We start from the raw sequence: 71,218 nt of genomic DNA, 5'->3' as shown, positions 1-71,218 counted from the left end.
GTGAAGACAAATGTTTCCAGAAGGTTGATCAAGTACCACCCCATGCATTTTTTAAAAGGGGAGAAATCAACAGAGGCATACTGACATCTTTGATATTTGGAATTGTTGCAGAAACAGCCACGAATCTCACGGAGGTCTTCGATTCTGGGGTTTGTGCACCGTGAGAAAGGGAGGAACACATCGCCTTCATCCTGCTGACTACCACCTCGAGAGTTGCCCCACGAGTTTCATCTTTTACAACATGGACCTGAAAGAAGAAGTTTCCCATGCATGCCTGTGCTGAAATACACAGATTTTACTACGTTTTTAAATAATATACAGATGGCATTGCTTAAGTAGTCTTATGTTGACTGCATAAATTATACTAATGAACTCAACTGGTGTGGATCCATACAAAAATAACAAACACTATCACTGACCTCATCTATAAGGAAGAGCCTAACCAACTGGACCAAACAATTACCACTCCACTTCCTTGTCATGCTGTCCCATTTTTCCTTGAAAGAGACAAAAAATGCACAGCAAGTGGATTTCAGTCCGAGAAGCCAGGAAACCGAAAAAGTATTAATTGTGCACATGGCAGCCATATTTGCGTTATTGTGCTCCAGTGTACTTTCAGACATGAAAAAATGTCGAGTCGGATTAAAAGAGTCACTTACTGGCGTAGTCATGATGAGATGAGCATCTTGAATCTCAAAGAAGTCATCAATTTCTGTATCCCCTGTGAGCTCCTTACAATTCAACCCTAAAGGCCCAAATTTTTGTTTCCAGTTTTCATAACGTTGACTGCAGAGGGCTTTAATTGGTGCCACTAAAGGAACAGGACAGAAGCCATAAGCTCTTATGAGATGGCATTTCTCATAAAAGGAATCTATACAACAAATCGTGTTTCCAAACATTTGCTCTCATAAAGGCAATAGACAATGATCACTAGCTTCCCTTTAAGCCCTGAAACGTTTCTTGTAAAACTTTAAACGTTTTAAAGTTTACCTTTTTTGCCTGGTTAAAATAAATGGGTGGAACAGGGCTTGGACGTTTTACAAGTTCTACTAACACAAATTGAATTTGAGCTTGAATTATTTGATTGTTAGAATAAACAGACACCTACTGTATACAATCTTAATGTGGGACCAGGGTGCTTGCTCTTCCATCAACAGTCGGATAATCACCAGCTCAAACAGTACTGTTTTTCCAGAGCCCGTTGGAGCACAAGCAACAAAATTTTTACCAGTGTAAAGAAGCTGAAAGAATTAAGTTAGTCAGGACTGAGACGAGAGCCCTTGAATTTTTTTACTTTCACAGAAATAATATATATAAACACACACTTACGTCATCCAGTGCTTTAGACTGGATATAATTGAAATAGGGGAATTCTTTGAAAACAGATCTGTATTGTGCAGCTAAACAGATAATATCAAGGCTTAAATAATTATAGCAAACTGATCTATTTTAAAAAGTGTTCAAACAATTTTATAAAACTCCATATATTGTATTCTGGATTTACTGTATTTAAACACAAAACAGGCTTAGCAGTTACAACAGATGCACATGGCAATAAAATACTGCAGGTACCACTGAGCCCAGAAAAAAAATGTGAATTATACTGTGTAACAGATACTTGAATTTACAACCACAGTGTAATAGAAAGCCTAGAGAACAAACTCGGAAACACCTTGGAAAGAAAAATGGACGAACTGTATTATTCCTCTTTAAACAGAAACGGCAATATTCCTAAGAGTTCGGTTTATGGAGAGCTTGTTTATTTAAAAAAAACTGATTGGGAAATCATGTGCAACATCTACCAGTACTTAAGTGTACTGCACCGGTTGCCATGCCGGTGGGACTGGCCGTCTTTAAGATACATTAACACGCCAGCCCAAACCTAGATGATGACCCCATTGCGCACTCTAGAGGAGAGAGACGGTACTGTTTCACCAGCCGATAGTTGCCTGCCTCTGCCTCGCCAACATTTCAGGTCTGTAACTCACAAATATTAAGATTTCCTTTAAAAATAAATGAATATAATACTTTTTTTATATAAAACATAATACAATGATGGCAAGTAAAGGCGCATTACTAAAAAGGATTACTAAAATTATCCCATAATCTATGAGGGGGAATGAGAAATAAAAAGAAATAATGTGAAAACCAGCTCTAGTCATTACAAAAGGCATTAATTTCTTTAAATCGTTATTTGTGGAAGGATACGGATTTCAGTCACTGCCCGGAGGACTCCCGACTCCATGCCTAATCCACCTATAAATGAGAAATTATATATCCATAAATAAATTATATATGCATTACCAGATGGATACATTAGTTAGAACCAGCCAGTAATTCCTGTCTCTGCTGCGAAAAATAAATTAACATCAAAGAAAAATGTTCTTAAAAGAGCAAGTTTAGAAGGTTTAATATTTGATGATGTTAGATCTCTGCATATGCATCTATGAAAGTGGTAGTCAATAATCTCCTAAGAATATTAATGCATTTAGCATGCAGTGTTTGTTAATATTAAAAATTAAAACAGACAGAGAATATACATTTTAAAAATAATTTTACATATTCAAAGGCCGTTTAATGCAATACAGAGGGAGTTCATGAACTTCTCAGCAGCGCGCATTAGCTCTCAAAACAGCTGTAGCACGCCACCTGCTGGCAACAGTGTCCACTGCAGCCTGGCATACAAAGGCGACTAGCATCTGGTATAACAAAAGGGTATATTTTACATGTCATTAAAGATTCATATTGCAAGCCTTTTAACTCAAGCTTTAAAAAACCTTTATGTGCTGCACTGAAGTTTGTTTAATACAGCCAGGCTCTTAGTTTTCCACTGTGCACAAGACAGATTTTGAGAAGTAGTGTTGTAACAGTTCCCTTAGAAGCCTCGAGTATTAATTGCCGGCTCCTTGTTTCTGTTGTTGTTGTTCTCTCGGTCAACACCTTGCTCCAAGCAGCGGGGAGTGAAGAGTAAGCTGTAAATCCTATATTAATTAAACCTCGTTTACAGACCTATCTGGTACTGTGCGTGTCTCTATTGTCAGCTGAGATCCAGCACTAATAAACAGGTGTTGAACTGAGCAGCTCCTTTGTGTGAAGTTTATTACGGGCCCTGTTTGGAAATCGGTGTGAAAGCGCTCAAGTTCAGCGATTTGAACAGGAAACATGCTGTCCAAGGCAGGCAAAGACAGGAGGCTGGCAAAGGACTCAGGAAAGAGCTGACAGCCTCGCCGTCAGAAGCCTCCTCTCTCACCTGCGGATGACAGAATGTCATGGAAATATTTTCTCTGTTTTACAAATACATTAAACACATGTTCTCCATCATTCTGCCTCAAATAATTAAAACCAAATGATTCCTTTCACCCTATCACTCAGTACTGATTCCCTTCAATTGACAAATTGTGTGGATTATCTCAAAAGAATATAACCACATTGTGGTTTGTGAAAAAGAATTAAAATAAAGAGGTGAATTAAGTAAATAAAAAGAAAGACTGATAAATGAAAAAGGTGTCAATTTTCCATTATAAATGAAAGAACAAAATGATGGCCGTTTTGCACAGTACAGTATATAATGAAAGACTGTCATAATGTAGATGCAATCATACCTTATATAACTACAGACTCATTACTATATGAATAAGTTGATATTTAAAATTTAATATTTTTAAAAGATGTTAGTCTCCAAACTATTAAAATAGTAGAAGAACATGAATCTAAAAAAATCACAACTCTAAAGAGCCCTGTTTGTGACACACTGCAAAAAAAAATCCAGATTTTGGATTCAAATTAAAACAAAATCTTTAGTAATGCCTTACTGTTACAATATTACTTGCAAAAGACCGGGAATGAAAAAGTGAATGTTACTCTCATACTTTTTAAAGGCAAATCTCCTCAGGTAAAACCACGAACTCTGTAATCTTTAATATTTTTCTTGTGCCCTATGATTTAAACTTCTGGTTTTCAGTCTCTTGCTTTGTTAGCTGGCTGCTCTATAATGATGTAGTTTTCTGTGAAGTTCCAGTATTCCAGCTCCAGGCAGCAGCTTAGCCTTCAGTATACAGGATCAGAAAAAGAAGTGAGCAGCCGAAAATGGAGAAAAATGGCCTGCAGTACCCCAAGGTATGAAATAAATTGTAGATGATAACTGGAAAATGTAAGTCACAAACGGCATAATAAATTCTAGGAGATCTTATATTCTTTCAGGAGACCAAAACCAAACTTTGGTACACATGCTTGGCAGGCCATTAAAAAAATTATTTCATGCTCTGAAAACAGAGAGCTAATGTCACATCTCATTTTTTTCTGAAAGCGAAGTCTTCTGCAGCACGTACACTGACTATAGATACAGCACATGGAGTTCTCTGTAATACACACAATGGTTAGTCAGGTCTTACCTCGTACATTAAGTGGCTGTGGAGTCAAGGGAAGGACATGGGCTGTTTTTCTGCTCTGTTTTGCAGCTGTGGAAGCACAACCACCCAAAGCACATGGACCTCTCATAGAGCTCTGAGAGTTATCAGCAGATGTCATGAAAGCCTCCTGTGACACCTTAGTAACTCCATCATTAAAGCCATTGCTTAGGGCTCCTCTCCTCACGACTGAAGGGCAGTGCTGTCTGTCTGAAGCTGAGGCAGTCTGGGGACATTTAAACAAGCTGGAAAACATATATTAAAAATCATCTCAATAAACTTAATTGACTTAAGTGCAAACTTGACGTATCACAGAAAATAAAGCTTTGGAAACAACCAGCCATTTTCATATCAAATGTAACAATGAAACACATTTAAAACTGCTGTATCTGTTTTACAAATTCATTCCTAAACCAATTCCAGCACTATGCATCTCTTTACAAGAAAATAAAAGCTGGGAAGTCCTGGGGCAGCACAATGGCAGTAGTGCTACTGTATCTGTTTCCTGACTGAACAGTGCATCAAAATGTGAATGGCGAAGAACAACCTGAAATTAAGCAGGTAAAAAGTGATTTGGCGTCTTCATTGAGGCTGTATTCTGGAAACAGGAACAAATAGAATCCTGTAGACATTTATCGGTATGCTGATGATACCAGCGAATCACAATCTGTTAATTACTGTTTATAAAAATACAGTTTAAAGCATAGTGAAGCAAAAGTGCAAATGTACCCCTGGACTTCAATGCCGTTCAATCATTACGAAGACCATAACTCAACTGTTTGAGGTTTCTTTAACCCAAGGCAAAAAGTAAAGCATATCAGCCCAAAATACCAACATCAAATACACTACAAGTAAGCATTATTAAAAAAAGAGCAGCACCTTCTCCTTAACTGTGAGCTTTCTCCATTGTTAGATGTTTTCTCACCAAACAGCTGGTCTGAACGCTGAGTTTGAGGTACATCACTGTTTTCATCTCGATCAAGATGTGAATCCTCCTTTCCTAATAAACTGAAGGGTCCTATTGCCTTTTGAAAATCACTGCGTTGAGCAGAAATATTTTTAGTCCCATCTGTTTTTTTCAAAGGTGGTACGAATTTTCTTATTGTCTGTGAAGAACCTGTGAAGAAAAACAAAAACTTCTATATTTTAACAGCACAGCACAATTCATTTACCATTATTCATGCATTCTGGTTTATACAGAAGTGGTCATGAACTTTAACCTTTCTGTTTTCTATTTTACCATTCTTTGCATGGATAAGAAAAAATAAATTAGCATAACCCAACCTCACTTCATTACGAGCTGTTTTCACTTACCTGGGACGTCTCTGATTGATAGGAAAATGGATATCAGCACTAAACTAAACACTTTGATTTGCTATCCTGATATATGTCAATGCTAAGCAGAGCTCGCAAGCTTATCAGGGCCAGCTCACACTTCAAAAAGCAACAAAAAAAAACATTTTTCATGAGCGTATTTATCAGGAAGATCAAGAGTCATAAGAGGTAGCTCGAAGAGACGCATTCTGTAGACATATGTCACAAGAAGAAATAACTAGGTAAGTATTTAGATTCCAAAGGAATGAAACAGGCAGACTTTTCTATTATCTTGTTTGCAGAGGCATCTGGAGACATGACAAAAACAGATTAAATTTCAATGGGTCAGCGCATGGGTTTCAGAACTGGAATCCCTGATTTAGGGCATAAATGATTCGTACCATGCAGCATTCTATTTCAATTTACTAAGGTTATATTGAATATTAAAGCACGGATCTGTAAAATATTGGGGAAATAGAGCTCTTGTAAAGGAACATTTCATAAGACATTCACTGATGTAAATTTGTATGACTAAAGCATTAACTAGATTATAAATTTGGAACGTGATTGCCAAACCAATTTTGACCTACATGAAGTGGGAAGAAAGGGGATAAAACAGCAATTTTCTGGGTATTACAACTATAATTGTTCATGGTAGAAACTATAATGGGCATTATTTGACCATAATGGAAGCTCTGTCAGCAGTATAAACTTATAAAAACTCAGCACAAAGTGCTGAACTGCCAGTAAACCACCAGGAAAATGAGATACCTATGTAAAATTGCACTCTTAATGTTATGGCTTATTAACTTGTGTTCTTGCAGTTTAAAATGATAAACATTCCCAGGACAGCACTTGCTTTAGATCTTCCAATTAAAGAATTTTTAAAATGTACTGTGAATAGTGTCCTCCGTCAAAGACAATTAATTGTATGTCCTTGAAAAATTGGTACTGCAAGCAAAAAATAAACTGAACAAAGATGACGTCTTACTTCTGACCATGTAAAATGGGTTTGTTAGAATGTGTTTGTCTTATTTTACAGAAGGTTTAACTGTTTGCCATAAGCTTGTATTTTATTGAAAGAGGGTCATGTTCAAAACCATTAGCATGCAAAATAATTCTCCAAGGTACAATGAATTTACATAGAATCATTTTCAAGTTTAGTGGTTATTGCTTATGATCTGCACATCTGAAACAACACAGCACAAGCCAGAGTTAAAAAAAGCAACTTACTGTAAGAGCGAAGTGTTTCTAATTCCTGCTGCAGTTCCTGAGTACCTGGTATTTCAGATGCCAGTGGCGGAGGTTCAAGTTGCCAAGGTCCTTGCCCTTGACATTGTGGTTTTCTTTAGAAATGTGAGAGAAATATGATAATTGGAAAATATTATTCTTGACAAGGGAACAATTTCTCATAGGTTCACCACAAAATACGTGCAAAGGTTTTTTCACTCGTGTTTGTTTTCATCATGTGACCACTGTTTACAAGGGAGGCTCCCAGTTTTTTTGGAGGGACAAACTTTGAAAAAGTAATACTCACGCCTCCCGAGTCACTGGTCCTTCAAAAAACAGACCGTCCAAAGATAACGTGCAGTCTTCGGGTCCCGCCATATCCCTGTTCACAGCAAGATTCCTATCAAGGTCATCTAATTACAAACATACATTAAATCCACTGTGCAGCCAGCAGTCACATTTGATGTTTGGAGATTAGCCCTGTTTTGTGTTAAAGGGGAACAGCAGTCCCAATTTCTTAGGCCAGTTATCGAATCTTGGTAACAAAATAAATTCATTGACGGTATAGAAACATTTTACAAGTTTCTAATTAAGCACAAAGTCGAGAACGTTGTGAAAGTACTGTAAGTTGTCACTGTTGTCGCAAACCCCTGGTCTCACCATGGGTGAGGGCAAGAGTTCCCACAAATTCCAGCTCATTGTAGTGACTAATGTACTGTGACGTACAGTGCAAGCGAGTAAGTACAGGTTGTGCAGTAGATATTTCATTGCAGAAAGTTTCCAATGTGATCTGCATACAGTGTTAACAGCAAAACCATCTTGAAGTCGAGAGCAATATTTCTATTGGATTACAAGAGATGTGTTCACAAGCCTGCTTGCTCGCGGTGGGGCTTGTCTGTAATGTTTAACAGGGCCGCAGCACGTGACTGGAAGTGTTGTTGTCTCGTTCTGAGTCGGAAAACATGGCGCTGCGCATACCTGGAAATCGTGTCTATTCTGTGATGCAAACTGGAGGTTTTACAAGTTACTGTGTACATTTTACTTTCTTTGTGGATTGAAATGTACTCATTAATGCTGATTCTTACTAACCCCGAACTATAGAAATAGCTTTGCAGTTCCCCTTTAATGCAGTTTCTCACTCAGATAATTACATTCTGTTGTCACGAAAGCAGCTGTCAGGACTCTAAGGTCTGCCCATCCCAGGCAGATTAGTACTAAGTTTATATAAAACTGTTTCCTTTCTATATTAACTGAGCTTCATCTGACATTTAAGCAACAGAAATGTACATAAACTTGTGTATACTCTTATCAGCATGCGGTTTATCCATAAATAATAAATAATTGTTAGTTTATTGGAGTATTGAAATATGAATGAGGGTTAACTGTGGTTGTGTTCCTGAAAGCAAAAGTGGTTTTACCACATTAAAATTAAAGTTAAAAAGAGATCTTAATGCATAAAATCCCGTGTTTAAAAGTTACTTGACAAACAGAATTCATCAGCTACTAAAACTAAATTAGTTCTATGTTCTTCACTCATGAATAATTTAACTTCAAGGCTTAAAGCAGAATTTGATACTGCGCTCTGATAAAAAAAATTATTTATACATAAAAATATATTCATATACATACTTATTGATTAGTGCTAAGGGGGCAAAATAAGCTTCTTCACCATAATCTCCACTTCATAAATCCATCTTCACCATGTGAATTATACATCCAACTCTGGTTCCTTTCTGGCAGCATACATAAATCATCTGAACAGTGAAAACGGATTCATTTATGTCAGAGTTCCCCTCCCTTGATCCCAATATTTAAATATTGCAAGGGACTCCAACATGCTGTAGGTCCATGTTATTATGCTGTGCTTGGCTTTAAACCATTTTAATAATTCTGCCCTGAGGCCTGTTTGTTTGTCCCGTGTATTTCCTCCTTTTTCAAGAATGTTACAAAACCGCAGTCTAATTTTGAGGTATTGATAAGCTGGGAAGGAACTGAAAAAAAAAACGGACATAAAATGATCACATTCGCTTACAAAATGTGGTGGTTGTTGCGGTCTGTGCTTCTAGGAAGGCCCAGCAGACCTTACATTTTTAAAAACCAAACTTCTAAGATTGAATTGCACGCTTTGTAAGCCAGTACAGCTAGTATTATTTCGCCGTGCCAGGCTAGGTCAGTCATTGTTTGTGTCCCTTTTGTGTATTTGCTCAACTGCGCTTTTGCATGTCCTGTTGCTGCTGCTGAAACAACAACTAAATGTTACATTGTTGCGCTGCAATAAAGAAAGGATTGCTCGAAGCGGGCTCTCGTAAATCTGACAAACGCCACGACGTTTGGAAAAACAAAAAACAAAAATAAATGTCTTGTGATTTCCTGCCTCCCCACGCCGCGGGCGTGTATAGCTGCAGTGGGGCAGCTGCCCAGTGACCCGCCTCTGCACCGGTGATATAATAATTGCCATGACCACATCTGCCCTGTAACAGCAGCAGTCTGGGCGGGTGTGACGTCCCTGGCGCGCGGGCGGGGCCTCGTGCCGCCGGCCAGGCGCGAGCGCCGTTGCGGTTGAGGCCCGTCCTGAGGGGAGGCCGTACACGGGGTTCCCCCCCCCCCCCCATAAAAAAAGTACTACTTTACTAGCACGGATAATACAGCAAGCGTGTCAACAATCAACGCGGTCCCTGCTTTTGTGTCCATTTTTCACTTTGTTGCCAATAACTACCCTCTTCTCCCGCCGGCAGCGCTACTTCACCCTCCGGACTTTCTTATCGGCGTCCTGCCGAATGAGTGCTTGTAAGCTTAAAACCAATAAGACTCTTACATAATAATAGAACGTTTTGTGAATATATATATACAAGAAATGTGTTATTTTACGTGAAAACGTTCTTCCGGCTGCGGGACGCCCCTCTGCCGCCGTCGGGTCCCGGAGGGCGCGCGCGCGAGTGAGCCGGGGGCGCACGCGGTGGAGGAGGGGGGGGGGGGCGGCTCGAGAGGACCGTGCTGCAGCCCGGCGCTGCTCCCAGCAGCACCAGCAGAGTCCACTGGGGCCGTTTTCATCGAGGCCTGGTGTGATAACCTGGACGCAGTTAGGGAAGAACACCCACTACAGTCTTGTGAGATGTAACAGAGGTGTAGTCCAGCGCAGCCTTGCACTAACGGTGAACGAGGAGGAGAGGGACTGTTTCCACTGTAGTGCACATTGGCTTTAAACTGCGCATGCTCACTGAGCAGCGTGAGTGCTGACCAGCAGCGCCGAGGAGGCCGGCCTGCTGCCTGGCCATCCCCGGGGGCCTGACTCTCGGCGTGCAGGCAGAGACCCGGCCCGGAGTCGCCATGCGTGTTTCTGTGAGCCATTCACAGACCCCTGCGCCCCTGCGTCAGCTGGCCCTACCCGTCCGCCAGTGTCCAGGAGAGAGACTGGGGCAACTGGAGAGACTGGGGTGACAGGGGACACTGGAGAGATTGGGGTGACTGGGGAGACTGGTGTAACTGGGGAGACTAGAGAGATTGGGGTGACTGGGGAGATTGGGGTGACTGGGCAGATTGGGGTGACCGTGGTGACTGGGGAGATTGGGGTAACTGAGGTGACTGGGGAGATTGGGGTGATTGGGGTGACCATGGTGATTGGGGTGACTGGTGTAACTGGGGTGACCATGGTAATTGGGGTGACTGGTGTAACTGGGGTGACCATGGTGATTGCGGTGACTGGGGAGACTGGGGTGACCATGGTCATTGGGGTGACCGTGGTGACTGGGGTGATTGGGGTGACTGGTGTGACTGGGGAGACTGGGGTGACTGGGGAGACTGGGGCTTTCCAGCTTCCCTCCTGAGGGCCGCAGGGGTGTGCGTGCGAGAGTGGGGGCGAGCCCGGCGAGGAGAGGCAGCTGCAGGCTCCCCACCTGCCGTTTCCATGGCAGCCCTGCGTGCGCTGACACGGCTCCGTCCTGCCTGGCCTGCCGCCGGAGTGCGGAGAGGGGGGCCCGCTCGCACGCAGAGCACGCCAGCCCCCCGCGCAGCCTCGCGCAGTCAGAGACAAGGACGCCTCTGTGTCCGGAGCCCCTGGACGCGTGTCCCTTCTTCTGGGGAATCTCTTTAGGCCACGTTGGTGCCACTTTATTTTTGCAATCATAATTATTATTATTATTTTCTAATACATTGACATTTTAAAATCTGCTATATGCTCGGCCTTCCCGCATGTCCATCGATTAATCGGCCCAGAATCGTTTTTTCACCTTTAAATCCAACATGTCTACAGCACGGAGGTGACATTGGCACAGGGAGCAGATGGATGGGCCAAGCCATGATTACATGTGTCCCCCCCTCCCTCCCCTGTATGAAAACTTGTGGGTTTCCCAGCTGTGTCTTTCAGCTGACCCATCTTCTGCGTCGTCGCTGCTGCATCGTGAACCAGCTTCGGAACGCTCTGTGAAACGCTCCAGCTGGGGAGGCTGGGTGGGATGTTTCTCCTGGTGAGGCGTAGGGCTCTTTGGCATTGTCCTCAAAATATTCGCATCCTCCTTTCCAAAAAAAAAAAAGGTTAGCGAGGGGGAGATTGGTTTGTGGAGCAGGGAGCAGGGGGGGCGGGTGTCCTGGTTTATCACAGTGCTCACCACCTGAATGTGGTGCAGGAGTTTAAAAGCACAGTGGCTTCTCGCCCTCCTACCATTTTTCCAGTCTTCCAAGCGGCCACTTTTCTAACCAAGAATTTCCCTGCCTGTCTGTCTGGAACCATCCATTCCCGGAATGGGGAGACCGCGATCTCGGCCGAGAGGGCCCCGAGCACAGACAGAGCCCACGTCCACGCCAGGGCGAGGGGAGAGGAGTGGGAGGTGGGGGAGACGCCCCGTGCCGGCTGCGGCGAGCCCACGCACGGCCGGAATCTCGCCCCGTGCGGGGGACCGGCAGGCGGTGACGGTGGCGCGGGTCCGGCGGACACCCCCGCCAGTGAGCGCAATAGTTCAGCCCGCAGGAGAGCGAGCAAAATGGCGGCTGTGAAATGGATGGAGGACGAGAGCGAACAATAATCAAGTATCCCCATTAGCGTGCTTGCTGTTCGCGTCTCCGGCAGCGGAAAGGTAGGTCCTTAATCCCGCTAGAGCGGCTTGACTTTCCGGGATCTGGACCGGGCTGCGCCTCCCCGGTTGCGAGCATGCCGTGTCTTGTTGGCTGGGTCCCTGCTTTGGTATGGGGGCATTTTAATGGACACGGTAGCGCACAACAACAGCGTGAGGCGGCGACAAGAGCCAGACATATCTGGTGCAGTTGGGTGGACGGACTCGGCTTCGGTGTCGCTCCCTGCTCATGCATGAGCCCCCGGATCTGGGGTGGGGGGGGGGGGTGGTCAGTGGTGCACCCCCTCATTGTAGCAGCCCGGGGCCGCGTAAATGTGTGATCTCCTTCAGCTCAACTTTGAGATCTTTTTTCTTTTTTTCTTTTTAAAAAAAGAGAGAACTCTGCAGCCACGCTCTTTGAAAACTTGACGGTTGTACCCTGCCTTGTTGTACGTGGCTGTTGTGAGAGATCACCCAAGGCGATGCCCACCTCGCGAGCCGGAGGTAAAGAGCCTTTTCCGTGTCGAAACGCAGATTATTTTTCGTGCGTGTGCGGCTAAATTTCGCCGCTCCAGCCGGTGGGGTCTCAGTTTTGACACTTCAGACCTGTGAAATGATAAAAATGTCTTGGCCATTCTACTGGCCGTCCAAGGTCTGTTTTGTGTTGTTGTTGTTGGGGGTGGGGGCTGTACCCGAGGCTTGTGCAGTTTGCGTTGTGCAATTTGCTCCTCTCGTGTGCCAGCAGGTTCACACCTTGACAGTAGCAGGTTTCCCCATATTGCACATGGTTTTCAAAAACTGAGACAAGCAAATCTTTTAAGATGTATTTTCTTAAGCACTTTGTATTGGTCCCTTCCATTTTTTTGGGCCACTTTTACGTGAAAACATAGTTCCCCATCAAGGAGTATTTGAAACCAAGAACACGAGAATGTTGTACATACAGCGGACTGCTATAACTTATCGTGCTAATGAATCATTCTTTGCATTTGGTAGATAGCTTTAAGGTATTTCTAACAATTGACAATACATCAGAAACTAGTTTTTTTTATAAATAGGGCTCTGTAGTTGGTCAGTTAAAACTTCCTTTAATAAAAGCTGACAATTCACCTCTTTATATGTATAAACCCTTGATACCTAATGTTCTTGAACAGGGTGAAGTTGAACTGCAATGTAATAGGAAGCAGATTTCCTGGTATAACTACTTTTTTTAAACAAAAAAAGTAGGAAGCATTCTTTTCCAATTAGTGCTTAATCCTCCTGTTGTTCTTCTCTCAGTCAGATTTTTTTTTTATAATTAAGTGCCCATTAATTAAGACATTTTCTAGTACCTCAAAAAAAAAAGACTGTATCTTAAGAGATTAAAGCTTCCCCCAACTCCCCCCTAAAAAAAAAAGTGTTTTTATGGTCAGTGACAGCCCAGAGCGTTTGGACGCAGCGGGGCGTGAGTGTATTAACGCTGTGTGAAGTCCAAGCTGGCCAGACGTTTTCTCTCAGCCTTGCTCCTGTCACATGGGAGCGCTGTAGCGACTTGGGAAAGCCATGAAGGTAAAGAGAGGTGAATTATTGTCAATACGGTCTGTGATGGTGGAAGGGCTTCATCGAAGCCGGGTGTCCTTTGGGTTAGTGTGACAAATCCTTTAGCTATGGATCTGCACAAAGCAAGGGATTCCAATCTGAAATAACAGCTGCCCTTCCCAGGCGCCGTACCTGTGCGATGGCATGGTGCAGAGCGCTTGGCGCTTCGTTTAGCTTCATTTCCTTTCGGAGACATCCTTAAAAAATGCCCGGGACCAATTGAGAATTGCTCCCTGAGCCGTTTGATTCCCAGTCAGAGGAAGCAGGTTGGGACAAAGTGCGTTCCACTCTGTTTAACTCTGCACCTGCGACTAAATGCCCATTCCGCCTCCCTCTTATCGTAAGATACCTGTTTCAGATTTGCCATCGGCGATCATCATGTGAGCAGGCCACCCATATCTCAGTCCTGCCACTTCAGCTCGGAGAGTCAAGGGTGAACTCCAGGCAGTGATTAAGAAGTCATGCAGACAGTTTTAGGGTATTGCCAGTGTTTCATCATGAGTCACGGAAGGTGCTCTCACATTGGCCCAAGTGCAAATCATTGTCATTTGGTAGCGAGAGTCAGCTTTTGATATGACGGACGCAATTGCAGCTGAAGCCCGAGGTGAAATCCGTGCCCCTGGGAAGGGGTTAAATGCCACAGAAGGAACGGAAGTCTGCTGCCTTAACTGCCTTTCCTGGCTCGGAGCGCGCTGCAGTTCCGTGTGTGTGCTGTCTGCCCTAAATGGTCTTTCCTGCCTCGTGTGGCCCTGAGAGCCGTTTCCATGTGCTCGGCGCAGTCGCCCTGCGGACTGGCCTGCTCCCGGGGCGTGCCCGGCCAGGCGTCGGCCGAGTCCCTGACGCGCGCGGGTGCGCCAGAGAGTGGCAGGGCGTTGCGCTTCAGTCCTGACTTTTTCCACTGGGTTCAAGCTACAGAGTAGTCCCAGCAATCGAACCAGCTTCCTTCGCCCTGGCTGGGAGGCTTGTGCAGGGGCCTGTCTGTCGAGGTGTGATATCTGGCCTGGATACAGATGGGGCGTGAGCATCATGCGGTGTGTCTCCCCGCAAGCTGGGCCAGTCAGCCGACAGCTCCTTCTCGGTCCGAACCGACGCCTTTCGTCTCCAGGGGTGAATCCTGCGTTAAAGAGGAGGTTTTCGCAGGGCCTGTGAGCGGAGAGGATCAAGGCCCCGTGCCAGTTGGGAAAGGGTTACTCCGGGTGTTTCAGAGAACAAGCGCTCATTGCTGACCTTGGCACCCAAAGAAGATAGCGTGTGCAAAATTAAAGATTAGACTTCCCAGCATTCAAAGCAAAAGGTTTGTTAATGGTGGGAAAACCTGTTTTTCCCTTTTCCTTTCCGGCCCAGAGACGCCACAGGTCACTGCCTTCAGCCTCTTGACTTATCAGTCAGTGACTTTAGGACAAACCTACAGGAAAGCTTTGGGAGGTTGGAGGATCTGTCTGCTGTTTCCAGACTTGTTGGGCAAAAACTGACATCTCTGCGGCCCACCTGATAGTTTTTCACAGAGGCTCTCAGAAAAGAGGAAGAGTGCACCACACAGATGAGCTAAGCGCAAGATTTTTTCTTCAGGAGCTCTTACCTCTAACAAATAAATCTTGCCCGATATGTGACCCTCGAGTATTTACTAGCACAGAATAAATCTGGGGAAGGCTAACGCTGGCACTGAGGCGATTGACTTCTCTAACGTGGGAAAACCACGAGTGCAGCTCCAGTAGTGGAATGCAGTGCCATTAGTTTGTGGTGACTGTGAGATTGAAATGGACCGCAGCCACGGTTGTGGTGCCTCTTCATCAGAGGGGTCGCCTGTAAGCTGTGTGTTTCTGCTTCATTACCGAGACGCAGGTTGTTGTGAAACTATAAAAGACTAACATTCCTAATGAAGGCCGTATTCATAATACATTGAAACACAGGGTATGTATTAGTTATTTATTAGCTGTGACAGGTAATCAGTACCCAGCTACGCTTTCAATAGGGATTTCCATTTATTGTTCAGTGCTTGTGTCAGCCATGAAGAGCTCCGACATGTGGCTCACAGGTGATTCCTCAAGAGCAATTAAGATTTTCCATGGGTAAAACGGGACAGGTGTGTGGACTTGGGATGCCCTTTCCGTTGGCAGCTGGAAGTTAAGGAAGAAAGGATGAGCCCAAGTCAGGCGCTGGGGATGGTGCAGAGGCCCGGTAAAGACACGGGAAACACTTCGGTTTACGTCAGGCCCTCGCGCCGGCCTGGCTTCAGCCCACGGCTCTGCTTCTCTGGACGTGTCGGCCTCTGAGCTCCGAGGCCTCCTGGGGTGGTAAATCAGAGAGGTGGCCAAGCCTGTTCTGTTTACCAGTTAAGATGAAACGGGTTCCTTCTGAGCGTGTGCATAGGTTACAGGTGTAGTGCCATCAAGGTGTCCCCAGAAAGGCTCTCTGGGGAGTGTGTCATCCCCTTTTTGACATACTGACAGAAGAGCTTTTGATGTTTGCCTTAGCAGCAATCTTCAAAACGGTGTTCAGGATTGGTTCATTAGCATAAGGATGCATACATTCACATTAGAGTTGAACATATGTCAATATGGTAAACACTGCAGTGAGTTGCATTCTTAATGTTGGCAAATGACTCACTAACCGGTGAGAATCAGGAATGTTTTTTATTGCGTTCCCCTCATTAAATCTGCTGTAGGAATTTGTTAAACGTACTTCAAAGACGCCCAGCTCCCATCACAGATGGAACTCGCTCCAGAAGATAAGTTATCTGCTTAAGTCGGTCCAAATATGATCTAGATGATCAACTGGACGTGTTGGGTAATCACTGACTTGATTTCTGCCATTGATGGCAAATAACACCGTTATGGTACAGATGTCCGGCTTATCGTACTGTGGAATAATGAGTGCTGTTATATTGATATGCATATCATGATGGCTAAATCACAGTAATTTAGCTGTGTTTTAAGTTTAGCGATCATCTGTGTGAACTTGTGTGTATTTTGCACAGAAGGCAGTGTCTATCAGGAACAGCCGCTATAACGCTGTAGTATATGTAGTCATGCAAAGGCCAAGTTGACCAGGTTTTCAGTTGCTTCATTGTGCGTTTGGATTGTTTCCTTCCTGGGCGGCATGGCGTTGTGGCAGTAAGCGCTGCTGCCTCGGAGCTCTGGGGTCCGCGGTTCAGGACCAGTCGGGGGCCTTCAGTGTGGAGTTTGCGGGGAAGGTGCTTCCGCGCGGTTCCTGCTCGTGGCCTCAGGGTCGTGCTTCGCTCTTCTTTTTGAAGACGTCTGCTCGGTTTTCTTTTTTCCGGCGCCTTCGAGGCTGGCGAATACCTGTATCGGTGATAACCTCCGGCTTCTCTTGCGTGGCCGGTTCAAGGAATGTGTCTTTTTGCTGTCTCCTGGCTTGGGAGCGGCCCCTGCCACAGGTGTGTTTTCCAGGCGGGCGCCGGGAGTGTTCGGCGGTGGGTCCGGGCACGAGGCTGCGGACGAGCCGGTCCGTGAGCCCCGGTGTGGAGAGGAGTGGTTTGGCAGATGCATTCTGTTCCCGGGGAGCCAGTAGCCAGCCCGGCGCTGTGAGGCACAGTGCCTCTGTGTCGGAGCGTCTGCTGGCTTCCGAGGAGGAAGAGCGACTCGCGCTTTGGCTGGAGACCATTCGAGCTCGTGCCGGGCGAAGGATTGATTGGTGATTGAGCTGTACAGGACTGTTGTCAGCCGGTACGCAAACACTTTCAGGAACAGGGTGTGAGTGCGGAATAAAACCTATCAGACTTCATCCAAAAACAACTGAAACGGAAGTTCAGTTGTTAAAATCTTCCATCCTGTCCTTCTCTCCTCATACGAATCTCCACGAGCCGAGTGACCGGGCAGCGAAGGGATGTTGCACCAGGCACCGCTCAAGGACTCCAGCGAGTGAGCGGGGATGCCTGGGTACTGGGCCCTTTGCTGGGTTGACATCAGCGCACTCCAGGCGTCTGTTGCCAGAGGAGCAGAGAAAGCAGCTCGTCCTTCTCTCCCGGGGCCCCTGGCACCAGGCCGGTGTCTCATGTCCGACAGTGGCGTGCGCGATGTCGCGGGCTCGCGGTTTCCAGTTGCTTTGCCTTCGCCTGTGTCGGAAGGCGCGTGTTGGACGTTTCATTTTAAAACTTCAGTTGGAAAAAAGTACGGAAAGAGTAAGTGAAAGGATTCAGATATAAAAGTGGATATACTTTGGTAGCCCTGCCCTGAAGCTTCCTAATAGCAGGCAGTAGCTGCTAGTATATGCTTTCTTCCCGGGCACATGGGTTGAGAGAAATTGTGGAGAGTCGGGTACAGAAACTGGCAGGTACAGTTCAGAGATGTTGTGTTGGATAATAGGAACTACATTTCCCATAATCCCACCGGATGACTTCCTGAAGAGCATCTACATCACTGCCTGCCAGTGGTGACATCCTGCCGTGCTTGGTGGCTTCACCGGGCGTGGCCTGTTGTCACAGGGGTGTGCTGCGAATGCACTTTCCTGGGTTCCCTTAATTTTAAAGGTTTATTTTCCCCAAAAAATAGAAAATGTTTTCCCACCTGGTAGCCTGAGCAAGGACTCTGCTCTGCCTTGCCGACTCATCGCCTGGTTGCACCTTGAATGGACTGGCGTCACCTTGCAGCATGTGTGATGTGAACAGTGTGATTGTACGATTGACCTGCCTCCCACCTGTTCCTTCGACTCCCCTTCAGGCACATTCAGGGATAATGGGCCTGCCGTATCATCATCTTTACTTTGTGAAAAATAAATCTTCCAGTATTTTTAAGTTCCACTTACAATTCCATTTTGGCTCACTCGGCGAACCTGGCAGAAGTATTCACACCGGCCTGTGGCATCCCCTTTTGTGAAATTACAGAATGATGCAAACTCATGTTTTAGACATTTTTTATTCAGGAGCTGCATGCTCGGAGGGAGGTCCTCTAAGGGTGAGATAAGGCGCAGGACATGTCGGCAAAAATGAAACAGAAAAAAATGTCATAAATTGATTTCATAAGTATTCAAAACCCGTGAGCTCAAGATTTGGTGGAAGCATCTTTGGCAACAGTTGTGGCCGCAAATCTTTCTGGGTCTCGACCGTCTTTGCACCCTGGCTTGTTCTTCTTGTCAGGTCTGCTCACGCTCTCTCGGTTCGCTTGGGTAGAGCTCATGGACAGCAGGTAGCTACTCTTTCCACCGATTCTCCACAGCATCTGTGTCAGGGCTTTGAACTGGGCCTCTCAGGGACACTCGCTTTCCAGTCCCGAAGCCACCGCAGCGCAGCTTTGGCCTTGAGCTTTGTCTTGCCGAAAGGTGAATTTTCAGCCTGGTTTTAGGTCTCTGGTGGACCGATCAGGTTTTTTACTTCTGCTGCATCCGGTTTCGCTCAGTCTTGACGGGCTGCCCCGGCCTTGCTCTTGAGAAGCAGCCCAATAGCGTGCCGCTGCCACCAGCGCGCTTGCGAGAGGGGGTGACGACGGCAGTTGTTTCAGATGTGCCTTTCTGACGGATAGCGATCGGTTAGCCTTGGGGCGACCTTAAATCGGATCCTGCCCCCGTCCTCTCTGGAGTGTCTCAGGGCTCAGTCCTTTTCCAGAATTATACTGTATGTTGCCATTAGGCCAGGTTTAGCAGAAAATATGGTGTCGTACAGCTTGCTCTTCCAGTACGACTCAAACGCCTTGAAGATTTATGGTGTGGATGGCTCAAAATTATCTCCAGGTAAACAAGAATAAGACTGAGATGGTTTTAATCGGCTCTGTCTATCACATCTGCATAATTAAACTCTCTAAATCGCACTTTTGGTGACAGAAATTGTGCCCTCAAATTCCTTTGGCAAACCTAGGGTTTTTGACTGTGCACTTGTGATTTGAAAGATAAGGAGCAATGTCTGCTCCACATCTTTCTTTCATTTTCATTTCATTTAAGATGCGTTCCTCCACTTACTGATGTGAGAAATTTGTTCATGCTTTTATCTGCTCAAGGTTGGACTGCCGCAATGCCTTGTCAGCCGGTTCACCCAACAAACGACTTCAGAAACTACAGGATGTCCAGAACGGTGCTGCTTAAGTGCTGATCAAGGCTAGAAAGTCTGAGCGCATTTCTCCTGTGCTGGAAAATCTGCAATGGCCATGCAGTGTCTCTTGCAGGACAGACTTTAAATTTCCCTTTCTGCCCTTCCAGGCGCTACATGGTCTGTCTCCTGTGCACCTCCAAGAGTCACTGTCCCCACACATCCCAGTCGCTCGCTGGACCCCGCTGGACCCCGCTGCCTCGGGGCTCCTGGGGACCAAGCCTGTTCAGAGCAGCCCCTCGTTTACTGATCATGTTTAAAATGCAGCCCCTGTTAACGATCTTAAACCTTGCCTTAAAACGTATGTGTTTTTGATGGCAATTCAAAATCTATTTCTTCTTTCAATTTCACATTTATACATGGGTTCTATTGTGTTTTCTATTTACCGTACTTTTTCATGCGTTTATTTATGTACAGTACCCTGATAATGCTCAGGATTGAAAGGTGCTAGGTCAGAATTAAAGTGACTGATTTATTGAGAGGGTGTTGACTGGGTGATGTGATGAGTTGTGTACACTAGACGGAACGCTCTGCATCTCGCCCAAAATGTTCCAATATTGTCTCATCCGAGCACAAAACGGATTTTGCATCCCGTCTGCAGTATCACTTAAATGCTTTGTTGCAAACCACTGACTCTTTCAAATACATATTCCAAAGATCATATTCGGTTTCTTTGAATTTTTATACCCTTCTCCTGATCGGTGCCCTTATACAACATTATCCTGGAGTGCTTTTGAAAGCTCCTTTGTCTTCATGGCTGAATCTTTGTTTGAAATGCACTGGCTGAAGGACCTTGCAGACATGGATGTATTTATTCTGAGATCATTTGAACTACTATTATTGCACACAGACCAAGGCCACTCAACTATTTATGTGGTGCATTAATGTAATTTGTGCACATAAATTAATTAGTTTGCCACATTGAATAGTTAGAAAACTAATGCAATCAGGACTTTTCCATTTCTTTTTCATATCAATTATCTGTTTACTTCCTGTTGTTCTGAATGAGTGGAGCAGGCTGTGTATAGAACACACATTAATGGCTACTTCGAAGTGTCAAGACTGCAAAGTTTAAAGCGGTAAAATGCGATTGCTGTGCCCGGGTCTGAATACTTTTGCAATAAATCAGCACAATAAAGCTGCCTCTGTCTTTTTCCGACCTTGTGTATTAGTTTCAAAACACAAAAGTCACCTTTTAACGCTTTAGGCTTTGCTGTGTTGGAGCTCCTGATTTCATTCCCTGCAGGGAAGACAGCTGAGTGTTCGCAGTCTCAACTTTGAGCAAATAAATGTGCACTCTGTTTATGTCGGTGTCTTGAGGATCTCCTCCCTGCCATGCTTCTTCAAGCTGCAGTCAGTAGGCAGGCCGGTCTTCACGTGAGGAGCAGTCGATGAGCTCTCGTCATATTTGGCATAAATGACTAGTTGGTTAAGGGACAAGGTGTAGGTTTGTGTGATGGTGGAGGGGCCGGCGAGCTCGGTGGAGCTGGAATCCTGACGTGTACAGTGCTCCGAGACGTGTGCCGAGTGTGATCCCCGGTCTTCACAAATTAAACGCAGAGCCGTCAGCGACGTCTTGTCACCGACGTCCTGCAGATGTTTTGCTTCCCCAAGAAACTCACCTCACGTCAGCTCTCAGAACACAGGGAAAGCAAACGCCGCTGTTGGCATGTGAAGGAAACGCATTTTCCACTCTTTTTATAACCTTTTTTTAATGTTTGGAGTGGACCGGTTTCACATGTCAGATGATTGCAGTTGGTTTCTCACAAGTGTTGAAAATGCAAATTCAGTGAACTGCCTGTGCAGCAGCTGTCTAGGATTTTGATTTTTAAACCTCAGTCATACATTTATTGGTGACTGAAAAGTTAAAAAATAGAACAGTGTGCGATTCTCACACAGGCTGCTTGAATTCTCAAAACGAGCACGCGTGTGCGGTGTGGCTGTACAGCACGCGCCGGTTATAGGATTGCAGTTCAGAGGCGTTGCTGCTCATGGAGCTGCTCCTGGTTGAAAAAGAAGGTTTGCAAAGTGTGAACCGGTCTGTCTGACACTCTGCTTGTACATATCTAGGAGCTCTGGAAAACAACAATCTAAACTTGAGGCATTGGCAGGCAGTTTACGCTGAAAGCTGTTTCCCGACCCTGTACTCGGTGATCCCTGGTCCACTGTTCCCTTACCTAACTCCTCCGACAAGCATCATGAGGTGATGGAAAGCAGATGTTGGTCAAGGCCCTCTGAACCACTTGACTTGAAGGCTCCTGCCGAATCCTCTTGGTTGTAAGACTTGCGTAGCCGGTCGTCATGTGTTCCCTCAGTTACAGACCTTCCGTCTGGAATCTCACCTTGCTGTGCTACACACGCCAGCTGCCACTTGGTGGCAGAGTGTGGCCAGTTATCTCATAGCTCTTCTGTAACAGTACGTAGGCTAGCCCACAGAGGTGTTAGCAGAATGGTAAATTAAACTTATTCTGGGGGTCAAGTGGGCAGCAGATCATTCTGACAATGTAACTTATATTATAAATATAAAAGCACCATGAGAGCCTTGACATTGGAATTTCAGGATGTTATTAAGTGATTTAATGACTGGGCTTGACCCCTGTGCATTTCTTGTATAGTAGAAAAGGCTTTTTGGACGTTTATTGCAAAGTCTGTGACATTATAACTTTAACTGTCACCCAAATGTTTTTTTATGTGAAGCAGTTTAGGACCAAAAACCATGAATTGTGAAAAGATTGTTTTCCCCGGTTACGAATGTGTTTTAAATAACTTATTGTTTTTGCTACAAAAGGTACATTGGTACTGCTTAATTGCACACCGTGGCAGGCAGTTGTGATGAATTATCGCACAGCTGTCGTAATTATCATTGAAATGCATTAACAGTCTCGTCAGTAGTCTTAAGGTTATATTAATTCTAGAATGAACTGGAGAGTCTGCATTTTACTTGTATATTTATTGTTCAGAAATATACATGTAACTATTTATGAATGTTGTCATATACTGGGAATTGTCACTAACTGCAGACAAACCCTCCATCAAATATTTCTCATGTTAAACATTATTCACTTGTGCAGTTTGGATGATGTGTTAATTATTGGGTCGTTTAAACAAGAGGCTTCCTCCTGGACAGGAGACAACATTCATATAAATGCACAGAACTGGTTCAATAAAACATAAGATCTCAATGTTTTATTTCCAGGTAATCATTTGCTGCAATAAAATGATCACACAGTGTGAGAAGGTACCCAGCCCACTATCAGAATGCACACAGGCTGGTGTCTGCCTCTCCAGTGAGGGTCCCGCACACTGAAAAGACGAGCTGCTGAGGTGCTGGGGAAATGAGGATCAATATACAGTAGCCAAGGCCACGGGGATGGTCTATTGATGTCGGAGGTTTTCACACTTTGAGCACCAATTAACCAGAATTTAAATTCATGTGCCTCTATTGATTGAAAGGATTGGGGCAAAAGTTTGCTGCTAAATTGGTAGCAAAGCACGTAAACCTTTGGCATTTTCTATCGAAGTTGTAGTCGAAGAACATTTTGCTCATTAATTTTTCAAGAAGCAATCATTTATTCTTAGAGTCTGAAGTGGTATTTTAGAAACTTGCTTCTAGAGAGTATAGGTTAGGTGCAATTAAGTTTGTGCGCAGCGGACACCTGCTGCTAAACGCATGCTGAGTGAAACTTGGCATTCAGAGACCAGTGTTACAGGTGCAATTAGTAAAACTGCCATTAACCTTGTGCTGCCATGCAGTCCCAAAGACATTTTTTAAAACCTGCTTTCGAAAAACAATTTCTCGTGTAAAACTCCGCAAGGAATTTCTCCTGGGGGGTTTAGAAGTGAGTGGCTAGCAGAGTGTGCAGAATCGTGCACAACTTAATAAGGAATCGTCAGATTAGGTTGAGGGGGAGGCCATGGTCATTCAGTAATTAACATAACTAAGAGTTAACGCTTTAAATGTTGCATCCCATTAACCAGAGCAGGTTCTCTAAATTGCAGATCCTTCTGAGCACGGAGTCGCTGAAACAGCATTAAGAAACGACAGTTGTAATCCCGAGCAGTGACATTTAGGAAGGAATATTAAAGCTGTTTTGTTAGAGAAGCGTTTTTTTTTTTTGCCTTGGTAAACAGAAAAAAGCTCTATGGTCTATGGTAAAAAGCTTGAGGGCTGGGGTTTTGGTCCGCATGTCAGTAGCATATTAGAGTTTTTATTGAAAAGGAATTAAGAAACACAAACCACACACCCCCGGCATCATTCTGAAGTCTGTGTCTGTTACCGGATGGCTGCTGCTGCCGTGTTCCAGCCCTCCTATCCTTGTGTAATTGGGAGTCCTTTGAAGAGCAGGGGTCTCTATTAACGGGCACACCTCTTTTGAAATGCAAATGCATGTTTAATGCACTCAGGAGCAGAGAGCTGGTCAATAGATAATTGGCAAAACCTTCCTGTGTTCATAATTACACGGCTTACTCTCCCGTACATCTTCTGCAAGAAGCAGTGGCAGCTCTTGAAGTGTGCGCCACAGGAAAGACAGATTGCTGCATTGTACTGGGAAGGTGAGGAGCCCTCTGCTGGTTAGTCACTTGTAGTGCAACTCCTTTTTAGATGCTGTAGCACCACCTCTTGTTTGCACTGTATTCATATGGCTTGCCATGCTGCAGGTCAAAGGTCATAGATTCTGAATATAAGTCAAGACGCAGCCCGTTTCCTTTTGACAAGCTGTATATGGATAAATTATGGATCTACTAAAATACAGTAATTCTGTTGTACTCATTGGCATCCATAAGGTGCTTATTCTAGATGTGCTGTAACTGGATTCATTTTTCACCATGATTATTATTTATCAAAGATATTGCATTCCATTAAAGAATGGCGGATATAGACTGGAATTTTCCTTTGAATGTTTTAGCTTCAGTGACTTCTGCTGAAATCAGAGCAGGCTGAGTTCCATTTGTTAAAATCTTAATTAGTAGCTCAATCAAGCTTATTTTAAACAAAATGGCAAAATGTACGTAGCAAGGTAGAAGATATTAGTGTAGACAGCCAAGTGTTTTTTCCAAGTGTGACTTTGTAATTGTTGAGATGTAAACTAAATAGATGTCTCAGCACCAGTAAATGAAACTCTCGTTATAAGAAAAAAAACTTGTTAACAACTTTAATGAGTGTTGAATCACAGCTAGAAAGGAAACTGCTGGTTATTTGCAACTGTAGAAAAATTATTCATTTTTCAAGATAGTCATGTGTGAAGGACACCTGCAAACGTTGTCGCACATCGTGGAGAATTAAGCACATTGACTCTCCACCATTTTACTTAGCAAGTCAGACCTGTTTTGTATACATTAATATGCCTCTCTCGATCTTGATGACTTATTGACAGTTTTCCCTTTCATAGTAACACTGGTGCAAAATTGTGCCATGTAGAATTTGTTTTTAGAATTTCGCAAAAGCAGTGCAGGAGAATTGGCGTCATTCATGGAACGCCTCGGCGTTGAAACAGCGCGTCCTGCTGTGTACACGTGTAGCGACCAGCCCTTTGTCCTTCGGATAAGGGCTGAAGGTGGGAGCTGCGGCCAGTGCCTGAGGGCTCTGAACGGGCCAGTCGGCGGTCCTCTGCTGCCACCAGACTTTGCCCCCTCAGTTCAGCAGCAGTAGAAGCTCCATTTCATCCTTTTTGTGTTGGGTGAGTGATGCTGCACATGCCTGCGCCCTTCAGTGCTGCCCAGTCAAGTCCTTTTCTTCTTTTTACAGCGCCTCAAGAGGGCTCATCTGTTTATTTACTCGATACAGCCTAATTGATCCCAAATATCCTCAGTCTGTTTGTTGAAGGAGATCTGAGTGTTTGAAAGGCGACTGTTGGCTAATCCCAGCTCTGGACTGGCTTTCTCACCAGGCAGCTTCCTGCTGTAGAGTGTTTCTGTGACAGTTGTGTGGGTCAGACGGTAACTGGCAGTTATGAAACCCTTCCGAACTGTGTAGCGTAGGGTTCTCAAACGAAATTCCTGGAGTGTCCAGTGTCTTCTAATGTTTTACTACCAAGTTTTCAGTTACGTAGTTTCATTATTTAATTAGCTGCGCAGCTGTTACACTTCTAACTGAGGTGATTTATGGGTAACTGTAAAAGTCCTTAAGAAAAATCCTATGTGCTTTTCTCATTTAGAAATGGTTCGGGTGAAATGTGTAACTGATCGCTCCAGAGACACTAGCAGGGACGGGCCCCGAGACTCCGGGTGTGTCGTGTGGCGAACCCCTAGGCTGTCTCGTCACTTCTGTTTTTCGTTGTGGAGTTCACCTTCTCTTATTCCTCATCATGGTGTTTTGGGGAGGGAAGGAGCACCAATAAAAGCCAATGACCATAAACATGCAACAGTGTTCTGGATAATACCGCCTTTTGAATTTTCTACATTTTTACAGGTTTCAAAACGCTCTTGAGCAACATTGTACATTGTGGGGAAAGTTCCAGTGCCTGCTGCTCTCCTGAGTTTGAAAGGAAGACTGTTGAAATAAGTGTCACATGCATGTGAAATTTAAAACCGGTGCATTTTTAAAAGAGCAGTTTTATACTAACAAAGCCTTGTGAAATCCCGATCAGACAGGCATTCTTAATCCGTTTAATTTTGAAAGGTATTGTGTAAAGCTTCAAAGTTTATATCGTTTAATCCTCCCATGCTCTACAGGCAGCAAATTAGGCCATGTCAGCATTTTGAACAGATATAATCTACTCTGCGCACCAGAAATCCTCCTTCAAGACAACTGCATAGGCTCCTTGTGAACTTCGCGTTTGATGTTCCTGCCTGCTCTTGAGCATGACTTCTGTCTTAGCTGAACTGTCACTTGTTCGCTGTCCCCTTTTATCACAGGGAATGTATCTCGTATCTCTTTTTATCAGCAGAACTACAGTCGGCGAGTCAAAAGAAAACTGTATTTATTTCTTGCCTTACTCTGATGGTTCCTATAGCAGTCCTGTGAGTGAGAAGTTCATTGTCACATTGTGGATGGTTTATCTGAGCAGCATCTGAAATCAACCCGAGACTGCTTCTGTACACCTAGAGTTGTGGGGGTGTGGAGCAGACTTGCACGCCGAGCAGTGAATGCTGCTTTACTAGGACCCTCTGTGGAATCCATGATCGGGCATCACTGGTTACCTTTCACAGTTGTTTTTACCTGCCAGTGTAGCTCTTGGGTCTTCTACATTTTGCCTAACTCTTGGAATTTCTTTATTCTTGGTCATTTTTGAAGGCCTGCTTGGATTGAAGACTGCTGCTGTTTTCCATTTTAATTAGGTTTTTGTAGCTTACTGAATCTAATAAGCAGTCTTATTAACCAAAAGAGCTCCAGACATCCGACTGCGTAATTTAGTTCTTCATGCGTTCTTCTGCTCATGCCTGGATTCACCATTATCATCTTGCTGGTTCGGGAGAAAGACTATCCGATCTGCACGATTATAATAAACTGCTTTTTCAAAAGTGTTTTTGCTCTTCCCGTCACGTGGAGGACAAATCGCAAACCGAGCACAGGGAGTCTGAAGCGTTTTTGAAGAGTACAGAGGAAGAGTGGCGTAGTTGGTAGAAAGTAAAAATAGTTTTATGCTGTTGCTTGGAGTAAATTATGGCTGGCAGGTGGATTCAGTTACGAGCAGATATTATGGCAGACAAATTCCATTGTCTGGGGTCACACGGTGCTTATTTCCGGTTAACATCACGTGTTCTGAGCTTGGAGTTGTCCCAGGAACAAGAATCCCAATCCTAAACCTTTTTTCTGTGGCGTTGTTGATCTCCTGTTTTGAACTCTGGACTGGCTGATTCACAGCTTTTGAAAGACGTTGCTCTTCTTTCACTGTTTGAACTGCTGCTGTTTGAACTGTGAGCTGGACAAGGTAACATGATTTAAAAACAAACACATTTTTTTTTGTCTTTCAGTTCATTTCACTTGTTAAAAACCAGTGTGGTCCCAGCCACCATCTTATTTTCCATTTGGTAAATTTCCACGTTGCCTCGAACGGTGCTGGGCGGCCATTGTGTAGAGTTTCAAGCCGGAGTGTTTCAGTTCTTCCTTTGTTACTCGTCAAGCAAGCCAGTGTTTTGCTGTGGGTCTGGCTGTGCTCCAGCGTTCATGAGGCTGTGAGTCCTGCAGGTCTTGACTTGTTTAAAATAAAGACAGAAGAAACCTTCTCCTGTTAAATTAGATTCTCTCCCGACAGGAGGACAGATTTGGAGTTGAGCGCTCTTGTTTCGGAGACCTCTCGCAGCAGCCCTGCAGGGGCAGGAGCGGTTTGCTCCGGAGCCGGAGGGTCTGAGGCCAGACTCGGAGCCCAGGGATCACAGGGACGGAGCTGACTGCCTCCCTAGCATCTCGCCCGTCTTCACTGTAACTGCGCCTTCAGCAAACCTTCAGAGAAAACCACTTCCCCTGGCAATGAAATGTTGTCTTTCAGTTTTGAAAGTCAACCCCAACGGCAATATTAAAACTTTTTTATAACTCACTAGCAGGGTCTCGTTTAGAATATTGTGTGTATCTCCTGACTTCCTCTCCTGTGGGACCTTTCTTAATGTTCTTAATCATGTGTACAGTTGTGGTCCCCAGGTTATAGAAAAACATAGAATCGGTCCAGAGAAGAGCAACCAGATATGTTTCAAGGCTTATGGGAATGTCCCACACTGACAGGCTAAAGGAACTGGACATTTTAGTCTTGGAACAGCAGATTACAGAAGATTACAAGGGGACTTGTTACAGGTATTCAGACTCCTGAAAGGTCTTTACAAAGTCAGCCCGGTAAATTTGTTCAAAACGAACAGTGGAACACAAACCAGAGGGTGCAAGTGGGAAGCTATATGGAAGTGCATTTAAAACCGAGGGCAGGAAGCACTTCTTTGCCCAAAGGGTTGTGGGAGTGTGGAACAAGCTGTGCCGCCATGTTGTTGAAACTAATACTCTGGCTTCTTTCCAGAAACAGCTGGGTGAGATAATCAGATCAGTTAGCTACTATCTACCAAACAGGCACGGAGGGCGAAATGGCCCCTCTGTTTTAGAACCTTTCTGGTGGTTTTTAAGGAGGTTGGGAAATTGTCCTTCAAAACCGGTGACGCTGTCCGTGATCGTGCAGGGGGGCCCCTCGGGGGGTCGCCTCTCCTGTGACACAAAGCAGGGTGTTTGCGGAGATGCTTGTTAGTCTTGGATCTCTACCTTGTGCCATTAATTTGGTGCAGACTTACCGTTTCTTACGGTTGCCACCTCCCTGTGGAGCATTTAGGAAACGTGAAGGACAGTTTCAGGTGCCCTCCTCCTTAATTTGTTTTTTATCCCTTTCTTCTGTCCCAAATTTGCGGTCCGCTGTTATGTGCTTCTGTACTTTCCTGAGACATTGCAGCCAGTTTGCCGAAAGCAAACAGAAGTCTGGAGATTTCTCAGCGTTGCTCCCGTGACGTTTTTTAAAGAAGATTTCTCTTCTTTTTTTTTTTTAAATGAGCGCCTGAGAGAAACGTACAATACGAATAAATGAGATGGAATTGGGTGAGAGTAAAGGCAGCCGTATCCAGCATTAGGAAATAAAATGGGGGAGAACCCAAGTTCGAGGGCTGACTGATTAATCTGTAGATTGATGTGAACCACAGACATTTCGTCAAGAGCCGATGTGCATTTAACTCCCGATGAAACATACATGAAATCGCCAGACGATATTATAAAGAAAGCAGCTCATTGACAGGTATTTTAATCATTTAATTTTAATGTTTGGGGCTCCTGGAGTTTCTGGGATGCAGAAAACTGCTCCACCTCCACGAGACCCTGCCTCTGCTCTGCATGAGCACCTGTAGTGAAACACCTCTGTGCCGCTGTGGTTTTCTCATTCCAGATCATTGTTTCTGTGTCCTAGCGTCATGGAAAAATAACAATCAGATTTCTTACATTAGTGCAGTTATTAAAGGGGTATAATTACTTTTACAGGATATTACTCTTCCAGTAACTAAGTTGCAGTTATTCTTATAGTTAAACCAGAGTTTGGGCAGGGCCCTGTTTGTTATTAATTTATTGTTCTAAGGCAGAAGTGTCAAACTCTTTTTTGACGGGAACAAAACAGAAGAGTCACTTAAACAGTAAATATAAGTGTCTTAGCTAGATATGTGTGGCATGTTTCTTAATGGCTTTCACAATTAATTATTCCAGATGTTAGCTTCAGCCTTGGATATCAGAAGGGTCTCGACATTCACGAGGGTTCGGTGCAGAGAACCAATCGCAAACGGTCATATTGACATGTCACCAAGTCCACCCCTAGACCACCTCATAACATACTACAATATGTATGGTTAAAAGACATGGATAACCCTCCCGTATATGGTAATTAAACTATGAATACATAGGCTTTAAGTTAATTAAAATAACATTGATCAACTAAAGCTAACAGTAGCTAACACTAGTCACAAGTCACAAGTAGTAACAATCTGCTAAAATCGGCAACGTGAATCCCTCTTCCAGATACGGAGGATGCCTGCACTTTCTCTCTCTGCCTCTGTGATCAGCAGCCTCACGCTAATGAAAAGGGTGATAAAACGGTGGGTGAGTCGTGTCCAGCTGCTGACGCAGAACGAGGAGTGTTCATTACAATATGAAAACAAGTCCACGCTGAGACGCGGATATTGGGTTCTTGGGCAGGTGGCAGGGAGAGGCTCACTCGGGAGTTAGATTCTCATCATCCTGCTGTGCTCTCCTTCCATTAAAGACCCTGGCAGCCAGACCGAATCGCGAATGTCAAGTTCGCTGGCGTTGAGTCCCTGCCGTTGCATTATGGTTCTGTAGTTTATTGAATAGGTAGAGCAGTTAAGAAACGTGGGTGGAACACAAGATGCCAGGCGCTCTGGGGACGGAGTACCGAGACGCAGGCCCAGGGTGCCGCGGGACGAGGGCGTGTCTTCGGGCGGCCGCTGAGCACACCGCAGCAGGAGATGTGGAAACGAGGCGTGTTCAGTTCCCGAAGGCTTCGGACGGTCAGGTTATTGCTGAGGATGAGAGGACGGGTGATTCTGCATAAGATCTTGTCACAAACAGCCGAACATGTGACCTCTCAAAAGGAGAGAAAATCTGTTATGTAAGTGTATTTTATTGTGGTGTGTGATTTTTTTTTTCCCATTCGTTTTCTACTGTAACACTTTTAGAAAGAGCTTACTTCTTCATGCGGTGTGAGCCGCTGTATCTTTTTAATCGTAGCAGGAGCCTTTCCTCATCTTATTTGATTTGGGAGCTGGAAGAGGATTCAGCACCGCCAAGCATAATAACTTTCTCAAGTTCTCAACCAGTTGGCAGCAATTGGCACCATTCCTGGAGGCGGCCGTTACCGGTGCTGTAAATGAGGTTAAGGAGAAACGTGAAGCACCTCTTTTCTTGATGAATGAGTACGCTGGAGATCTTTGGAACAGCTGCCCTCTTGAGTACTGGGCTTTAGTGTGACCGCACGTGAAAGGGTCTCCTTCTGGAGGCTCGCAGTCAAAACTCCTACGACCTCCGGAAGCTGTTGCTGGACAGTCTCTCGACACTGAGCTGTGCCGTTTGGACGAGGAGGAGTGTCTGACCCCGGCGGTCTTCCCTGCTGTGCCCACGGAGCTGCTGGTCTGGTAGAAAGACAACAGGACTGATTGCTGTCCTTGCTGTGCTTTGGCATGTTTGCATGCATTCTGACACACTGAATCAGCTCTATCCTTCAAGGCTGTAAACATCTCTCTCTCATCTCTCTCACCGTGAACCATGAGGAAAATACCACCACTCCATCGGATTGTCTTCCTCGGTTTCTGTGGTTTTGAAATTGAGTGTTCAGTACATTAATTAATAATATTTTTAATTATTGTTTATTACAAAGGAGAGCACTGTAGGGGTCAGGCGTTTGTTCTGTTATGAAATATAGCCTGATATATTTTTCCTCTTATGAATCCCAGCTCAATGGATAAACTCTTTTAAGAAACAAATAAGGCACTGCCTAATGTTCATGTCATACCGCACTATTATATACAGTAGAAAAGCTGTACTCGAGTCATAAACTGCTTCTAAGAATAAAATAGGAACAAGGAGGTGAGGACAACAGGATTTTTAATGTTTAACTTAAAAGTTCTTGTGATTGTGTTTTGATTCTATCACAGGTGTTTCAACATGGTACACTTAACTGGTTGTTGAAAACCAGAAACCTTTGTTTCTGATATGGCAATGGTAATCTTTCTAAGCTATGATGTTGGTTGGGGATTAATGACAGGCAGCTCATACTTTCTTTTTTATTATTGAATATCCCAGGATGCTTGCTCTGAGGGATTACAGAATAATTATGATAATATGCAATTATCACCTCATTTTTTCTGCGGTAACCTCAAGATGAAGTGTAATATGGGTGTTACTGCAAGTGCTGATAGTTTGAAGAAAAAAAAACACTGACATCTGAGATTCCCAAGTTGGGAAGACGTGCAGTGGTCTGCAAATGGCAGGCGGGATTGTAGAATGGGTGAGAGGAGTAGATATCTCCCCTGGAAGAACAATGCATTTTGTCTGCACCATTTACCTTCACAGGCCACGTAGCTCCCTTCTCCAAATCTGGTGAAAGCAAAAATAATTCTGGCATGTGCAGGTCTCATCAGGCTCCTGTGCAAACCAGGTTTTTGTGTCCGAGCCCGAAGTGATCAGAGATAAAGCTACAGATTTCTCGGTAAGAATAACACTTCAGCCAAGGAGCCTGTATTGCGTTCGCATTTCTCCTCTTGGTTTCCTGACATGCCAGGATTAGCTGTAATGAACAGACATGACTTTTTCGGAGGGGCATTATCGGTGGTGGTGCGGTGGCGCCGCGGTTTTTATGAATTACATTTGCTCTCTCCTTTGCGGCGCTCCATGGCAGAGATGAGCCTGGCGCTGGGGAGAACTGCAGGACATGATCTAAATCCGAAAGAAGTCGAGTTCCGGGCCGGTTAGCGGTGTGCTGCTCGTACTACAGCGGCACAAGGAGAGCAGATGAGTGTGACATCGTGGAGCTCGTCGCTGTGGTGTGTTTGCAGCGTGTCTTAATCACGAGCGCTTTCAAGCCCTGCCAACGTTTAAAAACAGTTGTGCGCTAAGTTAATTGTATAAACTGGAATATTAGAATATTACATTATGGAGTAATGTAATAATATGAAAGAGTAACCCCTTTACATTTTCGTTTATCACAACACGAAGCACCTCATTTGTATCAATTGCCTCTTGTAATTCTAACGTGTAAGGCTTGAACTGCTGATCACCGTTCCAAAAAAAAACGGGATAATCATCTTTGTTCAAGCAAAGCGCTAATTTTGAAAAACGGCTCAATAAATAAATCTATAAATAAATGAATAAATCGCAGCCCTGTGGTTCGGTGCGCGTGGAAGCAGGATGTTAACTTGTGCAGGCTTCTGAATAGCAAGCCCGTTAATGAGGTCTGTAATTTGAGAGCAGACATAATATTCGGATGGCTTGCCACCCTGCTGTTCAGAGGGTAGCAGTGAAGTTTGCTTTAAATGCGAAGCGTCTGTTCCTCCTCAGAACCCCTAACACAAGAACAGATGGGTGGAATATGGAGCACGGAAGGTTTTACCTCTGAGGTGGTAACAGTGAAGCCACTCATTAACACTGAATTTACCACTTCGTTAGCAACGTTGCTTCCTGTTGAGAAAAGCTAGTATAGGATGTCAGATCGACTGAGCATACATTTGTCTAGCTGTGTGACGATAACAAGCTTGGACATTAAAAAAACACAAACTTGAAATCATCACCTCACCTAGCTCAGTCGGCTTAATCTGGCGCTGTGAGGGCTCGTTAGAAAGTCATTACGGCTTTTACGAAGTTTCTGTTATCTGTGCAGCGGTGAAGCCACATTTTATTTTAAAAAATCTTTACGCTGGGACCCCGTCTTCTTCCTGATACACCGGTTAATCTGTCCTGCTTTCTAACGCCTGTTTGTATGTCCCCACTTGTAAGGATCCAAGTATTTAACACAAGAGGCTCGTGCTGGGAGCTGTTTTATCACCATTTTAGAGTGATAAGATGGAATATGATCTCATTGGAGGTGTACTTTGTTCCCATGGAAATTGGTCAATTTTAGCAACAGCTGAGAGTTTTAAAGGCAGAAGCAGGAAGGTTGTAACCCAAAGGTGTGGATTCCTTATGTTCTTGTAATTAAAGTCCTCGCAGGAGTATTCAGGGCTAACAGCAGGGTACGTTATGAATGGAGATGGCGAAAATGGGTGTTGAATAATAATGTGACGGGAACAATGCAAGTCTGTTTTCTGAGAAACGAGGCGCTGAAGTATTAGTTAAAAAGATAATATTGTTTTGCTGTGCAAAATAATTCAAAGCTGAAAATGATTTTTTTTTCTTAGAACTATCAATGAGTTGGTGTAAATAATGGCTTGCAGAAGCATGTAAAGAGAGTTTGTGAATTGCACCGGCTGGTGACGAACACATTTTAATCTGCGGTTACGTTTTGTTCGGTTTTTTTTTACAGAAGTAACTGCAAGAATGGCTGATCTGAAGCAGGAAGCCAACGAGGAGCCCAGTCCAGACTCTGCGTGTGACAGTACAGATATCACTCAGGTGTCATTAAAGACTCAGACATCATCTCTGAAGAACAATGCTTCATGTCTGCCGGAGCAGCTGTCCTCAGACATTTATGAAAAACCCTTAAATGGAGCCCAGCCAGCTCTATTTGTACATAGTAGTGCCCCTGCTGCTTCCATTGCAGAGCGTACCTTGCCTTCAGAAACCGTTGTTAATGGACCTGTTTCGCACACCACCTCAGATAAGCTGTGCACCCTAAAGAAAGCCAGTGTGTCGCTGAGTAACACCCAAGCTACAGGACCATCGTCAAAGACCTCCAGCCCTCACGTTTTGCAGCCACCTAATGAACATGAGATGCCTACAAAATTGGACACTAAGAAGACTGCACAGCCAGCAGTGAAGGGATTTGTCCCCGACTCGCTGACCACGCAGAAAGATGGCCGGGCAAAGAAGTGCGACGTGGAAGAGCAGTCCAAGGCGGAGGAGACCGTTCTGTCCGAGGAGACGTCCGACGAAACGCCCATCAGCCACACAAAGACCCGGCAGGAAGTGAACCATGGGAGTACATGGGACTTCTCCCTAGAGTCTTCCGAAAGCTCCTCGGATGAATACGAAAGCCATGACCTGAACTGGGACCCTCAGAAGGAGTTCATGCGGTTTCTGTGGGATGACGATGAGAACGACGTGGAGAAGGAGGAAGAAGCCCCACCTCAGCCTAGCGGCCAGAGGAGGAGGAAGCGTAAGATGGACATTGTAGAGATGGACGACATTTCTGAGAACGTTTGGTCTGACTTGAACCACGCCTCCAAAAGATCGAAAATGGATGGTGCCCCGGAGTATGAGGAGGGCTTTCAAAACACTGTTTCCCATAAGAAGGTGCATTCCTTAAGGAAAAAACCCCACGCAGAGTCGTCTGTCAAGTCAGGCGAGAACTATCCCAGTGAAACCGTCGAAGCCATCAAACAGCTGATTTTAAGTTCGCCCGCAAAAAACCATCTTGATGAAAACGACGACGATGAGACGGAAGGCCTTCCCGTTGCAGGAGGCAAACTGAAACCGATCAAGACCGAGCCGTCGGCAGGCCTGGGGGCTGAGCAGGAGCCCTCATTTTTCCCTTGCACAAAGTGCAATGTGAATTTTAAAGAGAAGAAGCATTTGCACAGGCATATGATGTATCACTTAGATGGAAATAATCAGTTCCGTCATGTTAATGTGCCAAGGCCCTTCATATGTAGGGAGTGTGGGCGTTCCTTCCGCGATCGCAACTCTCTGCTGAAACACATGATCATTCACCAGGAGAGGAGGGAGAAGCTAATGGAGGAAATAAAAGGAATGAATGAACTGCAGGACGAAGGCAGGAATGCAAGATTACAGTGCCCACAGTGTGTTTTTGGAACAAATTGCCCCAAAACCTTTGTTCAGCATGCCAAAACGCACGAGAAGGATAAAAGGTATTACTGTTGTGACGAGTGCAACTTCATGGCAGTGACAGAGAATGAACTGGAGTGTCACCAGGTCAGTGCCCACAGTGCAACACTGAAGCCCACTTATATATTCATGCAGAAGAATTACACAAAAGGTCAGAAGTTAGCAGCCAAGTATGGTTTATTAAGCCGTTCCCAAAAGTCTGTCTCCTATGCTTGTAAAATATGCCCTTTCAGCACTCTGAACAAAAACGTTCTGAAAAAGCACGTTGAGCTTATCCATCAGCAGCAATATCACGAAGAGCATGATTGTCCGCCGTATGGCAAAACAAATGACTATGCAGCCCCAGCATTTGAGCAGCAGAAGTTTGCAGGGAAGTCGCAAAAAATTGAGTTGCCGAGATTACAGTTGAAGCCAAAGTTCTGCATGGAGAAGCCAGCTTTCAGGAACCGGTCAGAAACACCCTTCTTGTCAGATGGTTTCTCTGACCTATTCAGAAAGAACAAAAACATGCAGAAAGCCAGGAAAGGCATTTTGAACTCAAAACTGACCAAATGGAGTCTTAGCAATGCTGCGAGCCAGTTGTCATCTTCTCGCAAGAATGAGAAGCAGAACAAGTTGTTCTTTCAACAGAACGAGAAAATTGATGTTACAACAGGTCTTCCGTATGCGGAAGACAGCGACGGGGAGCATGAATATGGAGGCATGTTTCCAATAAACCTGGAAAAGCAGAGCTCACACACCAACAGTTACAAGTTACAAGCCCCCAAAATGGAAAAGTCCGGCAGCATCTACTTTCCTAGTTACGACTCCGACCACAGCCAGGGCGACAGTGAGGATTCTGACAGCAGGAACTTAGGGGGGGTGAGGTCCATCAGCAGGAAGTCTCCTAACAAAAGGAAAATGACATCTCCCTATTCAGATGCTGCAGAAAAAGTCACTCTCGCCATCCTGCCCAAACCCGAACAAAATCAGAAGCAGAATGATGGGGCTGAGGACCCTGGGGAAGACAACTACGACTTCAGCGACTATACCAGCGAGGCTACGGCAAACTTCTTGGATTGTAATGAAAATGAGCAAAACCCGTACGCTAGGAACTATTTTATCCGTAGACAGAGGTTTACCTCGTCTAAAGACGACAGGGGCCCCACCAGCCACGTGTTTGAGAAGAGTGGTGGCAGCGCTGAAAAAGACACAAATGCCATCCAGAAAGTCAGGGTCAAGGAGGAGTGTATCGAAACCGAAGTCTGTGAAGAGGCGCCCGAATCCGGCTTGGCGCTGCACAGCGACCCCTATCCCACGTTTGATGTGTCCCCCTTCACAACGGAGAGGAAGTCGTGCCCGTACTGCCCCGCGCTGTTCGAGTCGGGGGTCGGCCTGTCCAACCACGTCCGCGGGCATCTCCACAGGGTGGGGCTGAGCTACGACGCGCGCCACGTCGTGTCGCCAGAGCAGGTCGCTTCTCAGGACAGGAAGCCGCGCATCCGGAGGAAAATCACTGCAGTGAGGCGCATTAAAAAAGGTAAAAGCTTTCTTCCCCATTTGTTGTTACATCTAACTGGATGTTTTGGGGTTGTATTTAAGATGTGTGGCTTGACTAGTTTGCCTGGAGAGTGATGTAATTTAAAGAATTGCTTTTCCTGATAAATCCGTTCTTCTGTGTAACGTAACATAGCGCAGGCTTTTGTTCTGCGCTGTAAGGTATCAGTACCATCTGTGTACAAACTGATTTATATCGGTGCGATTCGGACACAAATACAAAAATGTTAAATCTGATGATTTAGCTGGTCCCATTGTCTTGCTGTATATTGGATTGAATTCTACGATCTCTTATAGTATGCTGTTGAATTTGCAACAGACTTCATGTTATTTTTGGCAAAGTCAACCCAGCAGATGTCTTCAGATAATGGTGAAACCTGAACCAGAGGAAACGGGTGAAAAGTATGTGGAATTGCACTTAAAACGGAGAATAGGTCGCACTTCTTTACCCAAATAGATGTGGGGCTATGGACGAAACTACACGTCCATGTTGTTGAAGCCAGTCCTCTGTGTTCATTTAAGAAACAGCTGGATGAGATCCTCAGATCAGTTAGCCACGTGACTACCATGTGGACGAGATGGGCCAAACAGCCTCCTCCTGCTTCCGGGTCTGGTTTTGCCAGTATGAAATCTCGTGTTGAGTTCCTGTGTTGACTCTCTCCCTCGTGTTTCGCCAGTGGACAAGCCCGAGTCGCAGACGGAGCACACCTGCCCCCTCTGCGGGGGGTGGTTCGACACGAAGACCGGCCTGTCCAATCACGTCCGGGGCCACCTGAAGCGGATCGGGAAGACCATCTCCAGCACCAGCAAATCCCCCGTCTGCATCCTCAACGAGATGATGCAGGACGAGGAGGAGTACAAGCACCTCTTACAGGTGCTCAGCAAGAAGCGCTTCTTCTCCCGGCCCTTCGTGTCCCAGAAGTTCGCCAGCAGCGACGGTCTGTTCCTGTCGCCCACCGGGATACCGGTGAAAATCCAGCACACCGGCCAAGACGGGAAGGCGTGGGGCGCGGCGGTGGCGCGGCAGGAGGAGGAGGGCTTGGAAAAACAGCGGACAGAGGCCAACCCCGAGGAGAAGGGCTCTCCGTCGAGCACTCTGATCGAGCTCCTGAAGAAGAGGAGACAGGACGAGGAGATGGAGATATGCAAGAATCGCTCCCAGACCGCGAGGAAGCGGCTCGCTGCCTCGCCTCCCAAAGATGGCAGCACTGGGACAACGGTGAAAACGGAGCTCACCTGGCAGCCAGGTAAGGAACGCACCTGAGCACCTCTGCAAAGCACATGAGTGTCTTCCAAGCCGGGCAAAAAAAAGGTGTCTCATGCTCTTAACAAGCCACACGTTTTCTGATTCTGGGATTCTATTTGGATCACATTTTAATGTTAGATTAGCTGTAAGCCAGTGAAATCTTGAGCCTTTTCCTGCTGGATCATCTCATGTTCTGTCCTGCTGGTTCTGGGGTCGTTAGGTGACCAGTGAAAGGACATTATCGGACAAGTATTTTGTCTTTTTAAATGGAGACGTGCAGCGTGGCTGTAATTATCGAGATGAATAAATGTGTTTCACAGGCATTTGATGCCCTGTGATCGTCAGGGTGCCCCATGTTGTCAGTGAAAGGAAGCCAGCAGATCATGGCCTGGCTTTTCTGAGCAGGTTTGGAGATGGAGAATGTGTTTTGAAGCACTAAAAGTGAACAGAATGGACGCGACCAGAAAACAAAGGGCTGTGCGTGTTCAGGTTTCTGGGTTGCGTGGTTGTACCTCATCGGTCCCCTTGTGGGGTTCTGAAGGAAAGAACGAAGATGCAGTGTTTAGTTCCTTCATTCCCATAGTGCACTGCAGTGCTCATGTAAAGACAAGGGAGGTGTCATGAGCTCAGTGTTGGACCTGTGTTTTTTCCTCTGAGTTACAGCGCCAGAACATCGAGGGTTTTGTGTTTGGTAGACGAGTGATGACGGCTACCAGACTGAAGGAGGCTATGTTAGTACTAGCTTGAAGGATTGCACCTGAGAAACTAGTAATGATTGCTCTCCCTGTGTTATTTCAGATGTTAAGCTGATTGTTCTTTTGTTTCGCACGAAGACAAGGGAACCAGAAGCTCCAATAATTAATTTGCATTATAGCACGCACATCAATCGTAATGAGCATACCGCAGCATTAAACAAAGAGTCTCATCTCACAGCTGTTTAGTATATTTTAACACCTTGACAGCTTTCATTGTTTACGGGACTTTATTTTGAATTGCACATTTTCATTAAGGTAGTGTAGTTTTAATCTTTCTAAAGTTCTTTTCTGTGTGTGTGATGGGAGGGATTACTGTGTAACCTCAAAATCACCAATGGTTTGTTGAGGTGAAATAACCACCAGAAATCAAAATGTGGCGATTGGGTAAATTAATGTGATGTGTACATAAAAAAACAGGCATCATCAGCTTTATTTAAAATTAGGATTAAAAGCCTTTGAATACTTTGATGTTGGGTGGGGCCACATCAGTGCTGTGTTCTCACCTGTGGTATGCACCTGTCCAGATAAGAGAGTCGGTCTGAACATCAGTGTTAAGAAGAAAAGCCTTTAAAGCTGGATATTGCCAACCAGTGGCAGCTTCACTATTTATCGAAATCCTGTGTCTTTGATATGAAAGGTTAACTTGTGACAGCAATTTGTGGCTCATGTTTCACAGATCTTGCACAGGACTGGACAGTCTGACCGCTAGTGAGCGTAAAACAAATTACTTGCTAAACAGGCAGTTCCATTGCACACCCAATTACAAAATATATTTCTAAATTCAGGTCAGAATGCCACTGGTGTGTGGAGATGTGTGTGTTTTTATTATTAATTTCCTTTGTGCTTCCTGTCTTTTGTTTATGAGGGCTGTGCTGAAGATGAGTGCTTTTAAATACACGTCTGGAGAGTCGTTCTCAGATGTGTAGGAGAAACCCCAGCACTGTGCGAACAGCCTGTAGCATGTTCTTTTGCCTTTGTATAGACATAATAAATGGACCAGCAGGCTGTCTTCATGTAACTGCCTTTATTTAGCCCATCATTAAGACAGCTAAAGATTTCCAGGTAACAGATGTGTTTTCAGCAGGTGCGAAAGCAGGCAACGCTGTTGTTTTTTTGAGTCCCTTATTCTTGTCGTTGTCGCTGGTTTTACGAAAACACCCTGTAGTTGTTCCATCTTTTTCCGTCATCCCGGCCGGCATCCTCGAGTGCCTGGTGTCCCCTGCTCTGCGCACTCCTGTGCGCGTCCGCTCCGGTCGATCACATCTTCCACACGTTACCGGAGAGCAGCCCGTCCCTTCCCGCTATCCGGGCTCAGCCAGCTCCTCTCCGGGTGAGGCTGCTTGTCCCGGAGTCCCGGACAGCAGGACTGGGATGCCGGTCCATGGAAGAGCCACGGAGACGGGGGCCATCCTGAATCCCTGAAGCGATCCCACCCGGCACGGGCACTGCAGGAGACGCTTGTTCTCCGGTTTCCCTGGCGTCTCTGGCGCAGAGCTCTCGGCACCGCTGTGACGATGTGTCCTGCTCCCTCACGGGGAATCTGGGGCCTGTTGTGGTGTCAGTCTGGGGTTATTCATTCGAAAGTGTGGCATCGGTTTTTCTTTGCCATCCCCGGCTGACTCGGCATGCTTGCTTTCGTGTTCTGTGTTTTAGGACTTTTCCCTGTGATGGGGAGGTGCGGGTGTGCAGGAGAGTCCTGTCCAGCCTGCGCCTGCCCCTGCCCTTCCCCTGGGATTTGTCCCTCCCTACGATAAGCAGCTCGCTGGCCTGGGAATGGGGCCCGAGGGGTTCGCAGACGACGAACTTTAAAGTTTATCTTTCCAGAGCGCACACCGCTCCCTCGTTTAAGTCCCTTTTTCTGTCCCTGAAACGTTTTTGCCTTTTCCTATTGATGTGTGACGTGCAACGTTGACACGCGTCAGTCACACATCAGGAAAATTTGCAGATTGCAGTGAACAGTTTAGCACTTCCTCAAATGTCATCTTTTGTTTTTTCTTTTTTTTTTGTATCGTAATGATTCCCCGTGTAAAACGAAATCTAAAAAAACAGATGGAAGGCAGCATTGAAGCAGTCAGGGAATTGCAGTTTAACTTGTTAATCTGTGTGCTCTGTAGGATTTCCCCAAATAATACCATCTTTACGTGGAATAAAAGCAGTGTAAATGATAATTACAGTGAGAGAAAGAAATTGGTCGTCTTACAGCAAGCAGTTGTTGTTCAAAAGGTTTGTGTTTTGAAATACAGATGGAGAAGACTCAGTCAGACGTGAGAAGAGGACTGTGGCCACACGAGTAATGAACATGAAAGAAAAATCGCTAACCAAGTTTAAAAAAGTAAACCTAGGATTTTAATGCAGGGACTTGTGTGTATGTTCAAGGCGTTTGTAGTTTGGGTACGTTGAGAGAACTGGAATGCCTGCCGGAGCTTTGATGTGCTTGTGCTCTGATTTTATTTATTTTTTTTGTGATGAAATCCATCTTTAATATTCAAAGATTTAACATGCCGGATTTTTGTTTTTGTGTCTCAGAGAAAAACGAGCTCAATAAGAAGGTGTGCGTGCACTGCAACACCACGTTCCCCAGCGCGGTCAGCCTGTCCAACCACCTGCGGGCGTACGCGAGGAGGAAACGGGCCGCGCTCCTGGAAGGAACCAGTAAGAGTTTCCACTGCAGCGGCTCTCGCGGAGCGTTAAGACCTCCCCGCGTAACGGTCCGGCGTCGGTCTACTTTACTGAGCTGTAAGACGACGGTCTGGGGGGATGAAAACTAGAAGCGTAGCGAGCGCTGCTTCTGTAGAACAGAATTCTGTAGGACCGTGGTTTAAATGTCCCGGGTGAAAGGAGAGCGAGGTTTCTTCAGACCCTCTGGGGTTGCTCTGTTTGCTAGATAGAGGGTAATTGATCCAGCGGTCTTATCCAGGTGTGTCTTGAATGCAGACGGGGTATTAGCTTCAACAACGTGGCTGGGTTCCTAATTTTTTTTTTCCCCCCCCCCAAAAAAAACACTTTTCTTGTAGCTTATGACTGCAAGCAGAAGAAACCTCGGTCGAGGCCGGGGCCGAAGAAGAAGGTCTTCCCGCTGCCCCACACGGCGGACGAAATATACAGGCTGACGTGCAGGTATTGCTGTGCTTCTGACCTTGGTTTTCGCACTGAGCAGCTTTCAGCGCAGGGAAACAGAATGACCATGAGGTGGCAGTAAAATATGACCTTCAAGTGAGACGGGAGAGTGTGGTTTCAAGATGGTGTCGCAGAGCCCAGGATGTATTTTCATTCAGTAGATACTACACACGTACAAAAAAACACGCGTAGCAGCAGGTAAAGCTTCAGCACTTGCAGTTCTATCGCTTCAGGCACCACAGGGCTGAACGAGTATAGTGTGCCTGTCTGGCCAGCCTCTCTCCCCCCGGCTGTTCCAATCCCAGGACATCAGTGGGACATCTTTGTGGTGTCGCACTGGGGTCTCCAGCTCCTGTCCCGAGGAGCTCCAGTCTCGCGGATTGTATGGGTACCCATCAGCTCGCCACTTTCTGATGACCTGGAATACTTGCCTGCATGGGAGCGTAGTTCGATCCAGAGGTCGTTTGGAACAGAACCGCTGCACCGCTCCAGGCCCAGAGTTGGCTCGCTTAGTTCGCCGGTGGCTCCCCAGCGCTTCTGCTCCCGTAGAAGGAGGTGATGTGGGGGGCTGAGACGCCTGGCGAGCGGGGCGGGGGTGTGCTTGGAGCGAGCTGCCCTAACCCCCGCCGCAGGGGAGGAGGGGGGGCTCGGACCTGCGGCGTTCTTGCGAATTCCGGCCACGTGACTGCTCTTTTTTTTTCTTCCTTCCTTCCTTCCCTCCCCCCACGGAGCAGGTTCTGCGACCTGGTGTTCCAGGGCCCGCTGTCGGTGCAGGAGGACTGGATCAAGCACCTGCAGCGCCACCTCATGAACACCAGCGTCCCCAGGACGGGGGCCGGCATGGTGGAGGTCACCTCGCTGCCCAAGGACGCGCCCGCCCTGCCCGAGCCCTCGCCCCTGCTGGTGCCGCAGGCCGCCTCCTGAGCAGAGAGCTACTGAGCCACATCAGTGTGCATATGTACATAGTATACATAAAATATACATATAAATATAATTTTTTATAATGCGGACAGACTTTACCTTCCCTTTTTATAGAGGCGTCTTATTGTCCTTTTACAAGAACTGTACAATTACTAATAGAAGGCTGTTCTAAGATGTCTTGAGGAAGTGGAAGTGGACAGCGATGGGTTTGAGGGCTGCGTAGCTCGGCCTTACTGGCGTCGAGAGACGATTTCGAAAGCGAGTGCGTTTTTGGCGGGGTTTCACGCGATCTTTCCGTTTGTGAGGGGTAGACGCCAGCGTGGCGGTCGTTTATTTTTCTCAGTTTGTGTTTCAGTCGACAGTGCAAACCCACTACCAAAAGACACAACCCGTACCTCAGATCCCGGCAGGCTGGCGGCAGCACGGAGAGATGCTGCTTTTGCAGAAACACTGGCAGGATGTTTGTTCGCGGACTGTACAGGCAGAAGCTGTTCAATAAAGTGAACAGTCATGTGGTGTAAATTCTTGTATTTCACATTAAGCACACGATGACCGACATCAAAAAGATTTAAACTGAAGACAGATCATGCTGTTCAGCCTTTATAAACTTACAGGACTGTATGAAGATTTTGTCTTTTTTCTAAGCATAGAAATATTTTTTACTAACTCAAAATGCATTGATTTAGTTCACACACGTATTGCTTGCACAAGAGCTTGTTGGATTCAGGGTCACGGCTAGCTGGGTACAAACAGTGAGAATTCACTGATATAAGTTCCTGAATTATATTAGACATTGATGTCTATTAGATCATTTAAGCAAGTAAAAAATACAAACTTGTATTGTTTTGCTGTGGCGGAAACTCTTCTGTAATGGTGTTTAATACTGTTTTTATAATATTTCCTCTTATTAAGAAACCCTTATGTGAAAACTACCTTTCTGATTACTGTTTCAGGACACATGCAGGTAAATATGAACAGAGTCATCTACAGATAATTATACACGTAAACCACATGGTAATGGTGCTGAAATTTCTTCATTCTGTATGCTAAATTAAAAAAAAAAAGATAAAAGGTTTTAGTTTTTTCATTGCAAAAAATAAACTGTGTGTGTTTCGGAGTAGTGAGTGTAACAAAAACAAGTGAAGCATTTGTATTTAATTTTTGGATGTACTGAAATGGCGGTATCCACCGTGTAAATCCTTCAGCCTCCTGCTGTAGATATAGCACCCCTTTGCTGAAATAAAAAAGGTAAAATTTTCTTCTGCTTTGTGTTAAGAATTTTACTTGTTTGCAAAACACTGATTTTATTGGAGAGATGTTGTTGCATGTTTTATATTGGCATTACCATCTGTAGGTGTAGGTAATGGTATTATTATTTAAATCTAGTAATAGACTGTACAGCAGCATGTGTTGTAGGCAAGACCATTCTGTCTGATGGACAGGGGTGTCCTTTGTGGGCAAGTCCATTGTGTGCTGGGGGAAGAGGGTGTTTACAGGCAGCAAGTCTGATTGCGTGAGGGAGATTTCCACGCTTACCTGGGTATTTGCTGAGTTTTCTGTTGACATTCCAAGTAGTAACTACTTAGAAGTGTTTTACTGGGTCACTGAATTATTTCCCTTAAAACAAGGGGGTAAACAGTGACACAGGATCAAAACAAAACCAGTTCATCAATCTTCCTGAATCGCACGGTGAATGTGGGCATTGTTGAAGCACTCTGACTTCAAGTGACTTTTAAAAAAAACTTTAGAACCATAACACACCGGTAATTTTGGAACAGCTGCAATTTAATAAACGCTTTCAATGGGTTAGCTCAAGATCAGTGGAAAGGGGGCTAATCCTGCAGTTCAGCATTTTAGCTGGGGCAGTATTTAAACTCATGATCAAAGCTGTACAATCCAATTGCCATCGCGTCAGTCTGGGGGGAATTGGGGGACATTAATGCTCCTTCTGTGGGAGTAATGGTGCTGTTTGGTGGCTTCATTAGCGGCCCTGGCCGCATCAGGCGGCGCTCTCCGCGGAGGCCGGGGGCCGCGCTGCGGGTTAATAAATAAAAAGGTTCTAATGAGATTGCGGCAGCATGACCGGGCCTTCCCTCCCGGCGGCAGCGCGCTGGAGCTGCTGGGGAGGGAGCGCAGCGCGTCCCTGGCCTGGGACCCTCGCCTGCCATCTGCCAGGGGGGCCGGAGCCGGCCGGGGCGCGCAGAGCCCATTCCCGGCAGCCCGAGCACCAGGGCGCCTCCCCTGGGGGCGGGGGGGGACTTTATTAAAACTCTATATAACAGTAATCCTATTGCAAGGAAGAAAAAAAAGATACGCCCCCCCCCCTCCGCATTAATTTGAATTGGGTTAGGTAATTAGTGGGCATGGTAAAGTGAGAAAATAGCATAGTGATTTTTTTTCTAAAATGTTTTTTTCCCCGTTTGGTAAAACCAGTCGGCAAAAGCAATAGGCGATGATTTAGGCACGTTTCCACTTGAATACGGCGGCCTTAGGTGGTTATTAAGAACGCCTTCTGGCACATATATGTCCTTAATATTGCTAAAGCAGTGAAAAGGGCTTCGGCAATATTGACGCTTTTGACACTTGAAGCAAATCGGCTTTTTTATCGAGCACTCACACCTGCTTGTGATCACTCCAGCGAATCCTGAATATTTTTTTTTCTCCTTCGAGTTCTCAGGGTTTATAAGAAAACCCCTTCAACGACAGAAAACTTTTCTTCAGGGCTGCCGGGCGTCACTCGGAGATCAGGACAATTGATCACGCTGAGCTGGCCGGTCATTTTGAAGTGCCTGAGATCCGGGAAAATCAATAGGTTTCCATTATCGGGCCCGGCTGTGTCACTGCTCTGTCAATGAGCTGTTAGAGTTGCTGTACAAGGGCGAGACTGGCCAGTCAATCGCTGCTGACAAGAGGGAAACATGCTGGCAGCCACAAGGAACAAGTCAGAACACAGATTTGCACTTCAACCGGCTGTCCAAGGAGACTCTGAGCAAGGCCATTTACAAGGTACAGGGCATGCTCGGTGGGGGGGGGGAGGCGCAGGCAGAGCTGCCTCTGAACACTCACACTTTTATCCTCGCATCAATTATTCACTCCTGGACACAGCAGAGAACATCCAGGCGCAAAGACTCCGGCCCAGAGAAGTGCATCGCCCCCTTCTCTGGCCAGTGCCGGCATGTGGGCGCTTATTGTACCTGTTCATCGTCTTGCCGTGCTGGTGCATGCGTGCACACGCTCCCAGCCATCTCTGCGGGGCGGAATCCCCCTGTTCCGGCGGACAGCGGGGAAGAGTCTCCACACGGCCTCGGTACCGGCAGGAAGAACATACCGGCAAAACGCACCCTGATAGGGGAGCAGAAGACAAGAGAGACCGGGTCAGGCCCGACTAATGGGTGACCTCGCAGAATCCGCCCCGTCAGCTTCCCGAGAAGACTGGAAGGGGAACTTTTTTTTTTTTCTCTCATGTGATTTTATTTACACCCGACGTTGTCAGGCAAACAGGAGGTTTTATTTTTTTTATGAGGAGAGGCGAGCGCAGTGGGAATGCTTGCACGGAAGAAGAGCTCCGGAGTGATGAAGACATCAATCAGCCATCAAAAAAGGCAACAGAAATCGCTGCCCACGACCGGCCCAGAATCGCCGTCCTGGCCGCTCAAACAGATCCTTCCGCAGCCTCGGCTGGTCCGTTCGGCAGCGGCTGTATGAGCTGTAAGCTCATGAAACCCGCTGTCGGTGTCCACACGCATGAGCGCTGGAAGAGGTCAGGAGGATGTCAGCAGAGCCCCACAGAAACTTCACTGCTGTTAAACACACGTCCAACGTCCAGTCTCCATGCTCTTGTTTTTTTTACAGTCCAGCCAGAATGGTATTATTTCACCTCCATTGACAGAAAAATACTCATACAAGATACACATTTACAACACATCGCTGCCATTAGTAATAATTAGAGTTAAATCCAAAGGTTAATGAGTAATAAGCTTACTTTCTCTAGATTACATTAACCAGACATTTTTATCAAGACTTTAAAAAGCTCGGGGCAACTTTTGACATCCCGCTAAGGCCATTAATTAATGTAGGTTTCTCGTACGATAATAAAATGCCAACTGCTTTTCATTCCTGTTCCCCTTTTCTTTTCTGCGTTCTTTCTCTCTCTCTTTTCTTTCTTTAAAGTGCCAATTCCGATCACAATGACTGCAGGGAATTCAGGTTAATGTGTTGACGAGTCTTAACAATACGGGGTCATGTTGCACAACACGCCTGGCTGGTTTGGTTCAGTGCGGCGGCTGACGGGTTCAATTCAGCGCTACCCTAAAGGCACGGGGGCAGATAGGATTTTAATTACTGAATTATAGACTAGCTTGCCGGCCTTAAATTGAGCCATAATTAGGCCTAGAATTTTAATAATTGTCTTCGCTAATTGGGCAGGCGAGTAATGCGATGTAGTGCGCTCCGTTTAGATAATTAGTATTTCAAAACGACAAAAAAAAATATTGTAAATTAGTAAGGAGTACATGGAAGTGTAATATTATTTACAGCTGTATTAAATGCGTTTAATTCCACACCGCAGCCGGGTTGGGCATCGTAGTTTATGCGTCTATCCGTGTACCCGAGCAACACCGCAATTAAACACTGGCACACGCTCGACACTGCATCGTGGCCTCACGCCTTGACTGTGAGCACGAAGGGCGGTCAAGGAGGGCGGAGGGATTCCGAATTAAACCCCTTCTCCAAACACGCGGTTCGCCAGGACTATATGATTTAGACGGCAAAAGGGAGTTAAGTGGAAATACGGAGTGTGTATTTAAATCATAACCCTTGAGCCGTTCAAAGGCGTCTTATGTAATAAGGAAAATATACAAAACCGTTGGGGGGTGTGCTTATTGCAACAACATAAGACAAGTGGAATAATATTCCTTTTGCGGACGGGAAAAGTGTTTTCCGAAATGACAGCCCGCAATTGACTGTTTATACATCCGAGAGCCGTTGCATCCTTTCCTCCCGCGAAGTGTTAACAAACTGTCTGCTATTATGAAGTAGGGAGCCGTGGCCGATGTCAATTCCAATAGCAAGTTCCATTACTTATGTGTCATTTAAAATAATAAAAATAATAGTTGTGAAAAGTCCCGGTTAGACTGCGACGCGCTCTAGACTGATGTGGCACCTCTGGCGATGCCATTATTTCCTATTAATTACTCGCTAAAGAACGCCTTTCGGAATAAATGTAGGTGTGACAGGGAGCTGGTCACCGAACAGCTGCCCCTCATTCCTCCAGGCGCAACCTGACCTCCTTTTTTTACTTCACTACACTGGGAGGCTTGTCAAGTCACCAGACGAAAAGATGTGATTTGGATACAGGAAAGAAACGGCGAGCGGGGACAAGACGGGCCGGAGACAGCCGGCAGTGAATAAAACATCTCTCGGCGCTCGGCTGCAGGACCCGGGCGCTGCCGGTGCGGTTCGGTTCGGGCAACCAGGCGTGGCGGCATAGTTCTCCCTCTGTAATTACTGTACTTCCGAAGAGCAGGGAACTGATGTTGAGCTCTCCCCCAGAGGACACACACACACACAGAACAACATTTAAATAGTCAAGGTATCTGCCTTTCTCTATGCTTCGATCAACATCAAGACGATGATGGAACAAGATTATTGCATTGATTCAGCTAATATACGGGTTACATCAGCCGTTACTCGTATCTGTAATTAGGAGGGAGAGAAAAAAACAGGAACGTCACCCTGGCATTTTTTTTTCTGCGAGGTGTCTCGCTTTTATTCTGGCTGCACAACGCCGATCTCCAAATAACTGCTAAACATGAAATGCATAATAATATCTCCACCGGTCCTTTGGTATAAGTGGTGTGACAATTTAGTTCTCAGCACGTTTCTTTAGTGTTAATTGATCGTCTCAAACCGAGGACAGTTTGGAATGATTTAAACCAATCAAAAGGACATCACGTTTTCCAGAATACACTTGGCCATGAGCCTGCCAGTGTTTGCAGTATGACTCACTGAACAGCTTTATTGTAAATATTCATAACCAGACGTGCACGCCCGGAGCCGAACGCCAGGGGGCGCTGTATTTCACAGCGTGAAGACCAGAGAGCTCAGGTCTTCGTTTGCACTTACATTTAGTAGAGCGTAGCCTGCAGACTTTAACGAGGGAAATGGTAATTGAAAACTATATGAAATATTTATTTTAGGTTATTTATACAAATGTATATTTAAACACACCCTGCGTTTACGATGGTGTTGGCTAATTCATGTATATTTTTTTTCTTTGTGGAAGGGAAATGTCTTTTAGATCTGCATTCTCCGGATTAATGAGGGAACACATTGTTAATAACGTGGCCTGTTGCAAACAAACCCTAAGTCTCTAGGCTTCCTTTCCAGCTACACTGTCAGTAGCTAACATTAGCTAATACTTTAATTATGATTAATTAGACATTTTAAACTATTTATACCCCTAAAAAGCTGCAATTCAGAAGTTCGCGTTTTTAATCAAGGAAAAACCTCTAGGAGAGCTCCAGAGCTAAAATGATCAAAGGGCGTCATTAGCCCATTAAACAATCAGGAGAGCAACAGGAACTAAAAGTGTTCGAATTACGGATCGCAAGGCTCTGGCCTAAAGGAGTATAAACGGTAAACGTGAACGATACCCACCCGTCCATTACAAAGAGTCGCTTGTCCCAGTAATGACACGGCACGCCCGAGTCTCTTACAGGAACCCGGTTCTTCCGTTGTGGACTACGCCAGAAGAACGTGCGAACTCCCCCCAGAAAGTGACTCAGCTCGGAGTCGAACCCGGGACCTAACAGACGTGTAGCAGGTGTAACCGCCCTATTTGGCGAAGTATTGTTTTTATACTTTTCTAAAAAAAAAAGACCCATTTAATTTATGTATTTCATCTTAAAGCAGTATGGTACAGTATCTAAGAATCTTTTTCAGTAGGCGATCTTGATCTTTCTCAAGACAAAAATATCCTCAGCATTATTATATGTATATTTATGTAATAATTATACCAAACTGCCCGTCTTTTCGTCCAGGTAATACGTGTCTCGTTTACTGTTTTTCTCCAGAAATAAAAAAAATAATTAAATTAATAAAATGAATTATTGAGGGATTGTCTACCCATATATTTTTAATTAACATTATTGGAATTCTTATCTAAACGAGTTTAGAAAGACTATATTCCTATAAAGTGATTAGATTGGAAACCCACAGAAATAATTACCAGTTTGATTATGTTCGCAATTGTACTGGGATAAAAGACACAAACGTTTTATCATTACGTCTTCTCTTTATGAACTCCCGAGGTGTCTTGAAAACGGACGATTAAGCCTTTAAAAGACACCACCAAGTTAAACTCGAAGCCCTTTGTTTTCATAAACGGACTGTAATCCCTCGCATCAAGGCAAATCTTAACAAAACGGGAGGCAAACCTAAAGAAAGGTGTTTTTATCGCGCTGTCATCGGCTGGTGCCGGAGTTTGCCGTGTTTAGATTTGCAGCTGTCCAACACTACAGATTTTGGGGGGCATTGCGGAGCGCGCCTGTAATCAGCGGGTCGCGCAACAAGACGGAGCCTGCGGGCCGGAACAAAGGCGCGCACCCGTGGCGGGGACCCGGGGCCGAGCGCGCCAGAAGTGCGCTCACAAGCACACGCAAGTTTGTGCCGGCCCCCCTGCTCTACCGTGTCCGTGCCGGGGTTATTTATTTAAGACACTTTAGTCTGTAACTTTGTTTCTACAGTATAATTGCCCCCAGAAGAGCGCCCCACGCCTTCAAACACACCCATATGTATGTATATTATGTCCCCGCTGTCTTCCGCACTCTCTGGTGCTCTGAAGACAATAATACCCCCAATGTTTTATGGTATGACCGCCCCGCCGCAATCAGCCCCCCCCAGTCCCCTGGAGGTCACAGACCGAACCTCCAGAGTCTAAGAGCAAGCGTCTGGTGTCTATGCTCAGACCTCTTAGTGACAGGCCTCTGGGATTTTCTAGTGAGAATATTTCCTATTAATTAAAATGATTTAAAATTAGGCCTCTGGATTGTGCGTCCAATTTTGGCGCCTTGGTTGTCAGCACTGGGAAACAATCTCATGGTGTTTTCCATCATAACATCAAACAGACACCGAGAGTAAATAGCCTGCGTTTTGTTATGCGGAAATGATAAACCTTGCTCGGTGCAGGGATTATGACTTTAATCCGCAGCCTGTGACTCTTATTATACCGAGGAATAGATTAGTTATATACACACACACTATATATAGGTATATTCGCGGAGAACAAAGAAGTTCTGCATATATGTATTAAAAAAGCCGTAAAAGCTGGAAATAATTTAACTTTTTGATATCAACTTTTTTTAAAAATAATCTAACGTTCAATTTTAACAGGCCTTACTTCTGTCACAGAAAACAAGCACCTGTGCATCGTCTCCCTGACGTATATGTTGTTTTAACACCGGGGAGAAAAAAAAAACTACGATGAAAAACGTCAAACGGTTTCTTTTTTTTTTCAGGGTGTCTGGTTTTTCCTTTCTGCTACAATTTAAACGTGGAATAACTCCACAATGTGTACTGCTTTGCTGATACCTTTTGCTTTGTTGATATATTTAATTGCGACCCAACTGTATACCGGAGTTGAAAAAGTGTCAGGCGACAAGTGAATATATAGAGCAGATGACAAAACAGAAAGGCAGTAACTGACAGATTAAAAGGCAGTCAATGTGCAGCTAACAGGCAGACGCAAGAGTACAAAGTCACACATACCTTTTGAGAGCGCAGTTTGTTTTATTGCGGATTTCCCAGGTTGTATCTCCTGTCGATTTGATAGAAGAAAAGAATAAGATAACATGCCCTGTTTAAGATACAAACATGCAGATTAGATCAGATTTCTGACAGCAGACCTTTCTCGGAGGTTTAAAGTCCCCCAGCTGAGCGCACGGCGTAAATAGCATAACAGAATCCGCATCTTCGCTATCCTAATGATGCCAAGTGTTTACTCTTACCCCGAAACAAGGAATAATATACGCGCCGAATGCATTTACAATCAAATTATAATTATTAATCCTTTTAGGCATACTGTAATGTATTTTAAATGATTTTGTAAAACGCATTCATATTAGTCCTCACCTGTCCCTCAATGCAAATTACCCTGAAATACATTTATTATTATTATTATTATTATTATTATTCAGCAGGTACGTTTGCATATTCTTACATATCGAACCAATGACATTGAGAAATTGTGCGATTTTTAGAAAAAGGAGGAAGGGTACTAGACGCTTAGTCATAAAAGCTTCAGGTTTACTGCGAGGAAAAAAGGTAGGGCGCGCGACGATGTTGGCGACACCTGTGCAGGTAAAAGTTACAGCACTTTCACTGCCTCGTGTCAGCGACGAAGGCTTATCAGGGAAGGGAGCTTCTTGTTTCTAATCGCGTTCATTCTGCTATTACTACCCAAGGACTACAATCCTGGGCGTTTAATTATTTTATTTTTTTTCTGGAGAAGTTTACTGATTTGTATTCTGATGCTGGAGACGCATCCCAGGTAGTTAGTGACTGACAACGAAAAACATGCTTAAACCCGCACTAAGGAATCCGAGTAATTCATCGTATTTCTGAAGTTTAGTTTAATGATCTCTTCTTCTTCTCCTTGTCCTGGGGTCCTGTCGCCGTTTGAAAAGCTCCAAGCTGACAACGCGCCTGCAAAACCCCCTGCTCGTCCGGGGACTTGTCACCTGTTAGATATCGTACTTACTACCCGTCACCGAGGGCTTACAGCGTCTCTCCCGACACTCACCTTCTCCTCACAATTACTTGCGATCATCGCTTTCCGAATGAACTTCTGCGGGACTGTGGAGAGAGGGCGATGCACAGCGCGGAACAGAGCTTGGCCGCCAACAACATAGTCGAGCGTTAAGAAAACACCGTTTTCGTGTCTTCAAAGTTATTATAGTTTCCCTTGTCCCTCCTCGCCGCGTTTTAACATTAAAACACACCAGCCTCAAAAGGCCTGCCTTCCTGAGAAATCTGCCACCTCACTGTGCAGAGAAGCCAGAGTACTGTTCCTGTACAGATGCGGGCTGTCCAGTCTTTTAGGAATGGGATACAAATTTAAGAAAGCATATTTCAGTCAACGCGTTTTACCACGCACGCATTTGCTATACCCTGGACGCAAAACGTCGCTTTTTTGTCTCCTTTATATCGCAAATGTTGTGTTCCTGGAACCCAGATTGCACGGAGACAACCCCGCAAAGTGTTAAAAAAATCGCACTTCCTATCTGCCTCCTGGCGCGCGCTTGATGTGACACATCTAAAACTTATTAAGACATGACTACAAAAGGGCACCACTCGCCGACTGGGCCTAACTCAATTAAAAAATGGTGATCCCGTCTCCAGGCAAAGGCTGTTATAAATGCGACGGCTGAAGGAAATTAAATTATTAGTATAAAGTGATGTATTGGTGAAGGTTTGGGTGACTAATAGCTTTAAGTCAGACAACAGAAAGGAACTATGGCCTGCCCCTGCAGGACAATATTGAACCACTGTCCACTCTTAAAGGCTCCGGACCGAGAGCGCTTAATTGGCATGCCGTGTGCTCTTTTGTACGGAGCTCTGTTAAGTATTCAGAGGTGATTTCTTGCTGCTATGCGCCGTCCGGGCTTGATATAATCACCGCCACAACAACTGAAATCTATAAGAGTACAAATAATGGAGATGAAATAGACAAAAGATTAGCATGCCATGAAAAGTACAATAAGTTTCTTATTTAGCATTTAGATAACTGTCTATCCTTAGGAGCAAGCTTCAAAGTTGAACCCAGTTTAGACCAAGAGGATTAATTCTTTCTCCCGCATGCTTCATTGAATCTCTCATTACCAAACTTTGTCTGTATTGATGTAAGATTTGATTGAAGATTAGAGCATTTAGCAAATCTTGCTTTTCTGCATGTATCAGGCCTTTTCAAGCGCGGAGCACAGTGCCCACTGGTCAATACCCTCACTTTTATCCAGTGTCTGCTTCATTTAAACTTAATCAACTCCATCAATGAACTGGAACAGGGAAACGTCCCTGTGGTAGAATGCTGTTCTTTTGTTAGATAATTCTTTGCTCTCTTTCCCAATCCGTTGGCGTTAAACCTAAAATTACACTATGATGAACTATTTCAATCAATATGATAATGAAAACCGGTTTCGAATGTCTGTTTGCAGGGCTTAAGCGCGAAGGTATAGCTGTCATTACTAAAACATCTTTTCCGCCGTGCTTGTAGCAAATCAGACTGCTTTTTTTCCCCTCTTTTCTTTTTTATAGCGGCATCTTTTCATTGACATTGAATATTGCTCATAGTAGAAAATGATGTATCTTTGCGGGGTGTCCTATATGTCACGGTGGAGGCTGAAGCAGACCGATTGACTGTATGCATTTTTGCGATGAATTATTTGCACCGCGTTCTCTCCGCAAGTCAACAAGTTTTTTTGTGGTCTTGTGTAGATCAATCACGGGTGACAGCGAGGAGGTGATGTTTTTACTGTGCGTATCTGGACGTTTTGCCCTTGTGTTGCGCATCCATGCCGCCTGTACAGTACATCATTTTTATACTGCTACCAAAAGAGCAATTTCAAAAGTATTTGCACAGAAAATGTATGTCCCCATCTGTTCCTCCCTCAATAAATGTGCCACCTTCTGAGTCTCTCCAATGGTAATCATATCTTTAATGATCAACAGACTTGTGATATATAACTTTCCATAAAAAGGATTTCACATGTTCGTATTGTGATTGGTTGTGTACATAGCTTTTCCATATGTTACAGGAACGCAACGCGGTGCCCTGCCATCATTTGTATAGGTTGTAAAGATATCAGACTGAGTAATGCATCTCTCCTACAGCTTTCGGAAGCTTCAGCCCCTTTGTGTTCACGCCAGCCCGAAGCCGGCAGGCCGTCCGGCAGGACCTGAAACATGCTTGCTATCGGGAAAGAGACTTTTATTTACTAGCTCCTTCCTTTCGCAGCGAATCGTTACTGTGTAAATTTAACTCAAATTACCTCGGATAAGCACGCTCACTTCCTGCCATTTTTCATGTAGATTTTCTCTCTCCTCAAAGGCGCCGTGTAACAACTCTTACGGCGGAGCTCATTTCAGAACGAAACGATTCTTTCCGGAAATTTAATATCAGAAAAAAACTTTGGGATTTATTACTTGTTTTATTCCAAGGATTACTGTTTTTATTACAAGAAAACCTCTGGGTATCGCATTACCATATTTTCTATTTCAATTACTCATTTTTATGAAAGGTTTTGAAAGTCGGCACCAAGCACCCATCTCCAAACGCCGAGACGCTGCAATGGCGCACTAGACAAACTTTTAATATCGAAAACGGACTTGTTCTGTCTTCGGGGAGAATGGTCTGCTTAAAATTCCTCTTTTATTCAAAATACTTGTTTTTTATTTCGTTCTTTTTGTGACTGTATGTTTTTAAATGGAAAACATAATTGTGATATAGAGAGCAGTTCAGATCTGGAGGAAACAACTGCCCCGGTTTCTTTAGTAGATATTTATTTTTTCGTTAAAGGAGAGGGTTTTTATTTTAATTTGAAAATTACATCTTTAGTTTTCATCATTACTTAATAATGGTTTCGCTATTAATTTTATTTTTCGATACTGCCCTTCTTGTTTACCGTGTCCAGACGGATGTTGAGACCCGCGGGCCCAACTCCACGGAGCCCACCAGCACCTGCACTTTCATGAGCTCCCAGCAGGGGGAGCAGTTACAGCCGGCCGGCGTGGCTCTCCCGTTACCTGACCAGGTGACTCACCAGTCTGGACCAGTTAACCGCCTGTACTTGTTCACAGCTTTCACAGGATTTCAGACAGCTATCATTATTTTTTTTACTTAATTTATGCCGTTGTTACAAATTAAATATGGCTTCTCATGAGGTTATAAATCTCCTTGGCCTGAATTTGGAGTCGTTGTTGCGAATTGTGAATTTGCACCGAAATTGAGGAATTGGATCATTTGTACTTATTTGGGGTAAAAAAAAGTCAGCCTATCCATCAGTTTAATGGCAGAAAAAGTTAATGATATAATGCACGGAGATAATAGTCTTTTTTCACCTCGAGCGCAGCATTCCCCAAGATGTTCAGATGCGTGGCGTGTTTTCTATTTTCTGTTTTTCGGTAAGTAATAAACATATCAAAATTTTGCACGGGTTCTCATTATCGTTGCTGAAAGCAACGGCACACATTCAGAAGTGTGATTTCTGGTGATAAAGATATAAGTAAAAACGTTATCTAATCTCCTTGCCGCAGTGTGAGGTCCCACTCACAGCGGCAAAAAAAATAAATAAATAAAAATAATAACTTAAGAAATAACACAGCCTGCGTGTCGCCTTCTCGGTCTACACACTCTTTCAACACAGAACACCGTACAGCGTGTGTGCGGGTAGCAGTGCGCGTAACAAAATACCGATTTTTAAATGAAAAAAAGGTTTCTGTGAAGATATCCGTTCAGAAATAATTAAAAATAGTTCTGTAATATTATTAAAGCCCCAATGTGTGTTCAATGCGTGGGTGAGCCCTTGTCCCGGACAGCCACTTCAATCATCAGCTTATAAACACCGGAAACAATTCGTTTCCAGCACTGAAGCAGGCGATTCGCTCAGTTAGAGGGGTTAGATATAAACAGAAATGAAAAGACCAACATCAGGGTGGTGGGAGAGGGGAACAAGCCGCCCAGGCATGTTGTTGAAGCAGATACATTGGCTTCTCTCCAGAAAATCACTGATGAGATCCTGAGATCAATTAGATACCAACTAGCAAACAGGCTTGATGGGCCTAATGTCCTCCTCTCATGTGAGCCCTGTCTTAAGTTCCTATCACCTCTTGTGCCAATAGAGTCTATAAAGGGAGAGGAAATACTGTCTTTGAAGTGCAACATAGATCCCAATTATTAAAAAAATATATACAGATCCTTCAAATAACGACTCTGAAGATAGATCATAAGAAAGTTACAAATGTTCTTTGTGAAGTAAGTGAAAGGGGGAGAAATTCCGTTGGAAAGTATGTGTTCAGAATCGGCTGAAATAGTCCAGTACAGAACATGTACGGCAGGCTGCTCCTCCTAGGACTGCAGCAGCAGGAGAGTGAGGTTCTCCCCTGCAGACCACACTGCTCACTTGCCCTGTCCTCGTTCCGTATCTGATGTGCAGCTGTGTGCTCTTGGCTCCCATTGTGAGGACGCATGTCTTGCGTGATTTAAAAGGGACAAAAGGAAAAGCAACAATGAACACTTACAGCCCGTTTCTAACTCCACAACTGTGGCTGACCAGTGCGTTTTACAGCCTGCCCCTGCAGATAATCCCTCTTCCCCCTGTTGTGTGTCTAAGGAGGTACGAGCTGTGGTTGCTCTTTGTATTGTTTAAAGTCGTGTCTGGGTGCAAACGCACCTCCAGTGCTACACTGCAATACTTTTGGGTCTGCATTCTACAGACTGGGATCTTGGTGCTGAAAGAGCCCCCAAGCTGGTCAACAGTTGTGACAGAAGCGGCTCTTCCTTCAGCAGGGGTGTGTCTCGCGTGTTGATTTCTACACGCAATCCGAGTGGTCAGCAGGGTGTGTGCAGCCGTGCTAAGCCACACGTATTCCTGTTGACAAGTCCTTTTGGTGACACTGAGGCTAAACGCCGTTTTGCAGTGTTTTTTCTGCTCCTTGTTTTGATGTTGTTGTTGTGATGTAGGCGATGCATCAACATGTTAGTGATGAAATAAAAAAAAACACTTATACTTTCTGTGGCCTCCTAAAAGCCATGAGTGTGTTTGGGCTGTGGCAGCTGGTGTACCTGCTCCTACTGGGGCAAACAGCTGCTCTGCCCAGACCTGAGCCCTGCGCTGGAGTGTGAGCGTGTGTCCTGGGACACACTGTCACGGCACGTGGAGGAGCTGAGGCCTCCGGACCGCCGGGCGGGGCTGTGCTGTTGTACCCCCGAGCGACCTGCTTCACTCCGAGTGACCCAGTCAACGCCCAGCCGCATCAACGGATCTTCAGCTCCTTCGCTGCAAGGAGGTGTTCTCAATTGACCTATCTGGTTAAATAAAACATCGAAAAATTAATAAGGAGCAAGTACAGGAGAATCCACACTCGGAAACAGAAAGAGGAAACACAATGTTTAGGCTGCTGAATCTCCTGCAGGTGTCTCAGCTCCCCACTCAAAGGCATTTATCAGAACTTTCCTAATTAATTGATATGAACACCAGCGGGCAAGATTTGAAAAGTTCTTCTTTTAGTGTGAGCAGACAATTCAAGGACTAAACCCAGGTGTGATTGCATGATATTCCAGCCTAGGAAGAGAGAAACTCATCCACTGTGACAGGTATTTGCACACGTTCTTCCCATTATGAGGAAACTGGGAAACTCTGCCCTGTTTGACAGCTGGCTGTGATCCTGCGTCCCTGTGACTTGATCATCACTCCCATCAACAGCAGCTTTCCCCCCAGTGTTCGCTGGTGTTTAATTGCGAGCTCCTCGCTCAAATGCTGTTTATTCTTCTTCTGTCTTTCTTTCCAGGGACCGTCTGCAGACTCCAGACTGCTGCGGCTGAACGGATACATTTGGATCTAGTTTTCTACTCTGACACTTTGTGTTCTTCAGGATTCTTTGTTCAGCCTTTCGCTGCTCTCAGCCTCGCTGCAGAGACCTGGCAGTGCTGAAGCTGCAGAAAGAGAACATGAAAGAAGGTCGCATCAGCTGTGAAGGATTGATGGGTTATATATTAACATCCTCGTGAAGGCTTGGACAAAAGGACCACGGGGTGAAACTGGCTCACACCTGCTGTCTGAGATGCAGGCCTAACACCTTTCATCCTGCACACGTATTCCAAACAATCAACAAGTGTGGGACATTAAGTTTACTGTGTACCTTCATAAACTTAAATGCCCTAACTTTTTTAATGTCTTTCTGTCATGTATGAGCTATTTTTTATGAAATGAGAAGTAAATGTGCAGGCTGTTGTTTGTAGGTTAAAGTCTTTCCTAAGCAGACCAGCAGTTATCCCAGTTTCAGGTGAGTTTTAGAGAACAATGTCACATGATGGGACCTGAGTTTGCCAGAGGTTCACTCCCCAGCACTGCTTGTGCCTGTTTACTCATATAGCTGAGCTGGATGAGGCACTGTGGGTGAAGTGTCTTGTTCCAGGGATGAACAGCATTGTCTGCATTGAGATCTTGTTCTCAGCACCCCCTGGTATAAGGCCCTGTGCCCAAAAATTGCAGCTCACTGCCCAGATGGATGTTTTAATGCTTAGTACCTCTTTTTCAGAAACTGTGAATCCAAGCAGTTCAGGTCTTCACTGCAAATACAGTTCTTTGCTTTGCTGCTGGAGAGTTTTGTCTTGTTCACTGAGAGTGGACTCCTGGCCATGCGTCAATCTTCACCCTCGCCGGCTCATTGCAATAGAGTACGTGCTTGATTACAGCTGATTCTCATAGAGTTCGGACTCTAGCAGCTGATTTCTGTGCCCGTTAGCCCACCCTGTTCCCAGAGTGATGCAGATTCTAGTTTTCATTCCGTCTGAGTTCGTGATGATTTGGATTTATTGGGGGATATAATGGGTCAAATCGATGCCAGCTTCCAGGTCTTTAGCTATTGAGGAGGGTCCTGGAAAAAACGGAAGGGCCGCCGGCCCAGGACCAGGAAAGAGATCCCTCGGCTGCTCAGGGGTTCAGGGGTTCAGGAGTTCAGGAGTTCAGACTCTTCAGGAGTTCAGACTCTTCACCCCTGTTTCCTCCCGTCTGCTTCATGCTGTTACAGCAGGATGTGGCTGACCAAAAAAAAAAAGTTTTGGTTTTGAGGGGCAGTCAGCAACTGTATAAGGAGTTAATTTGTTTCTGGATGCTGGTGGGTCTGTGCACTACTGTATACCTTGCAGGTACTGTGTTTCTGTGAGATCACAAGGGTAAAATAGGATGTGGAAATGCCGGCTACCCTCTGACTTCACACTGATCCTTTCCTAATGGGTTCACCGAGGCACAGATCATGCAAAATTAACCAGTACCCGAAGGGACACAACGGCAGTAGCGCCGTGACCCCAGCTTACAGGAGAGGGGGCATCTACAGCAGGGCCAGTCGGCACAGTGCGCCCATCGCGCAGAGAGCACTGCGCTGATGACCCCCAGCCTGTGGAGGGGCACCTGTCCTAGTTCAACACGTTTCAAGGATTGTACCCTCCAATAGAGGAGAAGGAAACCACACTGTACGTTCTCTTCACAGGGACAGCGTGGGCGAGCTTGGAGCCAGCCACAGAGAGCAGGCAGGCTGCTCCAGCGCTGGGACAGGCCAAACGGCAGCTCTGCCATCGCGTGCATCTCCCATTCCTCAGATCCCGGGCCAGGCGCTCTCCTCGCGGGAGCCCGGATCGGAGCTCACTCCTCTTCTGTTATCCTGCCAGGGGTCCTCGGCGCTGGAGAGTGGTGACCTCAGGGGGTCCTTTGTGACAGCACGGGTGCAATAACGCCTCCAGCTATGGACAAAGCAGGCCCTGGGGGTCCTTTTTTAAGCACTTTACACCAAAGGGAAGAGCAGCGGATTGATTTTTCTAGGTCAGACTATATATTGAAAAACAAACGTGTGCTGTTTTGCGAGACTTCCGGTAGGTGTTATACAACCAGGACCAGAAAGGTGTGCGGTGTTCCGCCCTTCGGAGCCAGGAGTTTGTGTGCAGGAGGAGACGTGCTTCGCGCTGCAGGCAGTTTTCGTGACTCTGGCTCGGCTGCTCTCTCCTGGAGGAGCTGCTCCGGTGGTTCCACAAATTATTTTCGGATGTGTTACAGGTTTACCTGGGTTTGGTCTGTGTCATTGTGTCATTCAAAACGCAGTGTGCCCTCAAAACAGATATTCAGCATTATGGTTGAAAAAACACAGAACATTTTATTTTTATAGATGCGTGTGCTTTAAAAGCAATTCAAAGTGGTTGTTGTTTTTAATAATAGTGGTAAATGTTTTATAAAAAAAAAACTGTCAGAATTAAATGGCCAGTTCAGCATTTTCTCTCAATTCATGGGCTGTCAGTTGACTCTTTGACAGAGTACTGTGCTGAAAGCCTGGTGAATGTTCACAGCGCAATTCCCTGTATGAGCCCAGATCTTGCTGAATTTTGCTCTGTTCTGATCAGTTTTCACAAGCAGCTTTTCTGCGGTAGTATAATTTGTACAACTGGATTGCAGTTCGGTGGACAGGGAGGTTTGGAAAAGTAGTGCTGCACTTTCTCAGACTTCTTTGCTGTGCTATTTAATTGGTCACCATCTTGCTGAAAACATTACAGGTGTACAGTCTGCAGCGTGTTTTATTCTTAAGATGCTTCAGGGCAGCACACTCATTCAAGTCTCTTCCTCTGAAATGGACCTCTCATGTTCTGGAGTAACAGGAACCCACACATTAGTCTGTGATGACAGCACAGCAGATCACAGACCCCCACCTGCTCTCCCAGTGCTCAGCCTCTGCTCTGAGCTGAACATGCCACACCAGCAGACAGCTTTTCCTGGTCACTGCAGCAGCTGAACAGACATGCGGAGTGGTCAGTCATGGTGACTCGGCGTCCTCAGACCCTGACCTGGTGAAGCCTAATTTGAGGCCTAAACACCACAACGTGTCAGAGCCTTCCAGCGCTGTGTGGAAGAGTGTACAAGAGAAGATTCAGAGATCTTTTCTGTCAGATTGAAACCTTGTCAATCGTTGTGCTGCCTGTCTTTTCCTCTGGGCCAGAAGATTGCTTATTAAGAGGGAATATTTCAGCATTTCATTCATCCACACTTTTCTGTAATGTATACAAGGGTATATTTGAAGAGAGACATTCATGGGGCAGTTTCTCACACAAAAAGAGGTTTATCATTTCCATTTCACTCTTGGAACTGTTTTATTGCTCTTTTTCATGTAACAATTGCTGAAGAACTGTGTCTCTAGGATGTGCTGATGATCATGCACCTATTTGTAGTTGACAATCCTCCAAAAGAAATGCAATAGCATACAGAAGGGTGACCCAGGCCAGGCGGCAGAGCATGCCCTTCTTTACCTTGCAGGCATCAGTTAGTCAGTGGTTGAATTTCCTCTCAGCTCACAAGCCCCAGAGATCACTTCAGCCCTTTGGGGGTGTCAGCGTGGCTTAGAGATCTGACCTCAGCTGCCTCAGATTGTGAGTTTTTACTCGATTCTAAAAATGGCAGATATGCAGATATGCGATATGTAAATGTTTTCAAGCTGGCGGGTTAAAGCAAAGAATCTAAAAGAGTCTTGAGCGTCATTTTGCTGGGAGAGAGATGCAGAGCAAAGCAGCTTGCTTGTGGCTGGAGGCTGAGGGGGAAAAAAGCACTCAAACACGATCTGTCTCGTTTATCGTGCGCCATATGAACCCGGAGTCTTTCGTTTTCAGTTCTACTCTGGGAAGCTCATTCTGAGAGACGGGGTGGCCTGCTGGTCTGGTCTATAGTGGGAGAAGAAACTCTTTTTGTCCTGTTTGGGGTCCCAAAGGAATGATCAGAAGAAAATATAACCCCCTTTGGAAGCCCCCCTGCCCCTGGAGTATCACCCCGTCAACACAGGGGGACTGCAGTGCCTCCGCGTGTCTCCAGCTGGCAGGACACCTCACACACAGCCGGTCCCCAAGACTGCTGCCGGACACCTGACTCTTGAGCCACATGCAGATGTGCTCCACATGTTTCGTGACGTGTGTACAGCCCAACTGTGGCCAGTAAGGTTCTGCAGAGGTTTGCAGCTGGTCTGACCCTCCCCTCCAACACAGAGAGCAGAGCCTTAACCGTGACCTGTGCTGGCTGCTGAGGTTCTGGTATCATGACAGACGGTTTCAGCACACATTTGGCATCTGGAAACACATATTGCTTTATTCACAGTCTCCATAACATAAGCGATTCACCATATGGGGGATACAGGGAATGTTCCTTAATTGTATATGATCTCATCTGAAAACTGTAAAAAACTGTGATGTATGTTGATTTTGCAAGGAAGGGGATGGCTTGTCTTGAGAAAGAGTGCACAGCTGCATATACATTGCAAGAACAAACATGTTCTACATGCAGAACAAGAACTGGACATGTGCGACATGTATCTGAATAGTTGGAGATGTGTGTTGGAAGTGCTCAAGCATAGCACTTGAATCAGGCCTTGTATGGCTTGTTAAGAGCTGTAGCAAAGGTGATTATCAATGAAGTTGCCTGCAGGTTAACAGAAGATTGTATATAATTAATGGAAGACTCGGGGGATGCTTTGTGAATGAACTATCAACATTTTCGCTATTTGCAATGCACCAGGAAGACGCAGTCTCATTGTGACTCACTGTTATCCCAGCACAGCTCTAACTGAGCCTGGATGGGCCTCAGTCTTTAGCAGAGTGGAATATGCATTTCTCGGCTGTTCTGCTCTTAGAACTTGGAAGAAGGTGAAATAAAAGAGCGAAGCGACTCGCTTTCTTTGCGGGGATATTAAAGTGCGGAGTATTTTAATGTGACCTTTCAAGCCCTGTAACAGTGGGAGAAGGAAGCGCTGGCACGATCTGCAGCCATGATTACCATCAGTGCTCTGTGCTGCCAGAGCAGGGCGAGGCGAGGCGAGGCGGTCCCGGAGCCGGGGCTCGCTTTGCCCTTCCCGATCTGCTGGAGCGGAAAGGTTTGTTGTTGTTTTTTTTTTTATGAAGTGAAGGCAGTTAATGAAATTCTCAATCAAGCACGGGGAGATCATCAATAATGTTTAATTATTGTTCCCGGTGTCAGGGGTCGCGGGTCTGCTCCGGGCGGGGCGATAGCCTCTCTGCCCCTTTCTGGCCGCATACAGAACTAGAGGATTTGAGCTGCTATTGAGTGTCACACGGGGAATAAAAAAGACTTCTCGTTGCCTCCTGTTTTCCCTCTCCCTTCCTCCTCTCATCCATATGAGTAATTTTCGACTGTGTTTTTTTTTATCACTTTCTAAAGCTGCTTCATCCCGGGTCTCTCTTGTTTCATTACAAAAAATCCCAAAGAAACCACCAGGCAGGATCAATCAGACACAGGCAGCCAGACAGTTTTCTTGTACTTTATTAAAGTGTAATCAAACATCGGTTAAGTGGAAAATAAATATCCAGATCTAATAAGCTGCTCAGTCAGATCGTGTAAATGCAAATTACAAGCTGGTTCCCATCCGCCCGCCAGGGGACTGAACAAGCCACAGCTACTGCCTCATCCAGCGCGATTGTAAATCAACTAAAATAATGGCTGGATAATGACCAGTTTGCAGTTTCAAGCAGATTGAATGATAACAAACTGCGCGTGTCGCACCAGCTTTTCATTTAGCATCTCATCATGGGCAGCGCAGGGCTGACGAACAGCTTGGCTGTCTCATTAAGTTGTTGTCTGCGGCTTGTAAATGCAAAAAAAAAAAGCAAGAGAGAATATTACCCAACAAACGTCCTGATAGGAAAAACAGACAATTTAATCCCACCCATCAGTCCCCTCATGCGAATCAAGCTTCTCAGATCTGAGGCGCGGGTGCGCAGCAAATTGAAGGCAATCCGGTGTATTTCGATGTAAAATACCGCAAGTCACATGTGGCATAAGAGACATATAGATTGCTTAGTTTTCTTGTTTTTGGTGATGTTGATTTAGCTGCTAATTGGTGACAGAAACTGTCAAATAGGTGGCAGATAGCAATTGTGGTAGCTTCTGTCATGATTAGGTGAGGAAAAGTCTTTTTCTTCATGAGAACGCAAAGGGGGTGATGGCAGCCCCCCCCCACCCCTCCCTCGTCTGATATTTACCCAAAACACATTAAAAATACAAAGCAAAAAGAACAAAAGAAACAATAAGCTTGGTATTATGGACGTTCTCTCTTTCTCTCTCTCTCGTACTCCTTTTTTTCTACCATATCTGCGAGATTGATCAGCCTGTTTGTTTGTAGAATTGTGTTTGTTTGCTTTCAGGATGGAGTCTAACGCACCAGCATTCAACCTATTTAAACAGCGAGACATATAAAGGCTGACTGCGGCATCTCTTGGGGGTGACTCCCGATCCGTGCCTTGACTTTTCTCTTTTCCTCAGGAGCATAAAATGAACAGTAATTAGGCTTTGATACTCTGGCAAATGAACAGTAATTAGAATCTGCTAGCACGAGTCCTTAACTCCGCTCCTCATAGAATATTCACACCATTATTGAACATTAAGATTAGCTGGCTCGGCGTGCACAAACAAGGCGCAGACTGCAGCCCGCCGACGGCCCCGGAAAGAGGAGAGGAGACGATTCGTCGGAGCCTTTGGTCCACAGAGGGGATTTTCTGGTTATTAGAACCCTGCCAGTTCAGGGCCAATTATAAAGAAAACTGTCAGTCAAGGGAAAATTGCTACATGATTAGCGGAAAAGGACAAAATCAGGTGAAAAGTGTGAATCATTCCGCCAGCTTTGATTTGCTAATCAGGGAAAGGGAGTGAACAGGAAGAGTCCCCAGCTGTTTCGTCGGTTTACTCTTTTCATTTTATCCTGACCTTCTTAGCAGTTACTGATATAATCTCTGTGAAAAAAAAAGGGACGGGAGAGAAGAAACAAGCAGCTCTTCTAGGTACTGAGTCTCGGCTCCCAGTGAGCCACAGGGGTCAGGCGGTGTAAATGAGAAGAACAGACCCTGATAACAATGACTGGGACATGAATAACCAAAGCTTAGGTCTCTGTAGCGGCGAGGGCAAAAGATTCCTAATTATTTTAATAGTTTTAAACAGCCTAATTCCCGCTGAAAAGCCTTTAAAAAAAAAAGAGAAGCGAAGGATAAAGAGGAAAAAGACAGTGCTTGCACTGGAGGATGGCTTCCCGGAGACCAGTGGGCATTGTCTTTAATTTTTAAGTGCGACAATGTCTCCCTAATTTACTGCCTGGCGGCCCAGGCTGACATTGAAGGGTGTGGCAGGGCTTTTGTCAGGTCTGGCTACCGCTGTACTCCTCAGACTGCAGGAGAGACAGGCAGCTGCGGAGAGGGGTATAATGAAGAGCAGAGAACGGCAGCTCTGACAGCTCTGGCATGTGACGCATCGGCTCCATGCTAATTTTTCACCAAGGCATTGATGGGTCCCGAAATCTTGACCACACATCCCATTAGCCCCTGTCTGTGACAGGAGAATAAAGATATTAAAAACCAGAGGAAACGCGGCGAGAAGGGAAAAAACTAAGGGAGAGGTGGGGAGCAGTCAAAAGATCTATGATAAAATCTGAAGTCTTTCACAATATTTCCCCCTGCAAAGTTATTGATGACTTAACCTTTTGTCTGCAGGTCACCGGTGATGGATGCATTCACACTTTAGAACACAACCAGAACAGGCTAACAAGGAAACGTGTGATGTGCCGTCCTACTCCTGTTAAAATATATTATAGATATATATCATTGTAGGAATTGTGCATGTTTTTGTATGTATCTGTCTGTGGCTGTGTTTGCATTATCAGAAGAAGGGGACAAGCGCCGGACTCGCAGAGCCTTTTGTTCATCCTAATCAGGCAAAGGGATATTTTTACGAGTGGGCTGAAACGTGTCCGTGTATGTTAATCCGGTATTTTTACTTCGTATCTTTTATCCCTCTGGGATTAATGAGGCAAGCGATTCCTTTACTCGTCTGCTCCGAAATTCCCTCGCAGTCCGTATTCAGCACCAAGAGCGAGATCCCTCCTTTATAATGGGGTTATACACACTGTACCGTGGTGCGTTTTGAAAAAAAAAAATCCCTTAGCTACCAAGAATCCAGGTGTGTTTACCATGAATCTTTTATCTTGTTGTGCGAATCAGGCTAAAATTTTTGACAAGTTATTTCTAAAATATAAATGACCTGCGCTCCGGACAAATAGGAAAACTAGTCGCAGGCAGCTACAAAGCAGTCAAGACTGCATCTCTGGTTCAGAGTTGACAAATAGCACTGCAGAAGGCCAGGAAACTGAGAGGTTACCCTGACAGACACGGAGTACAATTATCACACCATGATGAAAGAGCTTCCTTGAGTATGTATTGCACCGTTAATTACTGTCCTTTTTCTACAGGCTTCTAATGTGAGGAAAAACACGCAATGACAAGTGTGTAAAAGAGCAACCACTAAATTACTGTCAGAAAAATAAACGGAGTGGCGCACGGCTGCACAGTGATTTACGGGGGCAATTAGTCACCGCCCCACGGAGCTGCTGAGGACAGCACTGCTGTGGAAGTGTCAGTGGAGGAGGGCGCGCTTCCTTTTTTCCTCACCTCCTTTAAAAAAAAAAAAGGAAAGTAAGAGGGACTTTGAGTACATAACAAGTACCACCTCTCCATTTAGTGTGTATGACCTTCGAATTAGGGCCGGGAGAGGCAGCAGCCTGCCGGCTCCTGGCTTTGTGCTCAGGAGGGAGCGCTGATAAAACAGCTCTTATCCCACTAATGCCCGACACCTTCACTGCTCTTATTGGCCCCGTCATTAAATCAATCACCCGTCCTCTGCCTCTCTCTCTCTCTCCCGCTCGCTCTCTTTCTGCGAGATGGGTGCTATTTTTTTCACTCTGCTTTTCAGAGGATTGACAGCTATTTTCTGTTGATTCTGCCTGTCTCTTGTTCTCCCTCTCTCTATTTTACTTCGTTTTATTTTATATATATATATTGTTTTCAAGCCGTGGCCTGTTCAGGCTTCATTAAAACCAACTGCCAAAACACTTCTCTCAGCTCTGAAGGGGCAGGGTGTGTTATTTGATGAAATTCTCCACGCTGCTATATGAAAACCAGTGATAACTACCTTTAGGAGCTAACATTATTAGGTCAGATCAATCCTGCTATGTGTTAGCCAGTGTATGTGTGCATATATATATATAAATAAACTGCATACATACTGTGCACTCTGTGTAACCCAATAATAGGCTGTCTAGCTGGAGATGGGGAACTCTAGAACCGTTGTCGTTAACTGCTTAATTGTGAAGCCTGCAGTGTTGTCTTGTCTTAAACCAGGCTGATCCTCAGGGGCTGCGACTTTCTTCCTTTCCAGACCTGTCGTCAGAGAAGTATGACACCTGAATGGGTGACACTGCTAGGATACCTGAGACTTATTGTAACACAACATACGCTGCCTGTCACATAAAGCTGTTTTTTTATTTTCACAATATGTGTAAGTGAAATAACCCACCATTACGACCGAAATAAGGAAAAGTAAGAAAGAAATTGTACTGGCATTCGCTCTCCTTTTCAGACTGAAGTGTTTGCTATAACACAAGTATGTGTGTGGATTTCAACAGCTCCACAGTAAGATATAATTAATGTCCCTAAAAAAGGTCGCTATTCTTTTTATTTGGTAGCATTATCTATGATTTTGCCAAAGTGTGGGTTTTATTTTAAATAAGTGTGTGTTTTTAATGTTTCTTATCTCTGTAATCTGAATAACAACCCATCACTTTAGAGTAATAATTTGTCAACTCCTATTAATGCACATCTAAAAGGGAAAGATGGTGACTCATTTAGACATCCACTCAGGAAGTCCAGTGGACTGGACTGTCCACTCTCCGGTAGGAAGAGCCCCACTTCCTCCGCTTCCTCACCAGTCTCTCGCTCACCGTTCAGACTAAAACCTGGAATCAAGCTAATTGGGATGAATGGCACGTGGCTCGTTTGGAACAAAAGCTTCAGACACCTTGACTCTCAGGGACCAGAAGTGAAGTTCGGTGCACGTCGGCGTCGGCAAGTGTGCAGAGCATTTTAAGGGCTGGATTTCAGCTCTGCTGCCAGCTTCATCGTTCCGAACTTGCCTGTCGCCTGTCCCACCAAGCCAGAGTGGGTTCAAGGAAGCTAGCGCAGGTGATCTCTTTGTATTCTCCCTGTACAGTTTGGAAAATTGTCTAAAGGCCTGGGTTTGAATTCTCTTAGTGGCGTGGCACACTTACGTTTTCTATGATGTGCAAAAATTTAAAGGATCTCTAGAGAACAAAATGACAATATAGGTTTACAAACATTTTTACCTCTGCAAGGTACCTGTCTGTGTGGAGTTTGCTCCTCCTATATTCAAGGCATTTGATATTATCCCACTCCCAAATGCTCGCTGGTTAGGTTCACTTGGCTACTCGCTGGTTTTGGAAGACACGAATATGCCACACTCGTCCTGAGAGCAGATTTTTTTTAACTCCTCCTTCCTTCATTGTTTCTGACCAAGATTCTGAGTTATGTTGTTTATTTTATTATATCAAATTACATGCTGAGAAGCTTCCTGTAAGGGAAAGAGGTGATCGTTTTTTGCTGTTAGAAATGGACCTGCCTGGGCTACTGTCACACCATGAGAAAGTTCCCCGTTACGCCATGAAACAGAACAGGATTTCTTGGATAAGGCTAATGTAGTCAAACAGTTGGTGACTTAATGGAAATATCAACCTGTCTGTCCAGGAAAAGCACTCAGCTGGAACTTTTGTCTGGCCTGCTTCTGAGAGTCCAAATGTGGAGTACAAGCAATTCTTCTGATGTTAGAAGTTTAAAAGTTAGAAATCAGGTTTCCCAGTTGCTGTCTCGGGGGTGAAATTACCTTTTGGAAAGCAGAGTGACAGTATGCATTTCAACACTAAATGAAAGCAATAGGGTGTTGTGGACCTTAAGACAAGGCAGGCAGAACACGACTCTCTCTAAGGTGAAGGATACGTGGAGCTGCTTTCCCGGTTTTATCACATTTTTCTGTTACTGCCGACTGCCGTGGGTGTTTCTGAAAACAGATCAGACGGAAGATTCCCGTCCCTCTCGAAAAAGATAGAAGCGTTGTGAAATGTGTCTGGCTTTGTAGAGAAGGAATGGTCTAGCAGGGCATGATATTGAGGAGCGCTGCAGGTGGAGAGATGGAGAGATGGGGCTGTGCTGGCTGTGTCTTTCTCAGATATGCTAGTGAGTTTATTTGCAGGGTTCGGTTTGGTTTCCAGGTCACTTGACTTGTGCACGCTTGGCTGCAGCTGTGTTGTGCGTCCTTACCAGACGTAGTTGTATCACATAGGTTAGCAGGAGCTGTGAGTGTTATATAAGGAAGGTAGTTACTCAGGAAGAGTGTACACATGTTAAGCACTCAGTGGCCCTGAGCCGTCTCTCAGCCTGACACCCCACATCGCCGTGGGCAGGGCGGTGAGGGTGCAGACGCCAGGCCGCCCCGGTCCTCCGCTCACTGTCGCAAGAAGCTGAGGACCAGACAAGCAGGCTGTGGGGTCTGAGGTTAATGAGCAGAAGGACCTGGGAATTAAATCCAAACCAGTGTCAGCTGACATACGGTTTCACAAAGAGCATCTTCCTCCAGGTCTGGCACAGGCCCATCAGTCACAGTCATGAGACCCTCGGATTTTTAATTAATCACATTAAGCTAGGTTTTTTAAACAAAAGATGGCACGTTAATGAGTATTCTGATAATCAGACCAGGTGGAAGCTTTTAAGAGATTTTAAATAAACTTTTCATTAGTCAAACGCGACGATGTTACAAAATAAGGTAAAAGTTGGTGCCAACCTTCAGTTCTGTTGTGGTTATTCTGAAGACTGATCAGGTGATTCATTGTCTGATGGCTTCCGTCTGGGGTAGGGTTGAACTGAAGGCTAAAAAGAAGGTTATGAAAATAGTCTGTTCTTTGATTATTTGTGTGCTACATTAGATTCTTTATGGTTAATGTTGGCATTAAAAGGCCTGTGCTATGCTATATACTGTACGTCAGTGCTGTTAATGGTGGACAAGCTATCGAAAGGGTGACTGCATTTCCAAAGAGAAGAGTCTACTAGACTGCTGTGCATGCTGTACACAGTGTACACAACTACTGTAACGATTCCCAGTCACACTAACACAGTGCTAATAGCGGCAGCTTGTCTTGTCTTTAAAGGATGCACAAAGGCAGTGGCTCTGTCCACCTAGCTATCCTGGAAAGGGGAAGAACCCATCCGTTCCTCCACTCATCTCTCTGCCCAGGCATCCCTCCTACCTCCAGCTGTGAGCCGGGTCACTGCCTGTCCTGCTCAGAGCTCTGAAAGGCAGCTTATACCCCACCAGGCCTCAAACACAGCTCCCAACATGGGCTTGCAGCCCTTGATGATTGTTCTATATTGACTCGG

The 71,218-nt window shown here is 45.3% G+C and overlaps 2 protein-coding genes across 3 annotated transcripts in view; one reads left to right on the top strand and one right to left on the bottom strand.

The window, feature by feature from the left end:
• hfm1 (helicase for meiosis 1) overlaps positions 1-8,666 on the bottom strand; it is a 24,618-nt gene extending 15,952 nt beyond the window's left edge. The window contains exons 1-11 of the mRNA XM_088927442.1: positions 8,620-8,666; positions 7,258-7,332; positions 6,954-7,066; positions 5,286-5,523; positions 4,392-4,651; positions 2,209-2,256; positions 1,330-1,400; positions 1,109-1,241; positions 660-811; positions 420-497; positions 86-247 (exon numbers count right to left, since the gene is read on the bottom strand). Of these exons, the coding sequence (XP_088783568.1) occupies positions 86-247; positions 420-497; positions 660-811; positions 1,109-1,241; positions 1,330-1,400; positions 2,209-2,256; positions 4,392-4,651; positions 5,286-5,523; positions 6,954-7,066; positions 7,258-7,332; positions 8,620-8,666 (1,377 nt within the window). The remainder of the gene's footprint in view (positions 1-85; positions 248-419; positions 498-659; positions 812-1,108; positions 1,242-1,329; positions 1,401-2,208; positions 2,257-4,391; positions 4,652-5,285; positions 5,524-6,953; positions 7,067-7,257; positions 7,333-8,619) is intronic.
• A 3,034-nt stretch (positions 8,667-11,700) lies between these two features.
• On the top strand, positions 11,701-44,401 carry znf644b (zinc finger protein 644b). 2 transcript variants are annotated; one of them, XM_088927784.1, is made up of 7 exons: positions 11,818-12,019; positions 12,390-12,499; positions 34,088-37,087; positions 37,782-38,351; positions 41,632-41,757; positions 42,120-42,222; positions 42,957-44,401. In XM_088927784.1, exons 2-7 carry the CDS (start codon positions 12,478-12,480, stop codon positions 43,144-43,146), a joined length of 4,011 nt encoding a protein of 1,336 aa, XP_088783910.1. In that variant the 5' UTR covers positions 11,818-12,019; positions 12,390-12,477; the 3' UTR covers positions 43,147-44,401. The 2 variants fall into 2 exon arrangements, with proteins under 2 accessions (XP_088783911.1, XP_088783910.1); XM_088927785.1 differs by lacking the exon at positions 12,390-12,499 and having other exon boundaries at positions 11,701-12,019.
• Positions 44,402-71,218: the final 26,817 nt, after the last annotated feature.

Source organism: Atractosteus spatula, chromosome 11, assembly GCF_055471065.1.
Source record: "Atractosteus spatula isolate fAtrSpa1 chromosome 11, fAtrSpa1.hap1, whole genome shotgun sequence".
NCBI classification, from domain to species: domain Eukaryota; kingdom Metazoa; phylum Chordata; class Actinopteri; order Semionotiformes; family Lepisosteidae; genus Atractosteus; species Atractosteus spatula.
Note: the sequence above shows the minus strand (reverse complement) of the source record. Positions and strands in the feature narration are given on the sequence as shown.

What these genes read in the sequence shown, in the direction of transcription:
- znf644b (XM_088927784.1), top strand. Translation starts at nt 12,478, where the DNA reads ATGCCCACCTCGCGAGCCGGAG. An exon ending in GCCCACCTCGCGAGCCGGAG is followed by an intron (nt 12,500 to 34,087) that starts GTAAAGAGCCTT and finishes TTTTTTTTACAG; the next exon opens with AAGTAACTGCAAGAATGGCT. An exon ending in ATATACAGGCTGACGTGCAG is followed by an intron (nt 42,223 to 42,956) that starts GTATTGCTGTGC and finishes CCCACGGAGCAG; the next exon opens with GTTCTGCGACCTGGTGTTCC.